Source organism: Quercus robur, chromosome 6, assembly GCF_932294415.1.
Source record: "Quercus robur chromosome 6, dhQueRobu3.1, whole genome shotgun sequence".
NCBI lineage: Eukaryota > Viridiplantae > Streptophyta > Magnoliopsida > Fagales > Fagaceae > Quercus > Quercus robur.
The window spans coordinates 21,946,072-22,018,160 of NC_065539.1; the positions used below are offsets into that span (position 1 = coordinate 21,946,072).

Consider the following 72,089-nt stretch of genomic DNA (forward strand, 5'->3'; position numbering starts at 1 on the left):
TTATTTATTTTTTTCGAGTTTTAATTGTAGATTTAATAATATTTTATTAGATTAATATTAAAAAAAAAAACAAAACTATTGGGATTACACATTTTTTTCGTTTTTGATACGCATGCCAAAGTGCACATTAATAAGATATTATTTAATATTAATCCGTTTACTCATGTTTTGTGTATAACTTTAGACTATATATATACTTTAGAGTCCAAGTGTCTATTGGAGAACAACTTATTTAATTTTTTGGTGAATTTTTTTTGTTAAAAATACTGTAATAAAAAGTAAAAGTTAAATAAAATAAGCAAATGACTCATTCAGCACTTGCGAATAGTAGGAAACATAAAATAAGTAGGTGACTTATGTGAGATTTGTAAATAATAGGAAATTTAAGCAATAAGCTAGCGGTTTATAAGTACATCCCAAATAATAGGAAATAAACATTTTGTCCATGACAAGTTTGGAAACAACATTACAAAGGAATCAAAAGCTTAGTTATAATACATGTTTAACAATAGAGGAGTGAGTAAGGGCCTTGTAGCTAAATTGACAACTCCTCATGCACAAAGTCCTCATACACAAAGTCCTCAGGTGTCTAGGGGAAAATGGTATGATATTAAAGATATTATAACTTTTACTACATAAAATTTACAAACTGTTGTGGCAATGTTTGTGATTGATGAACTTTAACCATCTAATAAATAAATATTTGAAATATGTTTTAGTAATTGATGACACATAAATTTGTAAGCTCTAATTATATAACTCAACTGGTTAAATCTTTGGTTGTCCTCCAAATATTAGTGTATTGAGATGTTGATAATGATTAATTATTACAAGCGGACGATGTAACTTTAAATCCTTTCATATCTATATACAAAATAATGATAAATAAATAGGTTCATTAAACATAAGAAATTCTTGCGATTAACTCTTTGTTATCACATCAACAAATTCATTAGCCTCTTTGGTCTCTTATGAACTCCCAAATAAAGTGTATAGTAATTTTTGATCATACGGGTTCGCTTGAGAAATCCTACCAAACAACTTCCTACAATGTAATTAATTTTGATTAGGGTGAAAAAAACAACTTTGATTAATTTAATAATTTTTTTAGTTTATAAATATTTCTAACGAATGTTTAAATAATAATAATAATAATAAAAAAAAAAACAAACAAAACCCCAATCAACACCTTTAGTTTAGTGAGCTAAAACTTGCGTAATACCGCAGGCCCTTTTGACAAAATCGAATAAAATCCCAGCCCTAGCCTTCCTTTTATAGATTATAATTAATTAATTACTAGTTTTTCTTTTGACAAAACCTATTCGAATCCCAGCCTTTCCTTTTAATTATACCTTGTACTAATAGTACTGCAGGTCCAAATTAAAGCAAAGGAGTTTCAAATCGACATTGCTTTACTTGTAATTAGGGGTGTCAAATGGGTGGGTTTGGGGTGGACATAATTGGATTTGGTATATAAAATTTATTTATCTATTAAAACTCATTTAACTAATTGTTTTTAACTTAAATCCAACCCAATACAATTATTATGGATAAATCCCAACTTACCCAATTATCAAAATTACCAAAATGTTATTAAAGTGAAAACTCCGACACTGGATTTCCTTTTTCACTCTCTATAGTCTTCATTCTTGAGATTAAAAAATTCCACATAAACATACGTTAGCAAATATATTAAAAATCAAAATAAAAAAATATTTTCTGCCCTTTTCTATTTTCTCTCACTTACTTGCAAACCAAACAGATAAAAAAAAAAAAAAATGTCATTTCAAGCTCAAAATTACTCTGCCGTCCGAAACAGTTTTTTAAAAAACATGAAAGACAATCAGCAAACTCCATCACCACTCACTCTTACTCACTCCACTATATGTTCACATTCTCCATTATTTCTCTAACTAATCACTCACTCACTCTCAGTCTCTCTTGCTATTTCTTTCTCCAATGGCTTCGTCGATCGCTTACGCTTCCAACCTCGCCTTGCTCCGCGGCAAGAACCACCACAACGACAACGCCGCCGCGGAGGTTGTGGATGAGCGGATCGCAGAGAAGGAAGAGCAAGCAGTGAAGAATCGTAGAGTTCTTAGAGTCGGTATCGTTTGCGGTGGTCCCTCGGCGGAGCGTGGAATTTCGCTTAACTCTATGAGATCGGTTCTCGACAATATTCAGGTTTTTTTTTTTGTTTTGGATTGATCATATATTTGTTTATATTCCGTTTGGTTTCCAAGAAATTAGCCGAGAAGGAGGAAAGGGAAACCAAACACGGAAACGTAGGTTTTTTAAAAAAAAAAAAAAAAATGAGAAGGGCCGGAAAGAATTTGGGTATATTGGTTTTGGGATAAATGGCCAATGGGTTTTTAATTAAAACCCAATAATTACTGAGTCTAGTTAAACTGATGCCCATTTAATTCAATTAATAATTAAATAGGTTTGGATTCAATTAGAATGGTTGAGTTTGGGTAGACAAATAACCTTGGGCTTACTCTGCTACCTTTACTTATAATAGTATTTATATTAGTATAAAACCACACCAAAACCCTGTCTACTCATTCTGTTTGTCTCCACAGTAGTTCTCTTCGTCCTCATCAGGTATGTGAACAACTCTTCATATAAAGATCTGTACGTGTCTTTCTGTATGTATGTATTTTGTCATACTTTTACAGTTTTACTTTCAAAGTATTGGTTTGTGTATCATGTTTTCTTTCGTATTGTATTGTACATGTTTTTCATATTTTACTTTCACAGTCTGAATGAATATATATGTTTCTTGGTACTTATACAAAAATTGTATAGATGCCTTCCTTTGATGAAGGCTTACATCTCATAGCAGTATGTGCTTGTATACCATGTTTATGCATACATGATTCATCAATTTAATAAATGGTGCGCACACACACACACTCACTCTTGTTCTTCTCTTTCAAATTTTTAGAGCCTTTTGGTGTTTAATTTTATTATCTTCTTTATGAATGAGTAATCACAAATAAAAATATAAACTTATTGTGAAGACTTTCTAATAATAATCTTCAAATCTCTCTACACCACACTATCAGGGTTTAAAGGTTTTTGCAATGAGTTTAGGGTGGGTCAGGTTTCAAGTTCTTAAACTTGTCATTGCTTGGGTTGCGGTTTACAACTTAAATTTACTTTTAATAAATATTTTAATTATTTTCAAAACTTTAAATCCCTTATGGTTTGGGTTTACTAGCTATTTTTTAATATTATTCACTCAAAATCTATGGTTTTGTAAGCATGCCTCTCTTTCTCACTTAAATAATTTATTTTTAAAAAAAATCCAAATTTTTACAAGCGCATGTAATAGAATTGTAATCTTAATTTTTACGTTGGTATATAAAATTACTAGCACTTCAAACGTTAAGTCTTATTATTTTTCTCTCTCTTTTTTAAATATATATTCTTGTAAATATCAATTTTGTGCTTAATGGGGACGCTTCAAAAGAAAAAACAAATTGTCCCTTAAAAGTTTAAATGCTTCAATGGTCAATATGTTTTAAAAATACCTCACCTTTTAATTAGAAAAATAAAGTTCATGATGTTTAGCCATTAGTAATTAAAAACTAAAAACAAGTATTAGTTCAGGAACCCTCCAAAGATTCATCATAGAGTAATGTTAAAGCTTTATTCTTTTATTTTATTATTTAATTCCTTTTGCTATAAATGAATTGCCTACTAAATTTCAAGATCACTAGCACTTTTATCTTCCATTGTGAACTTTTCTTTATCTGATTCTAAAATTTGTGACTAAATTAGATTATGGATTTGAGTCCTGCTCATTGAGTCTGATAACAAATTTAATTTTGTTAGATCAAAAGATGGGGCGTGCAAAAATAAACATGAAACTCATCAGCAACGAGAAGTCTCGTATGGTAACCTATAGTAAGAGAAAAAAGGGTTTGAAAAAGAAGGCCTATGAGCTTTCCACTCTTTGTGGTGTCGATGTGTGCATGATCGTCTATGGACCCATACAGAAGGACAATTCTAATGAGCTAGCAATCTGGCCTGAAAATCAAGAAAAAGTCGAGAAAATAATCAACAAATACAAGGGCACGAGTACAGGTACACGTAAGAAAGAAACTCTTAGCTTATCTGACTATTTCATTCAACGGAAGAAGAATATTGAGAAGGAGATCTCAAGAGTGCGTATGGAAAGCTTCAAAGCCATGTATTCGACATGGATTGAAGGTCTAAATAGTTTTTCAGATGCACAAAAAGAAGTACTTCTTGGGTTATTGGACTCTAAGATCGATGAAGTACAAAGAAAAATTAATGTTATAAGAGGACGTAATTATTTGATTAATGATGCAGCATTAGGAACAGCTAGCAGCTCCAACTTTGGATCAATCCGAAGTGATTTTTCTTACACTCAAGGCATGATTCAAAGGAGTGTAGCACCAAAGATTATCAACCAACAGCCTATATCTTATGTAAAGGTAAAGCCACTAGAAAACCAGTTGCCTATGACATGGGGTGAGCGTCTCAATAATTTTTCGGATGCACAAAGAGCAGTACTTTGTGGTATATTGGACAATAAGATTGATGAAGTACAGAGAAACATTGATGTTTTAAATGGAGGTAGTTACATGATAAATGATGCAGCGTCAGGATTAACCAGTAGCTCCAACTTTGGATCAATCCCAACCGACTTTTCTTACACTCAAGGCATGCTTCAAAGGAATGTGGAAACGAGTCCTATTAACCAACAGCCTATATCTTATGTGAAGCCACTGGATTACCAATTCCCTTCTTGCTATTCATCTGATCAAAGTCTTTTCCCTTTATTTCCATTTGATCATCTTAATCCTATGGCCAATCCAATGGAGGTGAAGGGTGTGGATTATTCTCAATTTGGAGGCATGTGTAGTGGCATACAATATACTCCATCAAATGATCAAATTTGTTATGATCCAACAGTTGGGATGGTGGACAATGTGATGGTGAACAACTCTAGGGTGCCTGCAATGCACTACCACAATCCTTCTATGCAGCAACTGGTGGCCTATGGACAGCAACCCATGATGCAAACTTTTTCTTCTCAAATTGAGGGTTCTCCAGTGGATGAGTTCTACAACATCAATGAGTTTGAAATGAAGAACAAGATGGAAAGGTTTTAGGCTTCTAGGTATATCTTAATAGTTTTGGATTAATTAGTTTTAGCATTATCTTGGATTTCAACTTTGATTTACTATTTTTTAAACAAAACATATATATTCTACATTATTCATGTGGTCTTATCTTGAGGGTTTTATTTTGATTACAATTGTTGAGATGAAGAACAAGATGGAAAGGTTTTAGGCTTCTAGGTATATCTTAATAGTTTTGGATTAATTAGTTTTAGCATTATCTTGGATTTCAACTTTGATTTACTATTTTTTAAACAAAACATATATATTCTACATTATTCATGTGGTCTTATCTTGAGGGTTTTATTTTGATTACAATTGTTGAGATGACATGTTATGATAAGTGTATATCTTACGACCTTTGGAAGTAGAGAATACTATGTATTGCATTAGTTTTAGCATTATCTTGCATTTCAGCTTAGATTTTACTATTTTTTAAACAAAACATATATTCTACATTATTCATTTAGTCTTATAATCTTGAGGGTTTTATTTTAATTACAATCGTTGAGATAACATGGTGTGAACTGTATACATCACAATTTGACTCAATAGAGCCATTTTTACCCCATCATAGAAAGATTGAATGGGGCAACTTGCAAATTCAACACAAGGGACAAGGCTTTGTTTTGAACTGAATCCCTAATTTTGGCTTTGCTTTCTAATCTTCCCTCACTCTTTCCTATCCCTCCAAACATGATACGTGGTTGCATCCCAAGCCAATCTACAAATAGAATGCTTTCAAGTTTTTCCTTTTCAGATTGTGTGGGAAACTATATAGGAATTGTCTACCATACCTTTATGCTGTGGAAAACTAGGAACTGTCTTCTCTTGTTTAATGTTGTGATTCAAGTAATAATTTTCAAATTCATTAGATGTGAATTTATCTATATATGTTGTCCGAAGACACTTCAAAAGCTTCCTTTTCTTCCTTTTTTTTTTTTTTTTTTCATCATAAAATTTCTTGAAGTACTAAAAAAATTAGTCTTTTTTTTCCCCATAAAACTCATCTACACATTTCTATAAGTACGATCAACCAAATTGACAAATTAACTATTGTCATCTAAAGATTAATGAAATGATCACTCTATGATGTTTGCCAAATAAACCAAATCTTTCAAGTAGAGGATTTCTAAAATGAAATTCTAAAATGTTTACCAAATAAACAAGAGCCACAGGGATTTTGTGATAAGAAATCAGAGACTAATTTTTTGCCAAAATGTGCAAACCATTTTCACTCATGTTAGTGAGGCACTTATGCCACAAGTTACTTGTCTCTCTTATAAAGTTTTATAACAAATCTTTCCTCTATCAAAGACCAATGACCCTCTTGATGCTTTTCTAAAGAGAATTTCCATTAGTTTGTTGATATATATGATGAAACACCATTAACGTCCATACCCTGTCTAATACCTCCAATGATTTTTCTATACATATTTTTCTCTCTTTGTTTGATATAATGCTTGGCTTGGCATTAGCAATATAGAATGCCTCCCATCATTAGCTTCCGACATGAATTATTTTATATGAACAAAACTTAGGTACAATACCTTAAGTGCTGATCCTTAAATTTCTCTCTTAAAATTCAGCCATGTGGTTACTTAATTAAAAAATACATTTCCATTCTATGAAAAAAAATCCACATAACAGAATCTTAACGGGAGAACCTAAAGAATAACACTAAAGTACTGTACTTAAGTCTTGTCCATTTTATATTGTGAGTTTAATTATGATGCTCCACATAGTCTCCAATTAATTTACAAAATAGTGCCCAAACAAACGAGTCCAAATCTTTTGTCTTACTTTTCCTGCTGTACTCTATACTCTACCAATAAAAACTTGTCATATGTTCACCTAACTAATTAAATACTACTATTATTGACTTATTATATATATATATATATATATATATATTAGGTGAACATGTGGCAAGTTTTTATTGGTGGAGTATAGTGTGGAGTAGGAAAAGTGGAACAGAAGATTTGGACTCCAAAAATAACCACAACTTTGATGCCACTTGTTGGAGCAATTAATTGAAGCTCTTTTATTTATTTATTTATTATTTTTATGGGAGAAATAATTGAAGCTTTGATACTACCAACTATCTAATTAAGCAATTAAATTAAATTAAAGAGACCCAAGCAATGATTAAAAAAAAAAAATCACACACACAAAAACACGCCAAATTTACGTTTAAAACCCTCTAGTGTAGGGATTATATATGGCTGTCTTATAAAGGTAATTAAATTAATTATTAAAAAAAATAAAGGTTATCAAATTGGGAAAATAATTTTCTTATAATTATTTTTTTTGATAATTAATTTAATTACCTTTATAGCGAATAAGTGGAACCGACTATAAATATAAAAGAAAAAAATATCATTTATTGTATTCCGCGAGGACTAATGCTATAGCTATAAATTATTTTACAATAGGACTTAGTTTAAGTCCAGTGCATCTAGTGCATTGGACCCGGTCAGATGGTAACACGTGTCCAAAAGTGGATATATGTTATTATCTCAACGAGTCCAGTGTCACTAGACACTGGACCTGAGCTTGACCCTTTACAATATTTTTACAAACTGTTGATATGACTAATTTCTTATTAGATTCACCAATAACCATCCATCACATCAATAGTTGGTTAAATTTTTTGTGAAAGGCTTTGTATTTTTAGTATTACTCATTCTGAGAGTACCCAAGAATTACTCATCAAATTGATGATGTTGTGAGTTTATATATGGCTGTCTTAAAAAGGTAATAATTTCATTGACTTAATTGATTATTGATTATAATATGATCTTAATTAATAAAGTATCTCGTAATCTCACGATTATAATATGTCAGATGGAGAACTGGACTCGGTGTGATTCTCCAATAAAAGTCATGAAGATGGTCTTCAATATTATGACCAAAGTAGCACGCAGAAAAAATATTAGAAGAATTCTCCTCTATAATGGTATTTACTCTATTCCAATTATTTTCCATAGACTCCAATCAATATGTTAATGCTTCATCAACTCCAGAATTAAGGATTTGATTGATCTCTCTCAATAAATTGATTAAAAATATATAACTTCTTAATTTTGTAGAATTCTATCTTGTATAATAAAAAAAAAAAAAAATTTGTAGGAGATCAACATAGAATTTTACCAAAAAGGCTAATCAAACTTAGTTACTTCTTTATTAATAGTTTAATATTTAGCTCACATGAATAATAGATCTCCTCATGAATAGCATCCATAGCAGTGGAGCAAAAAATGTAGCTTTTTAGCTCTACCAAAAGTTACTTTATCTATTTTACCTATACACATGCTACAGCAGTGGATTTATTTTAGCTTTCAACACAATAAAATAATATAAATATCACAATAAAATAATATAACCATTACAATAAAATAATATATCCCACTAATAAAAGAACATCCATAGCACCAACCACAACCACCTCTACCAACCACAACCACAACCACCACCACCACCACTGCCACCACCATTTATCAACTAGAGAAACCCAGCTACCATTCATCAACCATCAACAAACCCCATTCATCAACCATCAACAAAATCAAAACCCATTCATCAAAATAAAAATAGAACCCATCATCAACTATCAAATTAGCCAAAAGCCACCATGAAACCAGAGAAACCCAGCCACTATTCATCAACCATCAAAAAAATCAAAACCCATTCATCAAAATAAAAATAGAACTCATCAACATAAAACCTAGTCACGGCGACAACGCTGTTTTGTTAATCATGGCGACAAAATCAAAACCCAGCATCGACGATCATGGGTCTTGGTGTTTGAGATGGAGAAAGATTGAGAGACAGAGTACAGGAAAAATGAGATAGCAGAGAGATAGGGGCGGATAACGAAGAGATCAATTGGCATTGTCGGTGTTGGGCAGGGGCTTGGGTCGGTGTTGTTGGCGCTGGGCAGAGGCTTGGGTCGGTGTTGTCGGTGCTGGGCAGGGGCTTGGGTCGGCGGCGAGTGAAGGAATTGAAGCTTGCTAAGGATTGACTGAGGGGAGAGAGGAGCAACGGGTAGAATTGGTTATAGCTCCACTGCTGTAACTCTTCTTTTGTGATTAGTGGTGCTAAAAAATAGCAATATAGCTATTTAGCACCACTGCTGTGAGTGCTCGAGTATACATATTCATAACATTGTACTCTCTCCCTCTTCTTATATAAATAGTAGATCTCCTCAATTAATGAAATTCACTATTATGAGAGATGAGAAAGCATAACATGTAGTGAATAATTTCTCAAACTTATATTGTTTTTATTTATCATCTAATATTTTTTCTTATTTGAAACAGGAAATTCTTTTTCTTATTCTAAAGCAATAAAATGTCAATGTGCAAGAAACAAACCGAGAGCGAAACCATCAACAAGACCACTGAATATACGTTGCAGCCGCAGAAATAAGGCTATAATGTTATTAGTTGTTAAATCTTTCTCCCCCTTATGAAAGAAGTTTATTATGTAATTAATTTTGCAATTCAAAAATGAAAAATAAGTATAACTATAATCACAAAATCTTTCTAACACATGAAAATATTTAAGTCTGTGCTTTATTATATATATATATATACATATATAATGACAATATGATTGAGAGAGGTCAAAAAACTCGGTTGACCTGTTCTTTTCTCGTCCCATAAGGGAGAAATACCACAAAAAACTTCAAAACTCTTGCCACAACTCATCACGTAGCGAGTTGTGAGTAGTGAAAGTGTGGATCTACATAGACCCATATCAACATTAGTTTTGAAAAGGATTCCTCTTCCATACAGTATCTGCAAAGAACCTTGTAGTTGTAGTATACTTCAATGAAGAGTCTAGGGAATCAAGTAGCTATCATATCCCTTTGGAAGTCCTACAAGCTCCTGAAATAGCCACCAAAAGTGAAAGTGATCAAGTTGGAAGGCAATTCAAATTATTGCTGGCCTCCTGTCACTGGTTGTGTAAAGATCAACTATAAAATTAGGCCCAAGAAATCGGCGAGCCATCTGATGCAGAAATTGGTGGTTCATGAGCTATGTTGGAAACTGTTTGATTTTTGAGGGGAAAGCAACCTGTTATAGGTTCCTAGCCTTTGGTATTAATCTCATGGAATATGTGAATTTCAAAGTAGATTCCCTCAATGAAGGTTGTTTATTGTCATCATAGATCAAATAGGCTAGCCATTTATTTTTGTATAGATCATTTTTAGTGGCTATAAGATTAATCTTCCAGCCAATTTTCATCCTAGGCTTACCAGAAGTCTCAATTACTTAGCTAAAGATATGATATCCTTATTAGTTGAAGAGAGACCAAATATTTCTGGTCAAAAAGACGACTTGTACATGCAGAAACGGTATGACATTAGACGCATAAACTGAATCTTGTATGGCATGTTTTTACTTTTTTTGGAGTGAAAAATGACATTCAACAACGAATGCCGTGTTGAAGTTATAATGTTTTGTCTTATTATTTTATAGAGATGGGTTCAAATTACACCTGGTGTAACTCTTGTAAAGTTACACATTTTTTACACTGTAGATTTCTAAAAGATCTAACGGTTAAAAAAGACACCATTAAATGCTATTATTTTCCACCTTATTACCTAATTAATACTAGCATACTCTCTCTCTCCTTATTTATTGTTTTCCACCAAATTATATTTTCTTCAACACAATCTAACAAGTATATATATATATATATATATGCTTTCCACCAAATAATATATGTAGCAATATATGCTACGTTAAAATTTTTTTTTTCTCTCTTTCAAATCTCTTGAAATGTATTTAAAATTGTTCCAAATGGCAAAACACAAACAAAACTTAGCCAAGTTTCCTTGCACGACTTGGCTAGCTTAAATAATAAATATAGTGAAAATGGGAAACCAATTTTCTTTTCTTTTTTTTCCCCCAAACCCCACTACGAAGAAAGATAATCATTTCTTAAAATTCCATATCCATATGCAACTCAAAATACCATATCCATATGCAACTCGGAACAGAATACATATGCTATGTTAAATATTTGAAACTTCCAGGTTCCAATTTGTTTCAAGTGATTGAGTTTTATGGAAAGTTCCAATTTGTGCTTTGCCATTTGGAACAATATTAAATACATTTCAGGAGATTCGAAAGAGAGAGGAAAAATAATAATAATAATTACCCGAAATTTCTAGCCTAATTTTATTGAAAAGTTTAATGAAATTTATTTACTTGAAACAGGTTGGAACTTTGGAAGTTTGAAAATGTTTAACGTAGCATATATATATTATTTGGTGGAAAGCATATATGTGTATATATATATATATATATTTTTTTTTTGGTAGATTGTATTGAAGAAAATATTATTTGGTGGAAAGCAATAAATAAGGAGAGAGAAATGCTAGTATTAATTAGGTAATAAGGTGGAAAGCAATAGTATTTAATGGTGTCTTTTTTAATCGTCAGATCTTTTAGAAATCTACGGTGTAAAAAAGGTGTAACTTTATAAGAGTTACACCAGGTGTAACTTGAACCCATCTCTATTTTATAAATGTCATGTTATTTGCATAAAATATATCGCTTATGTCGTTTACCCAAAATGGCATGTTGATCTTGTATCAATGTATCATATACTCACATGTTGAACCTCATACCATACGTTTCTCAATTAATTTTCAGATGCAGGAGAGGGAACTTAAAAATTAATTAGAATCAACACGACAATTCAAAAATAGAACTCCACAAGCAAAGTCAAACACATTGTTTAATCAAACCTAACAGTAGGAGTGTATACATAATTACATATTCGTGCCTCTAAGGAAAATTATTTTATATTAGAGGAGAAACTTTTCATCTTCTTCATAGTCCCAAAACTCATACAAGCACTCCATGATTAAAGATTTTGTATTCAGACAGAAGTTTGACAAGTATGAAATTCGCTTTAGCAAATGGGTTTGGCAAGCCCCACTACAAAAAGAAAATTACACCCCTCCCTTTTTATTTTATTTTATTATTATTACCGTACTTTCAACAAATGAGTAATTATTATAGTGCATCCAAATTAACTTTGGTATTTTGAGAGGAATCTAGGACTGAAAGTGATTTATTCTGAAGATGGCAAGTCTACTTAATGATTATTGAGATAAATTGATAAATAAAAATTTGATTGAATAAATTCCACCAAACAACTTTGATAGTTGAGATAAAAGTATTAGATACACACATATATATATATATATATATATGTATATATGTATTTTTTTTTCGTGAATTTGATTTAAATAGCCCAAACTTATTTTAGAATTATCAATCCTTTGCATTATCCATTTTTGTGTATTAAAAAAAAATGTACTTGAAGTTCTGGGTAACTCAATTCACAAAATACATTTTACTAAAAACTGAGGTTTCTGTAAAGTTAATAATTGATGATCCTATAAATAATAGCCAATTAGCCACACATTTGGGTTCAAATCTGTTCGGGCTTGAATGAATAACATATTTTGTTTTACAAGTATAGGGTAGAACTTGACATTCAAACTGAAACATATGAAACCAATGAATTTCTTGTAATAAATACTCCAGTACATATAGAACTTGACATTCAAACTGAAACTAAGGGTCCTTTTCATAATAAAACAAGACAAACAAAGTGATGAGCCATCACATATTCACTTGAGTTCCCCCCTCACATAAATGTCCTTATCTATGTGTCATGTACTATCTAAATTTGTAGAGACTGAGACTATGAATAGCTATTGGTAGAAGTACATCAAATATCACTATTGGTGATAACATATGAATTTTACCTTGGTGTTTGTGAGTTACTGGTTCATCGATCCTATAACTATTAGTGATTTGGTTGCGTTTAAAGCCAATGTGAATGAATTAGTTGGTTTGGCCCCTATTAAGCAAGGGCTTGATAAGAAATTCCATTATGAGCTGAATTGCAAAGCTTGTAGATTTGAGTTAGACTCGCCAAGAGAGAGGTCTCAATTGGCCAAAATGTTTTAGTTAAAAAATAATGAGGCACACTAATAATGCAAAACTGAATGTTGCTCATTGCTAATAGAAATTACGACACATGTGAGGACCACTCAAGGGACCTCTATGTATAGAGAATAGAGAAACACTATACCTTAATAAGACTGATCTTGTTATGGGAAATCTAAAACTAATTTATATTTTAGTGTAGAAATTAAATATGCCTCCTCATAAATTCAAAACGGGTGGGGTCCTAACATGAGAATGATGGGGAAACCACAAATTAGAAAGTGGTGGAAAGAAGCATTAATTGCAACCAAGAAAAAGATCAGATTGTAAAAAGAGGAATTCACATACATTTAACCAGCATCCTTTTCACTCATAATTTTGTTTTGTTTTGTTACACACTAGTGTTTGAGCAATGAGACATATCAAAGTTCCCTAAACATGCTTGGTCGGTTGGTGATCTCTTCATCCACATCATCCACAACAATCAAAATCTAAACTAAAGAGATATTGGGTAATGGTATTTTGATTTGACAGTAAAGAGCCATTATCATTGTGATTATTTTAGTGTAACTAGAGCACAAATACAATATCCAACCAAAAGAGTTGAAAAAAAAAGACATTACAAAGCAAGTTGATTGATGAAAAGCACATCTACACATAATGTGACCTACTTTACCAAAATATATGTCATTTCTAATGCTTAACAAATCTAATTATTGATTTATGATTACTTTCTAAAAATCTAATTAAGAATGAGTTAAATAAATTAATTCCAACCATTATTTAAGAAGGGAGTTGTCAAGTCATTGAATGTACGTCATTTTCACTAGTAGAAACTTGAATAGGAACAAGAATGGAGGGCCGCTAAATACATATCTCTATGCAAGGGTGATTTAAAATAAAACAGAGAAAGAATGAAGGTTTTGAATCTTTTGATTAGATATTCACATGGTTGGCAAATTTAGAACTATATTATCATATAATATTATTAGCCTCATCGCATGTGCTACGGGCTCATAATTTTATTTTTTAATTTTTATTTTTAAATGTCAATATGAAAGTCTTTTTTAAACTTATGCAAAACAATTAGATTAAATAGAAATTTCGATAGAAGATATGTTATATATGTATAACAACATGAATCACATATGCCATTAACTTTGAGCAGATTTTAGTGTCTTTCATACTTAAAAATGTCACACATGAGAATGTTAATTTAAAGAAAGAATAAGCTTTTTAAGCTTTTTACACATTAGAATCTTTTATATGTCATGTCACAATCCATTCTACAAAGAATTGCTTCCTTGAGTAGTTTTATTTGTTCATTTCATAGTTGTCCTAAATTCAGATATAAAGGCTTTAGATGGGCAACTTAGTTATTTTGAATGCCAACTAATTAATTAGGCCTAATATAAGGATTAAAGAAGTTGCTCCAGTCCAAACCCAACCCTGCCTAGATAAGGCCAAGCTTATATAAGTCGTGTTCAAATCACTTTACAAGACTAGGGTTAGATCAAGTTTATGTTGTGTTTTCAAATTGTTCTCATTATGGTGAAGTATGTTTTTTTATTCTTAGCTTATTCGTTCCAAAATTTTGGATTAGGTTATGAAAATACTCAACAAACTAACGAAAGTCAAATAGAACATGTTTTATGCTCCTATACATTCCCATATTTGACCTAATCTGTATATAAAACTCTGGACCTTGACTTCAAATACAAGCTTTAACTGTCAAGACTCAAAAGAGTTTCAAAAGGTTGCAATAGAATATACTGATTAAAATATTTATATTAATATAAAAGTGGTCAAAAAGTAATAATAATTGCACATTGTGTGCATCTCACCATTCCACTAACATTATTTATTTTATTTTTTAAATTTAAGATTAAAATTCTAATCTAAATATATATGTGTGAAACTTTTTTATAGAGATTTGAACCCTGACATTTACCCTCCACCCCACAATAATTTATTCTTGAAAAATCTATTACGATAAGGGTGCATACTGCATAATGATTCCAACAACATTGTTAACTTAAACATTCAATTACATTCCCATAAAAAAAAAAAAAAAAATCAATTACATTAAAGTGTAAAACTAGAGTTTTTGTTTTTGTTTTTTCCAGTTAGGATATAATTTGAACATATGTGGTATGTTACATGATAATTGCTCTTATCATAAGGGTCAAAACTCAACACACTAATTTATTATTATTATTTATTTATAAGAAGGCCAAAACACCAATTGATTATTAGTATATGTGAGGTTTAACTCGAGGTCCCTTATATGATAACGAAATTTTTTACTAATTTAGCTAAGTTAGAACCTGTAAAATTTAAATCTAAAGTGTAATAACAATCTTTATCAAATCGAAGCAAATGTGGCCTAATGTTAAAGTACCTGTAGTCTCATCATTATCAATGTCATCATTGTTAACATATTTGAGCTAAGGGTATAATCAGGACGCTATTTTAATATTGAACGTTGGAGGGATTATGCTATGACGTTTTGTGAGGATCCTAAGTAAAAATGTATTAAGGGAGATAATACCTTGGTAGACTTCAATTCATATTTTAAAATAGGGATACTACTTTTAAAATATATAAGTTTGGGTTCGGTTATATTATATATCATATTATATTATATATATATATATATATATATAATAAAAGTTGGGCTTAGACACTGTGGTTGCGTCACATGGTTTTACCAAATTGCAGAAATTTTATTAAATTTTTAGATTTTTAAAGAACTAAAAATTAATAGTATACTATCAGGACTCTAATTCATTCTTATCATTAAATAAATTTAGATTAACATTATTTTTTTATTCGTTAGGATATATTTCTTAAATTAAGGGATAATATTGAACATCCAAAAATTTAATTTAGATAATATTTATCATCAAATTAACATTATTTTTTATTTGTTAGGATATATTTCTTAAATTAGGGGATAATACATAACATACAAAAATTTAATTTAGATAATATTTAACATCTAAATTTTCAAAATTTTAATATTATTAAATTACTATTATTTTATTAGAATATCAAGCTACAAAACTTGATTATTAAGGGATAAGCATAATCCAAATTCTTCAAGAGGTGATTAATATAAATTGGGCTTAGACGTCGTGGTTGCGTCATGTGGCTTCACTAAATTGCAAAAATTTTATTAAATTTTTAGATTTTTAAAGAACTAAAAGGGAAATAGTATACTACCAGGACTATAATTCATTCTTATCATTAAATAAAATTAGATTAACATTATTTTTTTTATTTGTTAGGATATATTTCTTAAATTAAGGGATAATATTTAACATACAAAAATTTAATTTAGATAATATTTATCATCAAAATTTACAAAATTTTAATATTATTAAATTAATATTATTTTATTAAAATATCAAGCTACAAAACTTGATTATTAAGAGATAAGCACAATCCAATAATTTGATAATCTCTATCCCAAGAAACAGTATATATCTCCAATAATTTGATAATCTCTATCTATTCCAAAAAACAGTATATATCTCCATAAATTTGATAATTTCTACGTTGATGACATTTAAAATATATATATCAAAATTCCTTATAACTATCAACCATGTTCTCTTTTTTTTTTTTTTTTTTTCTTTTTTTTCATTCTATTCATATGACCATTTTTTAATTTCAATTTTTATGAGATAAAAACAAACACATTGATTAGATATCTTTAATTTCAATAAGATTTAAATGAATTATATTTTAAATGGAACTCTACCAATATATATAACCTTATATATCCCTTTTGGAGTGAAGCTTATTTCAACATGTGAATGCCTAAATCCCATGACAATGCAGATATGCATTCTTTCTTCTTTTATTATTATTATTTTCATTTTGTTTATTTTGTTTAGTGTTATTATTGGTTTTTTTTTCTTCATGTGATTTTAATTGATGAATTCAAAATGTGGGGTCTGAAATTTGAAATCCCAGCCCACTTCACATTAAGGGCCCGAAGCCTAAGCCGAGGAGCCTACTGCCGAGGACGTATGACGAAAGCCCCTTAATGGCCCAAGAATGTGGCCGAGGACGATCTCACGCTCAACACCTCACAAAACGCCTGAAGAAAAGGACAAGCTCAATACAAGAGCAGTACAAACGAGAAAGCTGCCAACACCATAATGTGGAGCCCAGCGCCTTACAAGCCCATACTCCATACCATGCTATCCAGCTTTTCCCAACCACTCTGACGTATGGAGTGACAGAACGAGTAATTACCCCAAATAAGGAGAAACTGACACGTAGATGAAGAAGGGAAAGTGAATACTAGTATAAAAGGGAAAAGAGAGCTAAAAAGAGGGGGGGGGGGGGAGGCCCCGGAAAAAGGAGGCCAGAAAAGAGGAGAATGGTGAGAATGAGACGCTCCTCGGACTAAGTCCGAGGAGCCACACCTTTCAAACCACATCCGTGTAAGGCTTAGCTATACAGGCGAAATCCACCTTCATATGGGCTTCCATGAAAATCATGACTAAACTGCCATCCAACGACCAAGGTCCAACCTTTCTATCCCACTCTCTATGAATTATATTGTTCGGGCCTTTTCATATACGAGACCAACGTTATTCTTGGGTCGTTAAAAATTGTGGCCCTACAATTGGCGCCATCTGTGGGAAGGCTTGCGCGTTGGCGCGGCTGGCGGTGGAGTCAAGTCTTCATCAAGCAGAGGTCCGCGAAGTTTCCTCCATTTCCAGTCACATGCAGTTGTTGCTCCGACATAAATTCCTGTTAGGGGCTACGTCTCGCAGTGCCAATGGCACGGGCAGCTTTAGGGGCTTCCAACCTCAAGCTAACTCTCCCCACCTTGGTCGAAGGGCTAACCTTCAAAGCAAAACTACAAGTTTTGGACAGAACCAAGGCCTTGCATGGTCCTCGGACTCAAGCCTATGGGGAAACCAACTACTTGAAAGAAAAAACTACAAGTTTTGGACAGAACCAAGGCCTTGCATGGTCCTCGGAATCAAGCCTATGGGGAAACCAACTACTTGAAAGAAAAAACTACAAGTTTTGGACAGAACCAAGGCCTTGCATGGTCCTCGGACTCAAGCCTATGGGGAAACCAACTACTTGAAAGAAAAAACTACAAGTTTTGGACAGAATTAAGGCCTTGCATGGTCCTCGGACTCAAGCCTATGGGGAAACCAACTACTTGAAAGAAAAAACTACAAGTTTTGGACAGAACCAAGGCCTTGCATGGTCATGGTCCTCGGACTCAAGCCTATGGGGAAACCAACTACTTAAAAGCAAAACTACAAGTTTTGGACAGAACCAAGGCCTTGCATGGTCCTCGGACTCAAGCTTATGGGGAAACCAACTACTTGAAAGAAAAAACTACAAGTTTTGGACAGAACCAAGGCCTTGCATGGTCCTCGGACTCAAGCCTATGGGGAAACCAACTACTTGAAAGAAAAAACTACAAGTTTTGGACAGAACCAAGGCCTTGCATGGTCCTCGGACTCAAGCCTATGGGGAAACCAACTACTTAAAAGAAAAACTACAAAGTTTTGGACAGAACCAAGGCCTTGCATGGTCCTCGGACTCAAGCCTATGGGGAAACCAACTACTTAAAAGAAAAACTACAAAGTTTTGGACAGAACCAAGGCCTTGCATGATCCTCGGACTCAAGCCTATGGGGAAACCAACTACTTAAAAGAAAATATACAAGTTTTGGACAGAACCAAGGCCTTGCATGGTCCTCGGACTCAAGCCTATGGGGAAACCAACTACTTAAAAGAAAAACTACAAAGTTTTAGACAGAACCAAGGCCTTGCATGGTCCTCAGGCTCAAGCTTATGGGGAAACCAACTACTTAGAAGAGACAATACGGGGTTTGGACACAACCTGGACGTTATATGACCCTTAGAATCTACCCCGCGAAAGAGTTCCCCATTGATAAGTGGGCTAATCCCAAAGCTGCATGGATTCCCCAGCTTACCCTCGGATTCTCGGTACCAGGGGAATTGGTGCAACTGCAATATAGTGCCATACGTTGTCAAAACGCAGTTAGAGTCCCTCACTGCTCGGCTACCCCCTTGGATGAATCATTTAGAGTTTATCGTTCGCAAACGGTCTCCTCGCACGCATTACGGAATATTCAGCTGTTATCTCGGTTAGTTTCATGAGTTTAATTTACTGGGAATTATCATTCTTATGCCTGGTAATGTCGGTAAATTAGAATTAGTCGGATTATGTTTCAAGGTTTCCTGCTCTAAGTATCATTGAAGAAAAACACACATGGAGCACACCCATTCACAAAATAGTTGTTGCAGAAAGGAACAATATTTAAAACAAGTAAATAAATTCATCTTTTATTAAGACAAAGAAACAGTACAGTGTACAACGAAAGAGCTTAAATAAGCTCACACTGAAGCTAACTACAAAAAGCGAAAAGAAAAGATACAAGGGAATAAAGAAAGGGCCGAAGAGGAAGTGCAGAGAAGAGACGTGCTGCCGCTTCAAAATTTCGTCTAAGGAAGCCATTCCTCAATACTTTTACATGCCTATAACTCAGGCAGCCAAAGAGCCCAACTCGGGGCCTGCACCATTGAAGAAAAGGCGCCGGGAGCCCGACTTCGGGCTAGCGCAGCTGAAGAAAAGGTGCAGGGAACCCAACTTGAGGCCAGCACCGTTGAAGAAAAGGTGCAGGTAGCCAGAAGTTGATGGGCCTCCACGGAACCACGCCTACGGTATAGCAGATGGCGCTGATGGCGGAAAACCTTACTCCTGACGCACCAAGGATTTGGTGCGACCAGTACCTGCTTCGGATTTTGACTGAAAGAGGGAGAAATACCATTTCCCCCTTATCAAGGCGGAAGATTATCTTGAATTTGTGCCTTCCTTGCCCAGACCACGCCACCTTAAGTCTTGGAAGGGTCCGGTGCCTCTGTGGCGGGTGAAGTTCCTCCACCTCCACCCAAGCCTCAAACATATTGCACTAAGGGAAGACGACACTAGATGTGGGAACTGGTTATGGATAGAAGGTTACGATTTTGAAGAGAGCAAAAGGGTTTATATGCCAGGAGAATAACCACCTATCCCGCTTATACAAAGGGTAAGGTGGTGTCATTTAATTTGAGCAGATTCCCAAGAAACGCTGCGGACAAGGCAGCTCTGGCACAATTTCCAACACCATCCGCCACCACAAGATTTAAAGGTCCTCGTGAAGGCGCGCCTCGAATACTGAAACATCAAAGGACACTGCGCGGGTGAAGAATAAAGTAATGCCTCTTAATTTGGCACATCTCCCATGCAAATGGAAGAACACAAACAGCAATAAGGTGCGGAACTTGAGCAAACCGCGAGGCGGGCCCAACATCACCAAAACCCTCCTCCCCAACTAAAAAGTCGGGAAGCAGGATTTTGAGGGACTATTGTGGGGCCTGAAATTTGAAATCCCAGCCCACTTCACATTAAGGGCCCGAAGCTCAAGCCGAGGAGCCTACTGCCGAGGACGTATGACGAAAACCCCTTAATGGCCCAAGAATGTGGCCGAGGACGATCTCACGCTCAACACCTCACAAAACGCTTGAAGAAAAGGACAAGCTCAGTACAAGAGTAGTACAAACGAGAAAGCTGCCAACACCATAATGTGGAGCCCAGCGCCTGACAAGCCCATACTCCATACCATGCTATCCAGCTTTTCCCAACCACTCTGACGTATGGAGTGACAAGACGAGTAATTACCCCAAATAAGGAGAAACTGACACGTAGATGAAGAAGGGGAAGTGAATACTAATATAAAAAGGAAAAGAGAGCTAAAAAGAGAGGGGGGGAGGGGGAGGCCCTGGAAAAAGGAGGCCAGAAAAGAGGAGAATGGTGAGAATGAGACGCTCCTCGGACTTAGTCCGAGGAGACACACCTTTCAAACCACATCCGTCTAAGGCTTAGCTATACAGGCCAAATCCACCTTCATATGGGCTTCCATGAAAATCATGACTAAACCGCCATCCAACGACCAAGGTCCAACCTTTCTATCCCACTCTCTATGAATTATATTGTTCGGGCCTTTTCATATACGAGACCAACGTTATTCTTGGGTCGTTAAAAATTGTGGCCCTACACAAAACATTCGAAAACATTGTCAAGTTTCTAAAGGCTCCTTCTTTATTTTTGTATTTTGTTTTTATTAAATTGATTAGGTTTTGTGTATTGGTTGCCTTTTGTTTAAACTATTTTTCTTAGCTTTGATCTAATTTATATGCTTAGGATTAGGGTCTTAGAATTAATGATTAAATTGTGTTAGAATTAATAGATTAATTTTAACAATTTTCTTATTTGATTTTTATGTTACATCAAATTATTAAGATGTTCTACACGTGTATTCTTGAATTATCACCTTTAATTTATAATTTATAATATTATCAAGATTATATTAATTTTAGATTTATCAAATTTTTAGTACGTTTTTAAAAAAAAAAAATAATAATTATCAACTTAAAATTCAATTTGGAATTATCAATTTAATTTAGTAGGAAGAAATCTTATAGTGAGATAATTATTTACACTTGATAATTTTTTTCTTTTATCTTTATTGAATCTATTAAAATATATAATTATTTATACATTTATTTTATAAGCTTTTTCACAAAACCGTGCAATGCACGGGCTTATAACTAGTATTAAATGAAAATTCAATTTTTTTAGTAAAAAGTTTTGTAATTCAATAATAGTAGTATTAGTATTAGTGATTATTCCGATAAAAAAAACATAGGTTCTACTTCCTATCCTTTATCTATTATAAGTTTATAACTATCGCAAAAAAAATCCTTAATTATGTAAGTAGTTTTTTTCTTTATATAAGATTCACTTAGGTGCATATCCAACAAAATCAACTGACTCATGGTATATATTATGGGGTCATTTGTAGAGGCCATAATTCATAAAATTTGTACCTAGTTGGCATTAAAAGAAAATAAGAATATCTCTCAAATCAATTGGACTTGACCTAGTTGGCATTAAAAGAAAATAAGGATATCTCTCAAATCAATTGTATTCAAGTCCAGTAGGTCATTCCAGTATTCCACACGTTACCGAACTTTATTTTGATTTGACCCTCTTAACATATGTCACATTAAGTGGTAGAATTAAAATGTCAATTGGCTTGTATTCTCTACTCTATGACTAGAATAATTGTCCATTGTCTTAAAAAAAAAGGGACAAAAGACAAAAAATAAAGGAAAAAGAAGAGAATTCTTGGCCATTAAGGCATTAACTAATGCATTATCTTGCTCCCATTCAATTATTTAGACCAGTAATGTTAAGGGTACAACTTTTATCATAACATTTTTCTATATAGATTAAAATAAATATTATTATGAATTTTTATTTTGAGGAAAAGGTAAATGAACTTTATTACTGTAAATCAAACTAGAATACATCATTCAAATTCCATGGAAGGTCTTCCAACCACACATCAATATTTGCAGATAAAACTACTCTTCTAGCAAGGGCATGAGCTAATTTATTACCCCTCCTATTAACATGCAAAAAACTACAACTAACTATGGAAGACAAAAATCTAATCTCTTCAATAACATGTCCAAACAAAGTCTTAACTGGCCTAGTATCAGTAATGGCTTGAATAACTTGCAATGAATCCCCTTCAACCACCATACGATGAATACTAAGCTCCTTGAGAAAGTTGATGGCCCTACTGGCAGCTAAGGCCTCCACCATATCAACCGAACCTGGGAGCCTTACTTTCTGACTTAAAGCCGCAATTATAAGCCCATCCGAGTCCCTAATGACCACCCCTAAACCTGCACACCCCTGATCCAAAAATAAGGCACCATTAAAATTGATTTTATAGAGACCAGAATTAGGTGGCTTCCAACGTAGGTCCTCATTATGAAAAATCACCCGAAGAGGCTTCTTATTATGAATTAATATTGATGTTACTTGTATTTTATATCAATTGATTATGTCAGTGATTTTTTAAAAATATTTTGTTTCTAGAAAATACTCCAAAAAAAAAAAACATATTTAGAAAATACAAATATTATCTTAAAAATAATTAAATTTGTCAATTTCTCAACTTTCCAAGCATCCATATAATATTTCCCTTTATTATTATCTTCTTCTTCTTTTTCTTTTTTTGCCTTTTTAACCTATTTAGAGGGAATAATCTTGGCCAAATCATCTCAATTAATCATGTTTGGATCGATCTCTACAGTAATTTCTTTAATCAAAATTGGGTTTTTTTTTTGCTTTTTGATCCTGAGAGACAGTAAAAATAACTTGAGACCAAGAGTTTTTTATTTTATTTTATTTTTAATAATTGTTTCCATTAACAAGTCTCATCTTTGCTAAAACATGAGAAGCATGATTACTACCAAACGTAATAATAATTTGAAAAGTCCTAAAACCTGCATGATTAACAATCACGGTCCATTTTTCTAAACTTTAGATTAGACCATAGATATACTATGTGAATAAATTAACCATGACCATGGTGTCTGGTTTATAATAATTATTCTTTAGTCTTTATTATTAAGCTAAGACACTAATATATGTTTATTTTTTAGTATAGGTGTGATTTAATATGCTATTTCACAATGAAAATAAATGAATTTACTAATTAAACTAATAAGAATTCATCTTCTCTTTGTAAAGCCAAGTAACCAAAGGAGGTACCTCCCCACCTTATTTCTGTACTTTTGGCCGATCATGGCTAATATTTTTTCTTTTAGTGTGCGTTTAGATATTGCTTATTTTGTTGAAAACTGAAAACTTATTGTTGAAAATATTGTAGCAAAATATTTTTTATTACTACAAATTACTATTCATCCATTTTTATCACTTGGCTGGTCCATGAACAGTGCCATGGACCAGCCAAAAAAAACACAAGGGAAACAAATGCAAATGCAGCCGCTCTACATAAACGGACCCTTAATATAAGTTGATTCCGTTTGCTTCTCAAAAAAAAAAAAAAAAAAAAAAGTAACCAAACCTTTATTGATAGAACACAATTCTTTTTTTTTTCTTTTTTCTTTTTTCTTTGTTTGTTTTTTTTTTTTTTTTTAAAAAAAAAAACACAAATTCTAAGAGTGTAGAGCTTGCGCGGTTAAAAAAAAAAAAAAAAAAAAACTATTTTGTATAATCTATTTTTAACAACATTTCCATGTATGTTCATTTCCCTTAATTCTAGGTCAAACCCTGCATTGACTATGAAAACGACATACCAGCCACCAGGGCAAGTTCATGCATGGCGCCAATGGGCCTAAACCATAGCATTTGAGTTCTATCAGTGACACCGACTATATCTTGGTTAAAAAATAAAAAAGTGACACATATATGTGCTAAATATAAGAGTACATGCCCAACTTTTATTACCACAAGAGGCCAACATCAAAAGAGCGGTGTTGAAGACGCAATAAATTTCATAATAATTGACATGTCTTATTGTGAATTTGTGATTGAAATATCACTTTCAAGTGAGTTCTTCAATATTAATGATATTATTTTAACTTTGAATCAATCACATCACACTATGTTAGCAGTTGTGAAGAAAAAAAAAAAGATAAATAAAAAACTTGTCTTCTGTATTTTATTTTATTTTATTTTTTATAGGTAAACTTACTGAATCTTTGTTGTAATATTATTTCACGATCTATACAATCAAGCCATGATCATCCAAGTATATAAATCAAGTTTGTTAGACTTTGGCAGTGGAGCTATTCATTTTTTCACGTAACAATGTGCCTAAGAACAACGTCCATGCAAGGAAAATAAATAAATATTAAGGGTACGTTTGGTACACTGAATGTAGATTACATTAGGAATAGTAATCTTTATTACTGAAAATAGAAGACATTGTAATGGAATAACTATTACTATTCATAAGTTTGGTTGTTACATATGGAAAGCTTGTAAAAAATGATATATAAGAAAACTTTATATTTTTGGAAATATATTAATTTTAAAACCTATTATATATACTAAGGAATAGCTATTACATCCATTTTAAAGAGGAATAGCTATTCTTCAATTTAAAGAATAGTCATTCCAATGTAATAACTAATCCATGTAATAAAGATGCAACCAAATGACCGAATTGCTATTACACATGAATAACTATTCCATTACAGGAGCCATTACAGCATACCAAACGTACCCTAAATAAAAAGCAAGCACACTGTTTGACCTCAGGCTCAATTAGTTGGTGCAGTCTATAATACATACGAGTTACTTTTTTTTCCTTTTTCTTTTTTCCCCTATTAGCATGAAACATCCATGGCCAAATTATATAGTGTTGTGGCCCTAAACCATAGCATTTGAGCTCTATTAGTAACACATACTTGGTTAATTAAAAAATAAAAAGTGACACACATGCTAAATATGATAGTACATCGCCTAACTTTTAATTTTTTTATCATCACAAACGATCAGTATCAAGGAGTAATGTTAAGGACGTAACAAATTTCATAATAATTGACATGTCTTATTGTGATTAAAACATCACTTTCAACTGGGTCCACTATTAAAGATACAATATTATTTTTATTTTGTATCAATCACACTGATTGGCATCAAAATGAGCCATGAGTTTCTTTTCTTTCTTTTTTTTTTTCAAATTTTGGGTTTTTATTTTTGATTGACATATATCCTAGTGCACATATACGTGGACTGCACATGTCCTAATCTTGTTTCCTTCACACATTGTCAATCAGTCTCTCTCAATCTCAGACACATACACCATCATATGCATGCCTAAGACACATTTGAAATCTAGATTTATGCGATAGATTCTTGAAGGGCATATTAGTCACTCAATGAAACAGAAATATTGAGTAAGCTTTTGCCCTATTTGGTGCGAATTTGCACCTGCAAAAGCATCCACACTTAGCAAGAAACTACTACGTCTTGTATGGCATTTAGGAAATCCCTATTCCCCACATCCTTCTCTCTCTCACTATAGGTAGACAAAGACAGAAAGAGCTATTAAAGAAGAAGAGAAGTAGCAGAGAGAACTCTATGAGCAAAGTTTCTTAGGGATATATTATAAATTTTTTTCATAAAGCTGAACTAGCCGGAGTGAGTTCCAAAGCCAGGTCTGTGCTTGCCTCATATCTCTTCTTGCTCTAGAATATAATATTCAAAGTAGGTGAAGTTTTGAGTTCATCTCTTAGATCTATTTTCAGACTAAAGGATTATCTTTTCCTTATTCAGGTTTACCTTCCCATTTATTACTATTTTCTTTTCAAAACCCTTTTCTAAATTTGCTTGATGATACTGATTTTGTTCATTTTATAGTATTTATTTTTGGCTTCTAGAACTCACGGTTTTATGTAATAGGTATGAGATGGTGCTTATCTTTCAGTAGTGCTGTTTCTTAAGCTTATTTACTAGCTTTTCCATGGCTTTGTTTGGAAATGTTTTTTTCCCCCCTCAAAATGATTAATGAAAAATTTGCTTGATATTGCTGATTTTGTTCTTTATATATATATATATATATATATATATATATTTGGCTTCCAGAACTCACTGTTTTATGTATAAGTTCATGATTGTGCTTTATCTGTCAGTGCTGTTTCTTAAGCTTATTTTCTAGCTTCTCCAAGCCTTTGTATGGAAATTTATTTCTTTTTCTTCTTCTGTTCTCTCCCCCCCCCCCCCTCCTCAAATGATTAATGAAAAATACTAGGCCATTGCCTCAAGTCTCATGCCAAGTTTGAGTCCTAATGATTTTCAGATTTTTAAAACAAAAAATTCTCAATTTTGTTCAGCTGATCTGAGTTGATTTTGACATGTTTCTAGTCTCTGAGCTTCTCATGAAGATCATGGATTTGGTTAGCGTAATAACCATAAAACCCTCAAAACACGCACAACACTTGCACACAAAGACACAAAAACTAATAAAGAAAGAGAAGGCCAGTGACAAGAATATAGAGGTCATGCACCCTTAAAGTACTAAACGAAAATCTTAGGAATTTTACTGAAAGATCTGGCTTTGTTACTAGGTTAAGTGCATGTTTCAACAGTAGTAGTTTATAGCTCTTAATTTATGCTTCTCCTTAATATTGAAGTAATTGTTCACGATCTATGTCATCCCTTCTTAATATTCGACATTCAACACATTAAACCAATACCTTTTTGTTTTTAGTAACCTCATTTCTTAAGGACAAAAGATTTTTAGAGATGTACTTTATTACAGTACGTATATGAACTCAATTAATCCTAAAATGTACCGTTGTTCCTTACAATTTCATATTCAATTCTGCAAAACCATTTTGGCAAGCATCAATTTTCTGTTAAAACTCTCAAATTTTGAGGTCTGGGGGGTCCTACAAATTATGACTTTGATATATATATATATTTTTTTTAATTCTAAAAACTCTACATTAGTTGAAATGTTTAATTAATTACACACATCAAAGAAACGACTTGTGTAATTTTCTCATATTGAACAGATACAACTACTGATTTTGCTAAAGTAAAAAACATATAACTACATGATGTCACTTTCTAATGTGTTTAGGCCTCTCAGGTTGTGCAATGGGGAGAGGAAAGATTGAGATCAAGCGGATTGAGAACACTACAAACCGTCAAGTCACCTTCTGCAAGAGGAGAAATGGTCTTTTAAAGAAAGCCTATGAATTGTCTGTCCTATGTGAAGCCGAAGTGGCTCTGATCGTCTTCTCCAGTCGTGGGCGGCTTTATGAGTATGCAAACAACAGGTAAATTAACCTCACATATCTTCATTTTCATTGTTTGTCATGTTTCTCTGCTCATTGGGTGAAAATAGTTAAATCAAACATATATAAATATATTTGTATTTTGGGATTTTCTAATTTATCTATATATGTACTTATTTATTTTTCTTTTTGACTTTGATATCATAGATCTTTTATATATATGGGTGTGTTTGGATAGAACTTATTTTGCTGAAATTGAAAACTGAAAACTGAAAACACTGTAGCAAAATAATTTTTAAATGTGTGAATAGTACTGTGGGACCCATTTTTAATGAAAAAATTGATAAAAAATGAAATTTGTGGGTCTATAAACAGTGCACGGACCCACTGATTGACAGAAAAGTAAAAAAACACAGCCAAACAGTACTGAACAGTACTCTACTGTTACACTTGTCCCCTGAAACGCGTGTAAAAAAAAAAAAAAAAAAAAAAAAAAAAAGGCAAAACGCAGAAGTAAAACTCAGACGTGGATCCAAACTTACACTATATATATATATATATATATATATTTTTTTTTTTTTTTATATGTGGAAATTATGGTCTTCTTTTATGTCATGACTTGTGTAATGAGTTAAAAGAAGAGAGTGAGGGCAGACTATATTCAAAGTAGGTAAATGAAAGTGAAGATACAAACATGGACTTACAAGTATATTTTGAAATTTAATGAGCTTTTATATATATTGTGGGGGAGGGGGGGGGGGGGGGGTGGTGAGGGTAGACTACCAATGATTTCTGCAAGTTTCATTCATGCTGCTTCCTAGAAAAAAGGAATTAAAAAAAAAAAAAAAAAAAAAAACAAACAAACAAACAAAGTTACAGTTATCTCTTAAAAAAAATATACTAGTCTAATCATATGGTATTCTTTGAATTGAAGTACTTGTTAAGAAATGTCTGCACTAATGTGTGCGTATCAGTGGCGGAGCTAGGATTTTAGTTTAGGGGGGGCAAGATTAAAAAGAATAAATATAGTTACATATTATGTGAATGAAACACAGCTGAAATCATGTTCATGATTTTCAATTATAATTGCAAAAACGTCAAAACAAACCTTGGCTATAAATGACTTTGGTTACTTAGCACTAACAAAAGTTACAAAACACCTTTGAAAATGATGCAACTTTAAGCACATCTTAAAAACTAGTAAGGATTTCCTCTAGACACTTTAAATTCAAAAGTTTAGAGAGCCAAGGGAGCTAGCGTGAAACTCCCCTGTTTCATGACTTTAAAACAGAGTATTTTTCCCAACTTTTGAAACTTTGCAGCAATAGCAACTTGTTGACTCATAAAACCCATGGATTAGCTAGCTGAGATTCCCTCAAAATTATTGATTTTCAATTAATGTAAAAGACAAAAAATTCCGTAAGACTTCTAATAATAATTAGAAAAGAAAGAAAAAAAAAAAAACTACCATGAGTCCATAATTAAGTTATTAGTTTTTTTTTTCTTTCAAATAATATGTAAAACTTATCTTTTCTTATAAAAAAAATTGTGATACTTATCTCTTGACTCTTAGTTAAAAATAGCAAACTAATCTAAAAATCTAGTTGGGGGGCTGCTATATTAAAAGAGTTTGGGGGAAGGTCAGGGGGGGCATTTGCCCCCTCTCGACCCCCCTTGGCTCCGCCCCTGGTGCGTATCAATCTAGAAAAAGGGAGTTTCAAATAACTGGCTAGTCCCATGAGAGTATCTAGAAACAAGTATCTTTGATTTGAAAAAACAGGCTCAAAGTATTTCTTAAAAATCTAGTTGTTGACTTGTGCCAAGGTTATAAGAGCCTTTACACTTCTAAGTAGTGTAGTTAATTAAATCTGATATCAAACAATAGTGACAAAAATAAGTGGTTAAGATAATATTGTTGGGATCAAACCTACAGACTTAAGCTTTCAACTATCATAAACCCCAGGTCCCAATACTTTTTTTTGATTCTAAGAGTATCTCCAGCAAATTCATCAAATTTTTGTACTGTTTGGAGAATGAACAGTAACTTTTACCTTTTATCTACTCACTTTTTCAAATACACTTTCCAATAGATTTTCTATCCCATTTTCTATCTCATTTAAATATTATTTCTTCATTCATTATTTATTCTTTTTTTAACAACTACACATTTTTTAACATTTTTTTTATTTAACACCTAATTATTATAATAGAAAAAAAAAATTGAAGAACAATAGTCCATCAAACTTGATGAGCTACTGTTCATGAGCCAAAATTTTTTTTGAGTATAGAGAATCCATTGGAGTGACTTTTTTTTTTGTCTCATTTTCTATTATAGAAAATATTTTGCTTTTGCATAGACCATTGGAGATGCTCTAACATAGTATAAGGAGGTATGGGATTAAATGGGGACTGAATTGGGATGGCATGGTTTATATATCATTGGAACGGTAACATTAATATAATCCAGCACCTTCCTTCTTTACCCTTGTAAAATATACCTATACAAATTAAATATACTCAACAATATGGATTAGACTATATATATATATATATATATATATATATATACACACGAAAACCAATTGGTTTTGCTAACAAAACAAGGAGAAAAATACATACAAATGCAAGATATCCATCCAAGCATTGATGAAAATATTGCACTGTTACATCTCACGTACAGTGTCTTCATATGGTAATAGTTCATGTACACATATGTTCTCAAAGTTGTTTGATAAGACTGAGATGCATGAAGAAAAGGCAACAAGAATTCCCAGATGCATCTCAAGCAGTACTTTTGCATACAAATACATATGTTCACCAACAGTAACCATAAGAAACAAATCCTTGCTGGATGCCTTTTACACTTATTTAATTTCACTTTTTAGATTTGTGATCTTTGAGATTCTAGCAGTGTAAATAGAAAGATTACTTATCAGAGGTTCTGATCCTTTCCTATTCTGTTGTTTGTGGGATCTCAGTTGAAGTAGTCTTCTATTTCCACTATTAGCTCAAAAATCTTCCTATAATTTCTTTTATATCTATTGAGTGAAGGCCAATTGCTTGATATTTTATATGTGTGTACTGTACACTTTTGTTTGGTATACTTCACAATGAAAGGTCTACAAGTTTCAGTGAACTTTTTGTTCTCTTTCTTTTTCCAATCTCATGCTAAGAGAGCTAATGCCAAAAGTCAGATACTACGTTCTAATAGGGTTTTAGTTTTTAATGGTTGGCGCGTGGTCTACAAGTGCTGTAGGGTTTATCATTACCCTCTTCCATTCTTTGCAGGATCTGTTTTCTGTGGTCATCTTCTACCAATTCTAGCTTTGAGGATTACACTCCCCCCCCCCCCCCCCCCCCCCCCCATCTTTTGTTTGCTTTCTTTAGTGAAAAGAATGCATAACATATGTTTGGTTTTTTTTTTTTTTTTTTTTTTTGCTTCATCCATGAAAGGTTTAAGACTTGCAAAGTCTTTGGTCCTGCTTTCAATTAGTACCTTTTGGTAAAAAAGAATGAAGCAGAAAAAGAAGGCAGTCAAAATATTATGTTCATGTATTGCACAAGGATAACCCTTTCTGATCCATCAAAATGTCATAAAGGAAACAGACTTGAGCGCCACTAAAGTGTTTTCTAGCAATCTTCGGCACCCATTACTTCCTTCTTTGTTGTTTCAAGTTTGTTTCCCTCGACATTTATTTCCTCACCTCCTTTAAAACAAAGAGCCTTTGACTAAAGCTCTTTTATTTTTGTTTCTAATAAATTTTCAAATCAACAAAAGAATTCCTTACTTCCTTTGAAAGGGAGAATGGCTTGACCTGGCAACAGAAGTCAATAGAGACTTAAAACCATGGACGGAGGTAGACTTGGACATTGCCCTAATTTTTTTTATAAAAAATATTAGTGTATATATATATATATAGCTACTAATTTTAGTAATTTTATTCTATAAAATTACACTTTGTCCCCCTTAATAATATCATTGATTTTTTTTAAAGTAATACTATAGTCATAAACTTTTTTACAACATTTTTACAAACTATTAAAGTAGTAAATTCTTATTGGTTTGCATCTAGAGTTCTAAACCCACCACTTTCATCACTTTTTTACTTACTAATAACCACTCACCATATTAACAATTTGTAAAAAAAATTGTAACTCTAGCCTTTTCCTCTTTCTAAAGGCCATAAAAAATTTTATAAGTAGAAGCTAAAAAAAAATTAGCCCAACAACAAAAATTACTAATAGTGAAGCTAAAAACAATTAAGTTCAATCAACTAATTTTATCCAAAACAAATAACCCGACCCGTTAAAAAAATTTAAATAAAATATTTTTGTCCTTATCCAACAATAACACACATCAAAAGCACCAAAAAAAAAAAAAAAAAAAAAAAAATCCCTTAACAGTTAGTTAAGCAGCAAAGCCGAAGGCCAGAATTGCCATACATAGTCAATAGCAACGCCGTTCTTCTAACTCTAAGTCCTGACTTTGTCCTTGCTTAAAACACTACATGAAAGTCAAAGACACGCTTGCACACACACATGACATACATACCTTTTTATATGTAGGTAATGGAGACAATCAATGATGCAGCTAAGGAACAAAGGTTTGATAGGATGTAGTATGTAAAATGGATAAATTCAAGATATTAGAAAAAGATAGAGAACTCCTTTAGTAATTCAAAGGGCGCAACTTTTTTTCACAATTTACTGAGATAGAAAATTGGAAAACCATTTTTTGAGAACCATTTAATCTAAAATAGTCGATTTGGTTAGCAATAGAAAACTTCATAATTTTTTTTTTCTCACCTTGATCTTGTTAATTGAAATAGTATTACTTTTATGAGGGTTAAACCAGTTAGATCACTTCACAAGGCTACATCCACAACTTTAATAATCATAACCATGAAAATTTTTGTGCAAGAACCATGTTCCACCACCACGGGCAATGATAACATTTAATATTCGTACTATTTTTGTGGGGGGACAAATATTAAGTGGCAACACAACACTTGCCCTAAAAAGAATGTCGACACTAGAGCACAGAGCAAAACGTGTAAGACTGGAATTCTTGTTCATCAAAAGCCCACTTCACTTTGTGGAATAAAATGGTTTTTCTCTATGCTTTTCTTCCTTTATTGGACCAATTTTGTTATGATACAATTTTTTCTGCAATTTTTTCCCCCCAAAATGGCTGATCTAGTAAATTATAGAAAATTACCTTTACATGGATCAACAATTTACATCACTCTATTTTTTACCACTCACAATCTACCACTTCAATAAGTTATAAACTTTTTTAATAGTTTTTTTTTTTTTTAGAAAAAAATAATAAAAGAATGTGTGTAAAAAAAAATGTAGATTATAGACTCTCTTAGTAATTTGTTTTTGGTTAAATGACATGACTTGGATTAAGCTTAATCCTTATTTCCCTCATTGGCTGAAACTACTAATTATTTGAGTAGGACTGAGTTTAAGCTATGACTTAAGTCGCTTGATGGAACGCTTGTCATCCTTCATCCCCCTCTAGGCCACTCATTGATTCTTCAACAGGTGAAGGAGTAGGAATGAACCCACATTAGAACCAAAGGGTCCATGGCCTCGACCCCCTCTTTTCTTCCTGAATTCAATTAGTCCAAATAAGGTCTAGAAAAACAATGAAAGTAAATGGTCGGTTAGTCTATAACTTTTGGCTTTCCTCTAAATAAAAAACCTTTTTAACATTAAATATTTTTGAAATTTGTTGTTTTACACATCTAAAATCAACAAAAGAAAAAAAAATCTTAATTATTAGAGAATTAAGGGCAAATCATGAATAAGAGACTAAGGGCTTCAAGAAAAATACTTTTTATTTCTATTCTAAGTTAGATGATTGTTCTTATGTGTTTGTTTTTTTCTCTTCAAAATTTTGATGGGAACGGTATAGATCTTAAGTACATATATGTTATTATTATTTCTCTCTTGATTGTGCCAAGTGGTTAGTAAGAATTGGAAGATTAACAACTTATTAATTTGTTTTCCAGCCCAAAATAAATAAAACCAAAACCTTTTTTTTTTTTTTTTTTTTTTTTTTTTTTTTTTTTTTTTTATATATAGTGATTGTACTTGTACTTATTGTTCTTGTTTTTACTACAGCTAAAGTACAAACATTTACAGTTATAAATTTATCTAAATTTTTGCATTAAAAATGAAGAAAGGACTATTTGATTTTGCAGTTTAAAAAGAAGTTATTGTGAATTTAGTATAAGATCAATCATATATTGTTTTGGGTATTTAAAAGAATTTTGAATTCCATTTGATAAATTCTGAATTTAAAATGTATCGAGACAAAATTGTTTTATATCTTTTCTTGTATTTATAGTTTTTTTTTGGTTAAAATTTTATTTATATCTTAACATTAAATTTTAAATGAATACTAATATTATTTTAGTATATTTTTCATTCATGAATTCTAAAAGAATGTTGGTTCATATATTATTTAAAAGAATGTTGGTTCATACAACTCCTAAAACTAAAAGGCTAGTTCCATCCTTATAAATTAGTTAGTATGGTCATGCCTAGATAAGATAGCTACAACTGATTCTCTCAATATTTGCATTAAAAAATTTATATATATATAAAACAACTCTCTCTCTCTCTCTCTCAATGTATAGTATGTCATGAATCTGAATTTTTTTTGTTTTATAAGAAAAATAATAATATATGATAGATTGTAATTAATAGAACACAAAATGGAATATTATAGTACAAATTCTACATTTATTGAAACATTTCATCTTTGAGAGGCCTTTTGTACCAATTAAGAGGGTACCGTCAATATTGTAGTACAAGTTCTTGGTGTCTAGCTTTAGTGTTTTTATTAGAATTTATACACTATACTTAGGTATGTCAAAAAGGTTTACCTTATAGTAGCTACATTTCCTTTCTTGTTCCATAGTTAACATAAAAATCTTAATTCCCATAGTTTTTCTTTCTAAATCTCATCTTTAAAGGTTTAAATTCCCTTTTTTTTAATGTTTTAATTAATTAAAAGCAATCTAAAAATATACTTTCTTTTAAGAGTTGTTCACTCTTCTATAGGACTAAAACTTTCAATACCGGTTTTTTGGTCCATTCTGCTTTTATAATTAATTATACCAAGTGATAGATGAAGCAAAAAAGTAAATACTTATTCACAGTATGGTTTCTTCTATTTAGTGTAGAAATGAGAAGCAGGAAAGGTGATGCATGTCACCCTTTCTATACTTTGTGTGTGGGGATGCAAATGCATAGGGTTGGCATTAGTTTTTCTTTCTATGTAATTGAGACACTGAGTTGACTTGAAAAGGTACCACTTATAGAGTCATTAATGATTCTTTGGATTTTAAGGACATTGTTCTTCATCTTCTTGACAACATGTACAGATCACAAGGATTCTATTATAAATTTGATTATGAACACACCCCACTTCACAATCTATTGATTTGTGTAATTATGAGTGGTTGATGGAAAGTGATGTTCATATAATTAGTAGTAAGTAGAAAGTGTTAACCACTACTCACAACCACACAAGTTAACAAGTTATGAAATTAAGTATGTGATTGAGTGTTCCTAAAATTATGCCCCTATTATATACCGAGTATAGTCAACCTACCGATTGAACTCCTCGTCTAGTTTGTCTTTTCTTCGATTTGGTTGAGCTAACTTAAATTTCTATTGTTTTAAAAGTGATGCTACAAGCGTAATATTTTTGTAACATTTTTTTTTTTACTCTTGTTGAGTATTAAGTTATTATTGATTTTCACATTGATTATAACTAATATAGTAATACTACTTAATTTCTATCATTAACAACTTGTTACTTTAAAGATTGTGAAAAAAGTTTTTGGCTATAAACTTATAGTTTCTCTAAATGATTAGTTTCTAGTCTTGATAAAGTATCATCCATAGTGTGACTCTCGCATTTGTTAGGAAGTAAAATGGAGATAGGATTGACGAGCATGATCAAAAGTATAGTATTCCTCTCATATGGCTAGTTCTAAACGCATGTAGGTCGGTAAAATGAACAAAAGATTTATTTCAATTAGATGAATCGTGGAAAATGTTATCAGCATTGCTTTGAAAACTAAAGCTAAAACTTCAAGCCTTATGTGTTCTGATCTTAAATACTTACCTTCCCTTACATAATTTCATCTAGTGAACAATGTCTTTATTTAATTTTTTAAAAAGTATTAAACATGATCATCTTGGAAGCATAAGCATTTTATGACATCAATTTTACTAAGAACATAATTTTGTAAGAATTTCTAATTTATGTATGTGTTTTATTCATTTATGTGTTTGCATGTGTACAACTTAGATGTGTGTTTGAATTAACATTAGAAACTTAATTTGTTTTGCCAAACAGCACAAAATCAACCATAGAGAGGTATAAGAAGGCATGCAATGATGGCTCAGGAACAAGCTCTATTGAAGAAACAAATGCTCAAGTAAGCTATTTCTCTATATTCTTTTTTACTTTTTTGTCTCTTTCTTCTAGGGAGATATTTTTATATATTCATTATAATGAGTAATGACATATTATAAATAAAGACGACAATACCCCAAATGTATTGGATTAAATGAGTATATATTGTGCGAACATGTGTAGAGTCACAAATCATATGCGTATTCAATCAATTTGTATCATACAAATGATTGCAAAATTCTACTGGTAACTTGACTATTCTTTTTAGGGCTTCGTGCATTTTGCATATTAACAATTTTTTTGTTAGTTGTTGCATATTTATTTATTTTTTAATTCTTCTTGTTTATCATATGTAATATAGAATTTATGAACTTGACAAAACTAACATATGCTTCCTATATAATTTATGTTTTTGAATGAATACAGTATTATCAGCAAGAATCTGCAAAACTGAGGCAACTCATTCAAAATATGCAGAACTCTAACAGGTTATTTCTATTTGTCATTGTTTCTCAATTCAAACGAAAAAAGAATGATTAAAAAATTATTTTTCAATTTTATTTTTCTTTGTACGCAATTTATCAAAGACATTGAAAATTTGTTTATTCTATGGCATGAATTATAAGATTTTACAATGTTGCACACATTATGAAAACAACCAATAATAAAAATGAAAGAAAGATAAAACATGAAATTAATCCAAGAATTATATATATTGAATTTCAATTGGGAATTTAAGTTTAATACTATAAAGTGGTGGTCTCACAATTGACAATGACATTGTCTCAATTCCACTTAATGCTTTATGCCTCATCTATTAAGCTTGTGATAATAATATTAATCAATCAAAGTTATCCAACAATAAATCTATTTGTGGCCTTGTCATGAAAGAGATGAAAATCTAGCGGTCATACCTTTCCTTTATCTGTATATGTGCATCCATAAAACCTCTTAGGCAATTAAGCATGAGTTATACTAAGGAAATATACAAACATTTTTGAATGTTTATATAAATGGGAGCTACATAAGAATTTGCTTACCTCAATTTTGTTTTTACCACAAGAACTTGAATGTGTTAGATCGAGAGAATTCTTTTCAATAAATTGATGGATGATGTATTAACATAGATAAGTTTGATGATTGGAGGTATTTTGGAGGCTCTTAAAGAGTTAAAAAAAAAAATTGTTATTTGGATATAGTTTCATTGGTGTTAAGAAAATTATTTTCGTTAGTATGGAAGGAAATAGTTTTCCTTACTAAAAAAGTAATATAGTATTCATTATTCATCAAGAAATATAATTAAAAAAATTTAAATATGCATTATTGTAAAAAGTTTGGTTGCTTTAGTCGGATGAGAGTTCTGTTTAAATTAGTCCTTTCGTGTAAGGTGTGGTGTGGTAATGTTTTTAAGGTTAAAAATACCAGTCTATATGAGAGATTTTTTGAATGTGTTTGGACTTATGGATTGTGAGTTTGTATGTATGAGATTTGTGGGTTAGTTTTTTACTCTCTTTTTTTGTGAGGGCTTTTTGTGCAAGACTTTTGAGTGAAGTTTGTGAGGTTTGGTGGGTGTGATTAAAAACATATTATTGATGGTGGATTTTGATTGGTATTGTCGATGAACATAAATTTGTAGTTGACAGAAACACAGAAAATATTATTATTTTACGTGGATATCTTTATTACTTGTTTATATTGATGCATTTCCATTAGGCTTAAATCAATGAATTATAACAAAGAGCTTATTATAATTTTCTTCTTTACTTGTAGGCACTTACTGGGTGAGGGATTAAGTTCTCTTAATATCAAAGAGATGAAACAATTGGAGAGCAGGATTGAACGAGGACTCACTAGAATCAGGTCAAAGAAGGTAAATATATATATATATATATATATATTGGTGACATGCAAAGAAAAAGTAAAGAAAATGTTAACATGCATTCCAAGACACAATAGGAAGACCAAGTTCAATCACATTTTGACATATTACTGATTTCTTAACTTCTACAATTGAAAAATGCTTAACTTCTACTATCCAATATCTTAAAACCGTCTTGTCTATCTCAATTAATTTTCCACTCTTGTAATGTAGTCTAATTCTCTTACTTGTTCATTACAACAGCATGAAATGCTGCTGGCTGAAATTGAATATTCTCAGAAAAGGGTAAATCCTATCTTACTTTATTTTTATTCATTTCTGTTTTACTACTTGTCAAACTTTCTTATAGGCTAATTGAAATCCAAAATTTTCTCTAGGTGATGGAGCTTGAAAATGAAAGCGTTTATCTTCAAGCAAAGGTATATTTGCTAAACTTCTTAGACTAAATTATAGAGCACTAACTATTGCACACACTTTAGTGTACATTGTTTATACACATCATCCATTTTATGTCTTAAACTTGGATATATTTGAAAAATGTGGATATTGTATGTGAAATTATAGACATTGTGTGTACGGAGTATACATTAATAAGTGTGTAAGAATATTTCTCTTAAATTATATATGTACCTGATGAACATGAGATTTGTTAAATAGCTTTCTATTTTGAGGATTGGTAACAAATTAACGGACTTAAAATAACTTATCAAAACAACTAGTTATTTGTATTTACAGATTCCAAATAATTTTAGTACAACACTTGTTTAGATAGGACATACCTATTCAACCTTTCAATAGGATTGTCCCCACCTTATATTTAAATGGTGTGTCTTGTGATCCATTGCTTATTTTCACACCAAATTGACTTTCAAAATCCTTCCATGGAGTCATAAGGAGGAGGATGGAGAAGGAAAAAAAAAATACAAAACAAATAGGAAAACACAAGCAAGAGTTTATTAACTCCTTCTAGAAAGTGATTTACGTACTAGAACTCAACAATGTGGGATTTTGATATTTGATAGTTTGAATTGAATTTACATGCGGTCACCTTTGAAAGGTGATTTACGCACAAATGAGTGAAACGTAACAATTCAGTTTCATGGCATTCACATTTTTAGTCTTATATATTTTCATTTCTAAAGTTGGAATTGATAATCTATGAGCTAAGGTACATGTCTGAATCATTCTAAAGTAGACCTAAAACCAAAAAATTATTTCCCAATAAAAAACATAATTAGAAAAAAAAGAGAATAAAATTTAATGGCATCACACGTAAACTTTTTTGCAAAAACATTTCTTACTTCTAAATTTTTTTTCTACTTTTTAGATAGCGGAAGTTGAAAGGCTTCAGCACGTAAACTTGAATATGTCTGGATCAGAGCTCAGTGCAATTCAGGCATTATCTTGCAATTTCTTTACTCCACTTGTAGTTGAGGGTAGCACTTCCTACTCACAACCTGAACAGAAGATACTTCGTCTGGGGTAATTTATCTACTTCCTTTTATTTCATCATTTTTAAAACATTTATCTTTGGACTAATTAGTATTACTTATATTTACTTATAAGATCCAATGAAAAACCTTGTAATCAACCAAATTTTAATACATCAGTAATTTTAAATACTATGCTCTCTGAATACAACTACAAGATTGAAAGTTAAGCCTATAAGAGTTAACATAAGTAAAAATACACCATATGGTCCATATGTACTTTGACACAATTTTTTTGTCCCAAGCTCTATGAATATTGGTATTTAACATCTAGCTTGGTATTCTTTGACTTGCACTTTTTTAGAATTATTATTTTTTCCCTTAGGTTTAGTATCCATTACTTATCAATAATGGAAACCTAAGATACTATTCTTATCAAGCTTAGCAATGAAAAATATCTTTATGTTTGACTTGATCATCAATAACACTAGAAAAGAGAAGGATACATATTCTAACTTTAAATTCTTCATTGTGTTTATGCAGGTAAACTGTTCAACACCAAATCTGCAAGTGAGATCATATTTTATAATGCCTAAATAAAGATCTCACTATCTACTATCTTATTAAGTTATTTGCCATTGAATCATTGTGACTTCTTGTTATGTAGCGTCCAACATTTCTTTCTATATGATAATTTGCACTTAGCTTTGCCTAACAGTATAAGATATGGTTATATTTTTATTAAGGAGTATAATATCAATGACTAGATTAATGCCAAGTGTATTTACTGTTGAATGCCAAGAGTATAATATCAATGACTAGATTAGTTTACTTTTGCATAATGTTTGCCAATCATTTTAAGGCAAAACCAAAGTGACACAAACAATGCACAAGTCATGCATGTTATCCACAAGATAACTAAACTTGTGATCCTCATTCCCTTTACTTCACTTGTGCTAGCAGGGGTTCTCTATTGCTTAAAATGGTCAAAATGGGCATTTGCCCTTTTCGCCCAAAACAAATAGCAAAATGCCCATGTTCTGAAACTATTTAGCAAAATGCTTTTGTTTTGAAACTCGATTTTTAAAAAATCGAATTTCAATGAAAAACTCGATTTAATGAAAATCGAGTTACTTGCAAAATGTTACATGGAACTCGAGTTCCATGTATTTTTTTTTTTTTAAAGTTTTTTGCCTATAAATCGATTTTCTAAAAATCAAGTTTTTCATTGAAACTCGATTTTTAGAAATTTGACTTTAAAACAGGAGTATATGGCTAAATAGTTTCAGAACATAGACATTTTACTACTTGTTTTGGGCGAAAGGAGCAAATGCCCATTTTGGCCGCTTAAAAGTTGGACACATGATGACCATTTTTTATTATAAGTAATGAAAAATAGTTAAATTTAAGTTTTTTTTTTTTTTTTGGTAATCCAATGATATGCATAATCTAGATTGTAAAGGTGACTTAAATTTAGTTTAAATTTTAAGTTTTTTATTGTGTAAAATTCTTGTGCAAACAACATTTTTCTTTAATCCCATAATGAATCACTTATTAGAAGACCACAAAGCTTGTTAGGGGTGTCTTTATCCCATAATGAATCACATTTTTCTAACTCAAATGAATTTTTTGAGTGGTAAACTTCCTTTGGTAATTTGGTTTTTGTAATAAGAAATGATTCTTAAAAACTTTTCTTCTTTTTTTCTTCTTCTTAGAATTGTGTTTAGTTGGCAAGTAGATTCCTTTAAATAGGACTGCTCTTCTTTTTATTTTTAACCAAACCACCTCCACAACTAGTTCTATCCCATGATCAATTTTGGCTAAAATTACATCAAGATTTGTAACCATGGCCATGGAGTTCCCAATATGGAGCCTTGTTGTTGCACCATGGGAGTGCAACATTGAGTGGTTGCCAAATGGGACTTGGAGTCCATTTTTGTCCTTAGTTATTCAGCCAAACCAATAATTAATCAATTATTTTTGAAGAGGTGAAATTTGAACCATGATTATCCTAAAATTTTATTTTGAAAAAAAAAGAAAAAGAAAAAATGTCAATAATAACCTAACTACAAGCCTTTTAGCATTATTAACTCATTTTCAATGAAATGGACTTTATAGAGTCACAATATATTCATTACAAATGCCTATCCTAATGCTGTATTGAGTGAGATTGTATATGGCAAAGGCAATTCTTGAAATCCATCTAAATGCAACATTTCCATAACCAGTAATTAGTATAGAACCGGGACATTTTAATTGTCAAGATAGCTTTGTGACACCGACATATGTATAGTGGCAGTAAGTAAGCTTGGAAAGCATTGAAAGATACATAATAGTAGATAATGATTTATGATCTCTAAAATGCACTACATGAGTTTATAAATAAGATGGATTAAAAATACAAATTAAACAGATACCCAAAGTATCATATATTTCAAGTGGTAAAAATAAAGTTGGAATAGACATTAAATTGTATATGGGCCCACCAAAACATGAGGCGCCAAAGAGAGCTGCCATTGTTGTTGTGTTGTGACTATCAGATTACAACTGGGCAGTTAATGCTAGATTGCGACGCAGTCTTGCCATTTAAGGAAAAACAAATAGACCACATTTGGCATCTTATAATAAAGTATAAACCATGTACCTCGATTGAAGTTGCTTTGGCCTGGTCCCATGTTATATTAATCTTTTTTTAATTTTTTTTGTTTACTATGATTTATATTTTATTTTTCTTGTAAAAACAATGTCAACTTTCGTGCCTGACAAAAATATAATAGGAGAGAGACAAAATGGATGCCTTAACATCATCATATACTTCATGGTCCAATTTAGAATAAATGCTAGATTTAGTGAGTATAAAAAACATTTTAGCTTTTTTTGGTTATTGTGTTTGGTTGATAATAAATGCAATTACAAAACCTAATTTCATATAAATATTTTTATCCAAGAGAAAATACTAGTAAACACCCTATTACACACTCTTATACACGAACATTTCAAATGTGCATAATAGGGTGTGTATAATAAACACTACCTTTTTATCCAATGTTAATCTTTTGAACATGTCATAAGAGAGAGAGAGAGGGAGGGAGAGGTCAATCTAGAACTCAGTCTACGTCACCTCAAAACCTTTAGCTAAAAAATGGTTATGGAAAGTGTTACGGCATCTAAAATCATGCTTTGGCAGGCAGTCATAGAATAGAACCATTTTGTTATCATTGTGGGTGAATCATGAAGCTATTGAAGCTCAAAAATGGTTGATAGGAGTAGAACATTCAAGTACATGATAGTAGGAAGGGGAAGCACACCTAGTACTGGCTTGACTTATGGCACCCAAAGCCAAAAGGCCCTCCATGGTTGCATTATAATTCAAGGGTACCGGTACAGTTAAATGCTATAGGTACATAATTTTAATAGGTAATCAGGAATATCTCATGGCATCTGCCTCCAAAAAGGTCCATCAGTTGGTGGGATATGCAAAGGGCTGTAGTATAAGTCCCTTTTCCCCAGAACTAGGTAGGATAGTATTATGAAAGACTACAATTAGATTCAACTGGCTAAGTTAAAAAAGGTCAATAAAAACATATCTATATTGTATATTCTTGTTTTGATTCTAAGCAGGAATTGTAAACAGATACATACAGATCAAATCTTTTGATGATTAGATAAATTTGCAAGCAATAGCTTAAGAAAACTCCACAAAAAACAGAAAAGGGAGGAAAAAATATATTCTTGATGATCTGAACTCCACAACACATTGTCTTTATAATCTTTACCTCATAGAATGGCACACCGATTCTCACTTCTCTTATGGAGTTTCTCCTCCACTTTCTCTAGATGTTCTCTGAGCTTACGAATTTCATCATTTGAGTTAAATGTGCTAGCTCTTCAGCCCTCAGACGTGTAGCTTGCTCTTCTGCCAATTGTTGCTCAAGACTAGTAGTTGTCTCTCTAAGCTTTGTCTTGACCTACAGAACAATGCATCATTCATTACTAGACAAATTAAAGTAACAATCCAAAAGTAATTTTCTTCACAAAGCAAGATTTGAACCTGAAAATTAAACACACTACCACAAGCCCACCCACCTTACAGCTTACACTAACCATTTTCCACCTAAATCAAGGTCTTGTGATATACATAAGTTGTGCACAGCAGTTTGCTAAATAGTTTAGAATTAGATTACCGCATCAGATACATGTAGTTATAAATCTTTAAAACCATCTAAAAAATGGCTTCTAGTATTCAAACTAAACAGGGCAAAACAATAACACACACAGAAAGATCTTTCAACTACTTGCGAATGACCAATTAATCCTTAAAGATAAAAGAACAAGAAAGGACAACCAGAACCAAATAATGAGAGCATAAACTATAAGCTGCTTGAGTTCAAAGAGAATGATGTTAAGTTATAAGCACTGATCCTTATTATTTTCTTTCACCAAGAATTATTGATGTGGTAAACACCAAATACTATTTAACAAATGAAATCCTACTTCATCAACTTCTATGTTATTAACAAGTCCACATTCTCCAAAATTCCAAACACACCAACTCAAAATGCAATTTATTACTTGTGAAATCAATGAAGTTGACACCAACAGCATGTCATCCATTTCATATTGATTGATAATATGATGCCCTGGATTTTTATTGAATTAATTGTGTTGTTGTAATGAGTCCCACATTGGGCTTATACTAGCCTAGCTTTATAAACAACTACAAGGAGCCTCAATTGTAACTAGACTAATCCTTTCAAGTCGTTAGCACTTTACTTTGGGTCATTACAGGTAATCATCACCTTACGAGATTCTAGGAGTAGGACATAACTGATAGATAGACAGATTCAATCAAGGTCCACTTCAGCAAATAAACTACAAGTCTAAAATGTGTATAACTAGAAGAAAAGGAGGGTAAAATTTTTACTTGGAAAGAATGTGCCCAGTGTTGCTCAAGAGGCACTTAATCACAAAGGTCTCATAGAGCATCGGTTCAAAGCATAAAGCAAAGGTGGGCCTGAACAAAGTACAGCACATGTTTTGGTGAATTCATCTAAGTCCTATATTAGCTAGGGATGGACTCAGCAATTATTCAATTATATACACCTCGTGTCCACACCATTTCTTTTTATTGGTAAATCACTCACAAAACCTGGTGGGTCTTGAGTTGTGACCGAGTAAAAAATGAAGGAGAAACTTATATATATATATATATATATATTTAAAACAGGAGCAACTTATATTAACTTATGCAGCTTCACACTCATGTCTAACCAGGAGATAAAAGAACAAAATATGTTTCTGCATAATTTAATCAAGGTGCCTGATAAGACATCTTTTGCTGAAGGTAGGGTGGTCTTTAACAGTCATGGATTAAGAGTGCGGTAGTTCACTCCTTACCCAGGTTCTGATTTTAACCATTGATGACAAAAGTATACCAACTGTGAGAAGACAGATGCAGGTGGCAAAATATGTAAAATAGAGGAGCATTGAAGATACCATCTCAGTAATTTGTTTGAGCTGCTCCTCATATGAAAGATATTATCCTTTAATATTTCTCGTTCAGAGTAACCTTTCAGAGAATCAACATGTTCCTATTGATTGCGGAGTTTCATGGCCTCCTTCTGTTAAATGATCGAATTTGTTAGAATGATACTTTCATAGAAATTTTGATGAAAATATGAGAATTAATGTAATTAATGACCTTTTGTTCAGAAAATATCTCATCTGTACATGGTTGTCCACCATTTTGTGCTATTACCATGTTTACAAGCGAGAGAAGCTTCTGAACCTATTCAACCCTCTTGCTTTCATCCTTGGTCTTGTTATCAAAAAGCACAACCCGATTAGTATAACTATTATTTTCATAACTATTTAACCATCTGTGGTTCTTCCACAATAACATATGTCAACCAGCTTACAGCACCTTAGCATTTGCATATTGTTTCTCATATGATTTTGTGACCAGACTGGGCATTAGCAGTTCGGAAGGTTATCAGCAAGACCTTTCATGAAAAGAAAATGGGTAAAGGAAGTTGAATGGCAGAGGACCACAGTCGATCAAACAATTATACCCAAATAATAATATGATATTTATTCACAAGTCATTCATCCTATGCATTCTTCTTCCTTTGCAACACCTTTATTATCACCAGCGAAATCATATTAACTTTCTTCAAGTTATGATTCATGATTAATTATTGGCTAGGAAGCAATAGATTCATCAAGATTGAGAGAAATATCTGTATGCCTAAAATCCACACAGAACTGTGAAGAATAAGAGACAATAATATACCAAGATTCCTCTCTTCATAGAAGGGGCATCCTAAACAAGAGAGGGAAAAACACCTAATAAAGTAAAGAGGAATATGACATCATAATCATAACATTCTGACTTCATGAGATAGAAAAATACCATAACAGATTTTTCTACTGGGCTGGGGGGGCATGGAAAAAGCAGAGGAAATGTAAGGACTACTACCTTGAACCACACCTCACATTGCTACATGTTTCATGCACATCAAGAATCACGAAGCAAAAGCTAAAGTAGCTAATAGTTTTTCTCAATTTTTAATGAAAGAAATTCATCACATGCTAAGTTCAATTGATTGTCAATAGCTCACTACAGGAAAGTGGTCCTCATATGCAAGTGACATCATAAAAATAAGACCAAAAATGTAAAAAATAGAACATTTTAAAGCCGTCATTGATGTAACCATTTCCTAATATAATCAATATTGAGCCATGATGATTAAAAAAAAACTTCTACAGGCATAGTAGGAAAGTAGTCCTCATGCACCAGTGACATTGTAGAATTGGTCCAGAAATGTGAAAGATGAAGCACAATTCAAACATCACACAATGTAAATGTTTCCTAATATACTGAACATGGAGTCAAGATGATGAAATTACTTCTACAATGTATATTTACAGGTGTAATGAATCAATAAGCAGTTTGAAGAGGTACATAGGAGCTATCAACCATCACATGTCTGGACTAAAAAAGATAAATGCAAAACCAGAATACCCTTTCAAATATAAAAACTCAAATGATGCTTTTGAGTGAGAAAGCAGAGTGAGTTCAAGAGAAGGGGGATGGGGGAGACAACAAGGCATACTTTATATAGTTAATATTCTATCTTATGATGGTGTTCGTTCCATAATATTCATGCTGAACTTAATGAATTAATACTATCTCTAAGGATGACAAATAAGAATTCAGATTTCAGAGGTTTGGAAAGTCTACAGAAGATCACTGGTCTAAATTGTTGAGAATCCATAGCATTGCTGAAAATTTGGAGCCCTAGGAGATTGATGACAATCACACTTATCACACATTCAATAACAAAAAAAAAAGACAACAAACAAACAAACAAACATGTCTAAAGAGCATAACTTGAGTCATTTCCAGCTTCAAAACTGAGATCAGTTCTCTTTTGTGCATGATCAGTTCATAAGTAACATAAAAAGGGAGCTATAAGAACAAACGTGGATACGGTTTTATTATTATTATTTATACATCTATAGTTGGGGGGTGGGGATATTTGAACCCTAATGCCTCTGTTGGAAACATCAGGATGTGCATGTTGAGATACAAGGCTCTTGGTAAGAACAAACATGGATACTAACATATGAAGTAATGAATCCTATAAATTAAGGGGAGTCATCCAATTCAAAAAGTACTTACGGTTTAGATACCAGCAAGGTTTTCAGCCAAACAAGAAAAAAACATATATGGAATCAAAGAGCTCTCCAGATGTGAGCTATTCGTAGTTAAGAAGGTGTAATTTATGTGTGTGTTTTTTCTAAAGTGGGCAACCAAGCATTGTACAACAATGTTTTTTCTTGTTCTATCTATAGACAAAGAGAAAATCAAAATTTTAAAATCATATAATCAATAGCTGAAAATATATAAAAAGAATTTCAAAATTCTATCTTAGTGATTGCGAGGTTGAGCCCACATCGGTGCAACAACTGGAAGAGTACCAAAAACTTAGTAAGCATTTGACATCAGGCAATCACCAATAACCTGGTAAAGTAGATTTCTTAGTTAACAGAGCAGAGAAGTGAACAAATATCACCTTGACAATGTCAGCATCGCATCTGTTCTTCCACGAATCTCATGATTCATATGTCATATCCATTTCCTAAAGAAGCGTTGAAAGGAAGAGGGAGTGAGATAGAATCAATAAATCATATAATAACAAGATATAGTCCTTCTCAAAAATAAAACATAAAATAAAATAAAATGATGTAGCTTGTTACTCAATTCAATTCAAAAGCCTTTTTCGCATCGTCGCATGCACTTGGAGTTAGGGCTTTAAAAGGTAAGAGCAACCATATCAGTCCGTTTAAAAATTTCCGTCTATTTTACACTAAAAATCTACTTTTTCTATTTTATACTACCACATTTCCAAAACACTCACATCAGTTAATCTATTTTACACATCTATTCTAATTAAATAATATTATTTATTGTTTTTTTTATTATTAACTATTAATACCCATTCTCTCTCATAAACACCCACAACATCAGCTCTCTCACACGTTTCTCTCTTTCCCTCACTCTCTTCCTCACAGCCACCTCATCCAGCCCGCTGTTGTCGCCAATCCAGTTCACCGCCTTAGCCCTCTGCCGATTCGGCCTCCCTCTCGCTTTCGCCCTCCCTCTTTCCTTCACCCCTCCCTCTCTTCCTCCACCACCGACCCTTAGCCTCCCACCCCCAACCGATGACAGCAATGGAAGATCCGACGGTAGCAATGGAAGACCACTGGGCGGCAGCAATGGCAGCAGATATGGCTCCGTTGGGCATTTCACATGAGTTTTCTGTTGAGTATGGTTTGGGCTGGGTTTTCCAGTGGGGTTGGACTGTTTTTAGGTTGGGTTTACCGGTGAGTTTTGATTGATTTTGAGTTGGGTTTTCAGTGGGTTTGTCTTGATTTTGAGTTGGATTTTCTAATTGCTTTTCCGTTGATTTTGGGTTAATTCTCTGTGCTAGGTTGCGGTGTTTGGTGGTGGCGCTGGGTTTGGTGGTTGGGTGGTTATTTTGGAGCACTGGGTTGTTGTAAATGTTGGGGAAGATAAGGAGTTTGATAGAGGAGAGAGAAAAAATGATTAAAAAATCGTTTACACGGTGAACAGTAACTGTGTATATATGCACGGTTACTGTTCATTTGCAAGATCATCATGTATATTTAGACATTTTTACAAAGACTGATATGGAAGGTTTTTGGGATAAAATGTGTAAATTGGAGCACTTTTTGTATTTTAGATAAGTATCCACGAGCTAGTATGAATACTCTAAAGGATTCAAACTGCGGAATTAGAAGACTATTTCAATAAATAAATAAATAAGTTAATTAATTGTTAAACCTAATTTACTTATTGTTGGTAAGTTTTTTTTTTTTTTCTTTGAAAAATAAGTATAACTATAATCACAAAAATTTTCAAGCACATGCAAATTTTTAATTTTTATAAATTGACCAAAAGTATGTTCTTTAATTAATTTATATATATATATATATATATATAAAATAAATGCGATAAATCAAAGCAAAAGGCTTACTACCTTCTTCCATGTGATAACCAGATGAAGCAATATTCAATGTCAAAACTTTAACAATATTAGGATCATCCAAAGCAAGAGTAAGATCAGGATAACAGTTAAAGTAAACAAGATCATCATACATAGAAGCAATAATCATACCAAGAATGCTATCTTTAAAGATCTTAAATCTAGCATCTCTTAAATACATAAGAACAGAAGCATTAATACCCTTTCGGGTGAGTGGTTTAATAGCAACTTGAACCATACCAATATGCAAATAGCTGAATTTTTAACAGCAAGGAATTCATTAATATTTCTTTTAGAAAACAAGCAGCATTTTTCATGAACTTTTGAAATAGAGAATATTTGTTCAACAATTTTAGCTTTATAAGCAGAATGAAAAGTACTCTCAACAAAACTAGTTTTATAAACAGTTTTAGTATCAACTTCAGGAATATTCCATTTACGAAAATCAGGGATCAACTCATTTTCATCAATAGTGTGATCTTCTTCATTTACAATATCAGGAGGACAACTAGTCCTGGAGCTGACAGAGGAGTTGGATCTCCACAACCTGTCCATACTATCCTAGGTTTAACACTCAGTTATCATGTTTTTCTCACAACCGTTGCATTTCGTAACACATACCCTAACCAACCCTATACCTCTCATGCCCCACATGCCCTCTCTAGCTCAAACAGGCCTTACAATTCAGTTCTGGGAATTCCTTTACGACTAGGGTGGCGCCAACAATAGTAAGAAGGGAACACAACAAAGGAGTATCAAAGTTTCGGGTAGACACAGACAAAGAGACAGAGAACACAACCACACTATCACCAGCCAAAAAAGAGTGGCTCTGATACCATAAAGGGGGAAAACCAGAGCTGGTGATAGTGTGGTTGTGTTCTCTATCTCTCTGTCTGTGTCTACCAGAAACTTTTGATACTCCTTTGTTGTGTTCCCTTCTTACCGTTATTGGCGCCACCCTAGTCGTAAAGGAATTCCTAGAACTGAACTATAAGGCCCGTTTGAGCCAGAGAGAGCGTGTAGGGCATGAGAGGTATAGGGTTGGTTAGGGTATGTGTTACGAAATGCAACAGTTGTGAGAAAAACATGATAACTGAGTGTTAAACCTAGGATAGTATGGACAGGTTGTGGAGATCCAACTCCTCTGTCAGCTCCAGGACTAGTTGTCCTCCTGATATTGTAAATGAAGAAGATCACACTATTGATGAAAATGAGTTGATCCCTGATTTTCGTAAATGGAATATTCCTGAAGTTGATACTAAAACTGTTTATAAAACTAGTTTTGTTGAGAGTACTTTTCATTCTGCTTACAAAGCTAGAACTGTTGAACAAATATTCTCTATTTCAAAAGTTCATGAAAAATGCTGCTTGTTTTCTAAAAAAAATATTAATGAATTCCTTGCTGCTAAAAAATTCAGCTATTTGCATATTGGTATGGTTCAAGTTGCTATTAAACCACTCACCCGAAAGGGTATTAATGCTTTTGTTCTTATGTGTTTAAGAGATGCTAGATTTAAGAACTTTAAAGATAGCATTCTTGGTATGATTACTGCTTCTATGAATGATGGTCCTGTTTACTTTAACTGTTATCCTGATCTTACTCTTGCTTTGGATGATCCTAATATTGTTAAAGCTTTGACATTGAATATTGCTTCATCTGGTTACCACATGGAAGAAGGTAGTAAGCCTTTTGCTTTGATTTATCACATTTATTATAGACTGTTGGGTACTCAAATAAACTCTGGTGCTAAGATTCCTAGAGAACCTTTTGGTTAAACCATGTTAATTCAATGTTCAACCCCTGATGCTAAAGTCAAGTCCCAAAAATGATCCAATGGCAATATGATAAGCTTCCTAATGATTGGTTGTTGGAACAAGAATCCCCTCCTGCTAAACCTGTTTTTGATGAGCTAGATCTCACTCATATTCAACAATATCTTGATGGTACTATTAAAATAAGTTTTCAAAACAATCCACCTTTGAAGATCAATGAAGGAAGACATTCCTTTGCTGGATCTGAAAGTATTTCAAAAAGAGATCAAGAGATCAATGATTTTTTGCAAAGAATTTTGAAAAACCCTCTGATTTAAAACTAAAAGGTATTTCAAGTGATAAATCTCAAATTAGCTCTGTTTACTATTCCACTAAACCTGACACTTCCTCTCCATATAGCAGAACAACTAATGAAGAAGAAGATGACACTAAATCTGTTTGTCCTTCTGATTCTGATTTTCCTATTAACAATCCCGTTTACCAAAATCAACTAAGAGTTTTGAAAGTTTTGGATGAAAGATTTGAAGTTGATATGGTTTCCCTATATAATGAATTTATGCTTGCTAAAAACAGAAATAAAAGAAAATATTTCCAAAATAATTCTGCTTAGTCTAAAAAAGACTGTGTTAAGAGAAAATGGTTAGAAAAGATGAATCAATTGAAAAAACATATTTTGTTTTTTGATTTTCTTAAAAACCATTATGTTTCAAATGATGAAACTTCAATACAACATTTAAATGTGATAAAAAAATCAAATTTTGTTTAAGAAAACAAAACCATTGTTAAGTCTACTCATCCTCCTCTTGAAACAATTTTGATAACTACTAAGAAGGATGAAGTCAAGGCCTCTCATTTCAAAATTGTTGATGATCAAACTCCCATTGTTAGACTTATTGAACAAAACAATTTTACTAATGAATCTTTGCATATTATTGGTCAACAACTTGATTGCATTGAAGAAAAAATTGTTGAAAAAACTGTTTCTCTTGAAAAGTCTGTTTCTTTTAAAACTGAGAAACCTTTGATTGATTTACCCAGTTAAAGAGAAAAAGTTATGTTTAAAACTTCTCAGTCCAAGACTCTTGAAATTGTTGAAAAAAATGCTTTCTGATTTAAAAGACAAAACTGAGGGTACTTCTACAAGTACTCCGGCTGCTCGAACCACTACGAGCACTCTAGCTGCTCGAACTATTTCTAAAAAAAAAAATTGTTTTTGAAGAAAATACAGATTCTGATACTGTATCTTCTGTTTCTGCTAAAAAGATTTTTGATGATGATTTACCAGAAATTAAAAGATTTGTTGGAAATTCCAAACTCATGTCTTTTACAAAGAACTGGTATTCAAAACCCACTTCTTCTCATATGCAGTTTGAAGAAAGATCTTTTCAAACACAGTTTTCTGTTTCTGTTAATAAGCTTTATGAATGGAATATTGATGGTTTGTCTAACAAGAAATCATTAATAAAATGAGTCATATGTCTATGGTTGGTATTGCTTATCAAAATAACCATGATCTTGATCAACCTGAAATTGTTAATTTACTTGTTACTGGTTTTTCTGGTACTCTTCGTGGATGGTGGGATTCATATATCATTGAAGAATCTAGAGAGTCTATTAAACATGCTGTTAAAAAGAATGATGAAGGTTTGCCTATTTTTTATGAAAGTATTGGTCGCGGTATTCCTGATGGTGTTAATACCCTAATCTATACTATTCTCAAACATTTTGTTGGTACTCCATCCAATATTTCATCTCATGTTTCTGATTATTTAAATAATTTGAGTTGTCCTACTATATCTGATTACAAATGGTATCAAGATGTTTTTACTTCCAGAGTGATGCTCCGGAAAGATTGCCACAAGCCTTATTGGAAAGAAAAGTTTATTGACAGTCTGCCTCCTATCTTTGCTCATAAGGTAAAACAAGAGTTAATGGGTAAAAATGATTCTATTGATTATGATAATTTAACATATGGTGATATTTTCAGTACTATTAAAAAACTTGGTATCAATATGTGTAATGATGAAAAACTGTTAAAACACTAACTAAAGAATAAAAGAAAAGCTAAATATGAAATGGGTAATTTCTTTGAACAATATGGTTTGCCTCCTATTGCTCCTTCCAGGCAAAAAAGTAAAAAACATGATAAAAGCCATAAAAAAAAAAAAAAAAAAAAATACAAACACAACTTTGTTAAACCTAATGATTTCTATGCTAAGAAGAAAAATGTTTCTAAAAAATATGATAAACAGAGATCAAGTAAAGGTAAATGCTTTAACTGTGATAAACCTGGACACTTTAGTAAAGACTGTAAGCTAAAACCTAGTAAGTTGAAAAACAAGTTCAACATGTTAAATATTGATGATAAAGAGCAAGAAGAATTATTCAGAATTCTTGAATCAAACAACTCGTATGATTCTTTGGAAGATGATTTTTCTTCTTCATCTGATTTTTGCTATCAATCTGCTGATGATTCTTCTGATTCTCCTAATATTAAAATTGGTTGTAGAGATTCCTATTGCAATGTTATTAATTCTGTTAATGCTCTCACTAAGAGTGAAGAAGATGAAAAATTAATAATTCAACTGATAAATCAAATTCAAAATCCTGAATTACAAAAAGAATATTTGGATAAGTTTAAGAAAAATTTAATAAAAGATGAAACTAGTAAAAAACTAAAATCAACTATAAGCTTTGAAGAAACTTTGGAAAGATTTAATAAGAAGAAATCCAAAGAATTGACTGTTAATGATCTCCAACATGAAATTAATGTTGTTAAACAAGAGATAAATGAATTAAAACATGAATTTAAAAGCATTAAAAATGATAACAATAATCTCAAACAAGAATTGATAATGTTAAAAATTGATAAAAATCTTAATAAATCTGATAACGAACAAGATGAACAAGATGAGCACAAAGATGGAGATGAATCTAGTCAACAGGCTCTTCTTTCTAATAAAGGTTGATAATTCTCAACTTAGTCTTGTGAATAAATTGCTTCCTCCAAAATGGTTTACAAAAGTTAAAATTATTGTTTCCCATGATTATTATTTCACTGTTATTGCTATAATTGATTCTAGTGCGGATATGAACTGTATCCAAGAAGGATTGATTTCTTCAAAATATTTTGAAAAATCAACTGAAAGATTGGTTTCTACTAATGGTTCCCAAATGAAGATCAAATATGAATTGAATAATGCTCATGTTTGTCATGATAATGTCTGTTTCAAGATTCCTTCTGTTCTTGTTAAAAACATGACTGATAAAGTAATTCTTGGTCTGCCATTTATAAATGCTTTGTATCCTTTTCTTGTTGAACATGATGGAATTACTCCTGATCTTTTTGGACAGAAAGTAAAATTCAAATTTGCTTCAAAGTTTGAAATTGATATTGATAATCTGTCTTATGAAAAATACTCTCCCATGAATGCACTTATTCAAGAACTAATGATGAGTTCTTGCCAATATTTCACAGATGATTTTAAAGGTAATATTCATAATACCAAAATGTTAAGTACTATCAACTGTCCTAACATTATCAATGTTTCTTTGCAGGAATCGGCGCATGTCTCAAGTATAAATACCACTAATAAGTGGAATAATACTAATACCACTAGTAAGTGAATTATTATGACTTCCTCGGCAGAGACGAGGAACAAGGAAAAAACACCAGCACTCTATTCTCAAGACAAAAGGCTATATATATACATATATATATAAATGGGGGTAAGCTACAAACAAAGGGTGCCGTTCAGAGGGCACTGGGGGCAGAAGCATAAATAGGTTACAAGTGTAGTTCTAGTACAAGTGTAAACTAGGGGAGAAGAAGAGAAGAGAGCCATTCTGATTACAAAGTATTTCTGGGTACTGAGTAAGAAGCTCTAGTGAGGAAGTATCAAACTTAGCCTGCTGAAGACTGAGGCCAAAGGTCCCTTTTATAGCTGAGGAGAGCTTTGGATAAGATCAGGAGACTGCTGAAATCACGGAGAGTAATTTGCTTTTACTGAAGGTAGATTCTTTTCCACCGAAAGCAAACAGTGATTTCCATGATTCTGTCTGGGGTACTGTAGAGTGAACAGTAACTGGTCACTGTTTATGAACAGTGTTTTGTCCCCTTGCTTTTCTGGAATAGTGACTCTGCATAGTGTTCTGGACTGTGCAGTGAATAGTGACTTGTCTGCATGTGGGTACTGTTCTGAATAGTAACCGGTTCTTTGCAAAGATGATTTCTGAGCTTCTGGAGGCTTAATCAGTATCATGGCCAAAAGGATAACCATCATAAGGATCCCATGGAGGATCATAGTCGTAATTATGCTCATGGTATCTGGCAAATTTGTCGCAAATGCCGCAGTACAGGATAGGTTCATAATCTGCTTGTCGCATTACTATCTGTCCGGGCTCTATGTATTCAATCCTTTCGGTATGGAGAGATTCAAAATACGGCCTGGTGGTGAATACTGTAATTCTTCCAGTATTTCCAACAAAGTGGTAATTCTGCCATAACTCATGGGTGACATCTATAATCTCGTTGTTGAAGTAACCACTCCAGCAACTTGCAAGAGCTTTAGGGTCTTCATCATGGAGATAAGAGTCTCCTTCATACCAAGGGCCACTGTGAGTATAACCGTTGATGAGTACAAGGTGGTGAGCAGGTTGGATCTCCATCCAATTGTTTCTGTCCCAGTGGGGGAGAGTACTCCAACATCTGATAGAGACAAATGGACTTTTGATCTTTGAGACAACCTGTCTGATGATTTGTGGGAATTGGTTGATCTGATCATGACTTGTGAGTCTGATGAGTCGGACGAACCCATATTCGAACATTCTTGAAAGCCAGCTTGGATCTTCTTCAACAGACCAATCTTCATAATTGATTATTAGGCCGGGGAAGGGATGTTGCTTCTCATAGACCCTTTGGCTGCTTCCAAAATACTTTTCCCAGGTTGATAGGATGAAGGCAGCGTCTTCTGATTCATCGTATACTGGAAAATGAGTGATGACCATTATCTGTAAATGCTTGAACCATAGGTCACATGATTCAGTCATAGCCTTGCTTCGGAATATACGTTCTTGTATATCAGAAGGCAAGTTAGCAACAGCACTTCTTAGCTGGTTTTGAGTCTTAAGACTTAACCGAGCATAATTGGTGCCCATAATAGTCGTTTTATCCATTGAATGGATATCCTCTTTGCCAAAGAGTTGACTAATGGTATTTCTTCCAATTTCAATTTCTGCCTCAAGGTTTACTAGGTGCAATTCTAGTGCTCTAAGGGTTCTTTGGAAAAGGTGATTGTTGCTTTGAGTATAGGCTCTTTGAAGGTTATCGAGGACAATTTTGATGGAAGGTGGAAGTCCTGTATATACTCCATTAGAAAATTGGAAATTCCTGGATAAAACTTCATGCAAAGTGATATTTTTATTACCACCTGAAAATGTTATTTGAAGCGGAACATGTTCAGGAAGGGATATTACTTCTCTGGGTTCTGGTCCAGAGAAAGCGCCTTCGTGCTTTTGAGGAAGAGGACCCCGAACAGGGGCTTTTCCTTTGTTCCTGCTTGAAGAAGCCATTTTCCCCTTACTAGTGGGGCTAGTATGAAAAGTTATTTGCTTTTCTTCCTGCCATGTATTAACAAAATGGTTATTTCTGAAAACATATTTGTTAAAATCATGAGATGTCATGGAGCAAATACTTTTGTATGTAATGTGATGAGATGATAATTTATGAGGTTTCTTGGGACTCAAAGAATTATCAAATATGGTGGATGGTACAATTTGATCAAGGTTCTGAACTTGATTTGGACCAAATGAAGAAGCTTTGATAAGGTTAAGATTTTTAGAAACAGAAACTCTTTTGAGACACTCAATGTCTTTCGGTTCAGGATTTCTAAGAAATTTAAACTTGACCGGTTGGTCAAAGGGATGAGTAGTGATTCCTTCACTATCTGTGGTAAATGGATATAACAAACACATGAATGGGTTTCCTAAGATGACCCTATCTGTTATATTCTTGACAAGAACAAAGGTGGTTTTAAAACACGCATTGTCTTGGCAAACCTGTGCCTCTGGGATTTTGAATTCAATCTGCATTTTCCCACCACTTGCAGAAGTTAACCTTTCTTTGGTTTTCTGGAAGTATTTAGAGGGGATGATTCCTTCTTGAATGCAGTTGAGATCTGCGCCTGAGTCTATTAGGGCTACAACTTCGAATTGAAAATCTTTTATGACAATCCTGACTTTGGAATGCCATTTTTGAAAGTTAATGCTACTGATGGTTTGTAAGAACGATCCAGTGGATGGTTCTGGCTCCATATCTGTAGTAGGATTAATAGTGTCATCTATTTCTTCATCAGAAAGGTTTTGTAATGAGGTTTTGTCCTCATTGCCTTGTTGAGAAGTGAATTCTAGGTTTTTGACTCTTAAATCCATGAGACCATGATCAACCCTAAGGATGGTTAATTCCTGCTTAAGGTTTCTCATTTCTACTTTGTGATCCTTGATCTCTTTCTGAAGATCATGGATGGTGATCTCTTTCTTGGATTTGGTAAACCTATTGTAGATTTTTTCCAAATCAACTAGGGGTTCCTGAAACCTGGGTTTGGATGTACTAGCTTCCTTGACTAGGGTTTTGTGGAACTCACTAAGTCTTTGAGCTTTTTCTTCGGGGTCCTTGATCTGTTCTATGAGATCGAGGAGTAGCTCTTCTTGCTTGGAAAGTACATGGATAGTTTTGTTTCTACAACAACTATCCTGGCAGGCTAGGATTTCATCTGTGTCGCTAGAGGGACTAGAAGATGCTCTAGAAGTTTCAGAAGATGTCCTAAACAACTGACGTTTCTCTTGGTCACTAGACTCACTGCTTAGGTGATCGAGTTCTAAGAGTTTGAAGATCTCGTCCTTGTTGGCTTGGTCATTAATGAGTGTATTGATAAGGGTTTTTGCCTTAGCTTGACAATCTTTTTTCCAATGACCCTTCTTTCCACATTGATGACACGTTCCTAGTGTCTTAGGTATGAATTTGCCTGTGGACTGGGACCTAGATTGGGATCTGCCTTTCTTATAGTAATCATTGGTACTATATATATATATATATATATATATATATATACAATGACATTGAGATTAAGAGAGGTGAAATATTGGTTGACTTTCTCTTTTCTCATCTCGTAGAGACATTACCTTGCCCTGTCTTTCAAATTAGGGAAACTTGCCTGGCAAGACTTCACCATACCTTGGTCTACAAGGCCTTTTGTAAAATGTTTAATAATAAATAATATTGATATTTTAAAACACAAAGAATTTCTTTATCAAGCAATACTCAATGAAAATACAGCAAATCTTTAACACTATTAATAAAAAATTTCACCCCAAATTTTTTAACAATCAAATAATACAAAGTTTAAATTACTAACACAATAATTTGTTGAACCAACAAATTCCATCTAATTTAAAACATGCCAAGTAATAATAAAAATAATCTCATCGAGGAGGTTCATTATTGAGTATTGACACTCCCTGTTTGTCAACTCCTTTTTTTAGACACAAAAGGATTTGAAAATTTTGGTGTTTATTTCATGACGATTGCTCAATGTCGTCAAGCCAAGATATTAATTGAATTTTTTTTGGTAAACAAAATTCAAACCCAAATCCATTATTCAATAATAAGAAATTTTATCAACTGAACTAATTGAAATTTACTAGCGCATCAACATATTGATTAGCCTCTCTAGTCTCTAAAGTAGTGTTTGATATGAATTTAAGGAATCTTTTGATCAGCTTCCCATAATCTAATTATCTTTAATATAATAAATTTTTTATTTAGTTTAGACATATTTTTAGAGAAGGTTTTTTTTTTTTTTTTTTTTTTTTTTTTCCTAGAGAAGTTTGTATAAATAAAATCCATTATCGTTTAAAAAAAAATCTATAAAGAAGAAAAGAAAAATCAATGCCTTTTGTTTATTGAGCTAAAAACTTGCGCAAAATCTTTTGGTCTGAAATCCACATATGTAGCTCTGTATTTATAGATTAATTAATTAAGTTCTTTTAGACAAAAACTAATCAAATCTCAGCCCTTCATTTTAGGCACAAAGGAGAGTTGCAATTGCGAACCGAACTAGCCTTTTTTTTTTTTTTTTTTGTTTTTTGTGAGAAGCCGACAAAGCTAGTACTTAGTCGAATACTGTATATATACATAACATAACGCCAAAACCCTCTCACAGCCCTTTTTTCTTGTTTCTACACCGTCTTTAATTCCTTATGTTTCCACAAAGTACAAACTCTTCGTCCTCTTCTGGTACGTGTTGATCTTCGTCCTCAACTTTTCTACTAGTCTAAATCTGTATTTATTTTTCGTATATATTCTTTCTTCTATATCTGTGTTTTGTGGATCTTTGTTTGTATTTTGAGTTTCATATATAGCCTGTGTGTGATCAGTATGTTTCTTGGTACCCAAGCAAAAACTATAAAGATACCCAAGCAAAAACTATAAAGATACCTTCTTTTTTATGAATGCTGCTGATAACAGTATAAAGATACCTTCTTTTTTTATGAATGCCACTGATAACCGTATGTATTTTTATATGATTCTATTTGATCATCAATGATTAATATTGCACTTGCACAGCTTCTACCACAAAGTAAATTTATGTGGAACTTTGTATCTATGTATGAATTCTTTGTCTCTCTCTCATTCACTTTCTTTTAATCTTCTTGGTGATTTATTTTATTATGTTCTTTATATAATACAAGTAATCACAAATAGAAACATAAACTTCTTCGGAAGATTTTCTAATAATAATCTTCAAATCTCTGTTGCATTGGTAGGCTAGCTTTGTGGTTATTCTAACCTTACACCACACTATCAGGGTTTAAAGCTTTATGGAATGGGTTTAAGGCGGGTTAAGTTTCACCCCTTCAATTTTCTCTTTGGGGGGTATAAAATTAATCATGTTTGTTAGTTTTTCTGGTTGCATTGGTTTGTTACAACAAATTGGTAGGCTTAATTAGATACATAGGTAGGCACTAAATTAGGTTAGAACTGAATTTGGTACAACAACTGCAAAAATTTGGGTTGGAATTGGATTAATTGATCAAAGTTTGTAAAATCGATTTGCAATCTATTCTTAATAACACAACGAAATTTAGGATATAATAACATTAAATATACTTAAATGAAATTTACTCGTTTGATCACTTAAATTAGATTGTTGCATGCCGTTGCATAATGACATAAACAAAGTTAATGTTAAAGATATTAAAAGTTAAAACCCAAACCCATGATATTATTCAAATGAAGATTCATGATATTATCCCAGTCCAAATTGTACTAATAATCCTAATCCTATTACTACGTATATATGTATATCTTTTTGCTGCCAATTATATATTATATATTATAATGATTTTGGGAGTAAGGTTGTGTTTGTTGTTGTTGTCTATGTATATAGACAGTAAAGGAGTTGGGTTCAAACCATAGATATGGGGTATCATAAAAAGATCTAATCTAATCCAATTAAAAATAATTATTTGTCCAAGTAGTATTAAGATCTTAATTTGTGGGTTCAATTTATTAGCTCAATTTTTTGTCAATGAATAAAAGACTTGTGTTCAAATTGTATTATATTTATATTATTAAAAAAAAATTGTAATCCTACTAGTATATGTTCTTATAAAATGGTACTCTCTCATATCTCATTAATAATGGATCTCCTAATTAATTTAATTAATGAGACATTATTATATAAGAAGAGAAAGATTCACAGGTGTGTTGAATAATTACTCACTCCAAATTCATATTGATTGTGCTGTGTCTATTTGCTATCTAATAATTTTCTTATTTGAAAGCAGGCAAAACTCTTTCTTATTCTCAAGCATTAACAATGTCATCTTACGAGAAGAAAACCAAGACCAAGACAATAAACAAGACCACCAGAAACATACCGCAGCAGCAGATGCCAACAACTAGAGGAACAAGAGGGACAAATGAAAAGTGCACCTCAGTTGAGGCTTGGTCACCACCATACATGGATGGCAAAAGCAAGACCACAAACAAGACCACCCAAAACGTAACACAACAGCAGATTCTAACAACAAGAGACAAGAAGCAAACCGAGAGCAAGACTATAAACACACCACAGCAGCAGCAGCAGCAGCAGCAGGGGATACTAACAACAAGAGGGACAAATGAGAAGTGCACTACTTCAGTTGAGAATTGGTCACCATATATGGAAGGCATAATGCCAGAAAAACCAGAGCACATGAGCCCAGAGATGGAGTTTCATTTTAGGAGGGCATTTCATCATTTTGTGGATGACTTCTTATATAATCCAAGTAGGACAACTCGTCGGTTGCCAATCTTTGAACAACTATGCCAAGAGGAAAAATGAATATGGGAGAGCTTTATGCATTTTAGTCTTAAGAGTGCAGGGAGCAATATGGACATGTTAACCAATCTAAGCACTCAATGACTCTTAAGCTCATGATAATTCTTTAGTGGAAAAAACTAAAAATTTTAGCTTCGAACCAATATAGAGCTAAAGTTTGTCAATCTTTAGTTAGATGATTTTTGTATTTTTTGTGTAATACTCTATAGTGATGCAAATTTGCACTTCAAATCATATTCTACATTTCTATGTCAGGCAACTAGAATTCACTTGGAAGCCAACTCTTGCTCTTGTCATCAAGATGATTTTGTAGACGGTAAACCTATGCAAAAAGTTGTTATTAGCTAGTTCCTTAGATTCTTTCATAAAAATAAATTAGAGAGAACTTTGAATCTTCATGCTCCAAAATTATAGAATTTAATTTCAAATTAAAAATCAGAAAAGAACATTTTACATAACAACCGAGCTTTTTTTTGAGTCACAAAGCCCACTTTTTTACTCAATAAAGTTACAAAATAAACTCTTGCCAGTTTGCCAAAACGCCACTGAGATTAAAATTTAAAAGTAGGGAAAGTATAAGTTTGCTATATTTTAGGTCTCAGCTTTATGACCATAAAAGGTCAATTGGTACCAGAAGCACTCGAAAATATATGTCAAGGTTCACTATATTCATTATCCAAAGTAATTTTTAACTTGTACATTTAAAAAAAAATGCTTTACAAACAGAATTACTAAGAAAAAGAATTAAGAGAGTTCGATTACAAAGAATCACCTGTAGTTTCAGGTTCAACAATTAATTTTCATACACTTTAATTAATGGTATGACAAAAACCGCTTACTATGGGAGAGCCTGTAGATATAAAAGAATCAATAAAACGTTTAACCAGCATGGCAAAGAAATGGATTAACAGCTTATATGTGCAATCTTTGCAGCTAGAGGCAGTGATCATCACACGTTAATATCTGAGCGCTTTGATCTGGCATTACTGCTGAACTCTGAAGAGCCAGTCAGGGAAAATCTGGGGAGGCTGTAACTTTCTGAAACTGAAACTGGCTGCTGAGGATAAAGGGTGGGAGGTGGCGTGAGATTGCGTTGTGCTGGAAGGGGAGGAAGCACGTTGTATTTGTAAGGATCACCACTTAAGCTGCTGGCAGTAAATATATTGGTAAGCATAGCTACACATAGGGTGACTGAAAACAAGTTAAAAGTAGAAAGACAACAAATGATAAGTCAAAGAGTTCATGCTATAGAGAGAGAAAGCATATCAAAGGAGTCAATCAGTAAGACTTGTAACTACCAAAAAAAATAAATAAACTACCATACAAAACCCTTCATAGTAAAAGATTTCAGAGTTCTTGTCCTTTCCTCCATCTTTTTGATGATTAAACAAAGGCAAACCCAAAGAGCTATTATAAATAAATAGAAATGTAATCATATAGAGTCTAAAAATCAATTACCATATTCTATCATATGCAAAAGCTCTAATTTTAATCAAGCATACTTCAGCACAAGATGATGGGGCTGACAACAATGATTATTGTGATTGTTGTATAAACAAGCTTTGAATTGAAAACAAATCAGAAATTGTAAGTGTTCGGCAGAGAGTACCTCGTATTCTTATAAGACTGATCCTCATCGCTTAAATCTTCATCTAAACGATGTGAGACTCTCTGCACTGAAGAAATAGACCAAGGAGTTTGTACAGATAAGTCATCTGAAAAGTATCTTCTTCTGATTAGCTGAAACAAAGGGTTGACACAGGAGTTGGATGACATCCCAAAAAGAAGGGAAAGGAAAAGAATGGGGAGGGGCAAAACATACAAAAAGAACAAGAATACAGACCGAACGAAAAAATTTCACCACAGCTTCCTTGTCATATCTTGCTTCTTTAGCAGCCTGCATATGTCCAACATTTACACCATTACATATATAAAGTAGTATGACATACCCCATTACATAAATACATACAATGCATCAAATACTACTGTTTTAGTTTTACTACATGCTACACCTGCCTTTCAATAAAATAGTTTAGGAGTTAAAAGACCATCAGGTCTTCCTAAATGAAATTAGGAATGGAACCTTTTTTATTTTTAAAAATTTGTTGCATAGGTCGTGCTAACAGACAAGATAAAACTACCCATAATTGAAAATGAAAATAGGAGGATAAAGTACACTTTTAACTCTCCAATTTTCTTTTCTTTTCTTTTTTGTTGATAAGTAAATGTCCAATTTTCATTAATTAGTCACAGTTCTTATAAGTATACCATATTGTCCTCCAATTTTTAACATCATTTCAAATTTGTCCTTCTGTCCAAATTTGTTAAGATTAAAATAAGACCATTAGTCCTGGAAGCTGACATTTCTTGTCTACAGTCCTGTCCAAATTTGTTAAGATTAAAATAAGACCATTAGTCCGGGAAGCTGACATTTCTTGTTTACATGGCAACCAAAAACACTAAATTTTCTGTATAAGAAGCCACACCTTAGCTCAAAAACATCACTCATGATACTCAATTATAGGGTCCATGTTGAAACCATTAATATAGCATTAGCCAAGAAGAAAGGAGAGAAAATACCCCAAGTTGAACAAATATTGATGCATTGAAACTTAAGAGGTTAAGTCCAAATTCTTACTGCAAGAAGGCCTCCACTGCCTGGAAAACTCTCAGTCAGCGGAAGTTCTTCACTGGATGGAAGCAAACCCTGCTTCTCAACCCACTGGCGAGCTGCATCAACAAGATTGCCACTGCTTCCTCTTGTACCCTCTTTTGCAGCAATATCAGCTTTGTTACCAATAACAATATATGGGACAGGAAGGCCAAAGGGACCTCCAGATCCTAGGGGAGCTGAAAAGGTCCCATTTGCAGCAATCTCAGTTGCCCATTTCTGCAAGCTTGTTTTTGTCCTTCTCTGGGAGAGATCATGAACAAAAATAATACCTGCATCCAAATTTCATGCCAGAACCATAAGTAGAAACCATAGGATCGCCCTGTGTGCAATAAATATTGATGCACCATTAGTTTCAATGGGAACTGAAATTAGGAAAAGGACTTTATCTCACCATGGAATGATTTGTGTACCACTACAGTGATAATCTCAGTATGCTGCTACTACTTATGAGAAATGTGAGATAGTAAGAATTTTATAAATGGCTCCAGAAAGCTTCCTCTAAAAGATAGATTTTTTATACTTCATCTTTTTTTTTTTTTTTTTTTTTTTTTTTTGATAAGTAAGAATGATATATATACGAAAGGCTACTCTATGCATGAAGAACATAGAGCAAACCTAGAAAAAACAAGAAGAAGAAAACAGAACAAAAACCAAAAAGAAAACCAAACAACAGAATAATTACAAAAGAGAAAGGGGGCTAAGAAAAGAAGGGAGAGAGTCACTGGTCGTGAGTCCCCATGCCCGAGACCAATCAAAAAGAGTCCCACTAAAAGAAGGAAGCGTCTAATCACCAGTGCTATCCAAATTCTCAAAAGTCCGCCGATTCTGCTCCTTCCAAACACACCATAGGATGCACAACGGAACTAAGTTCCAAATCTGAGACGAGTGCTTCCCCAACCAATTCCACCAGCCAAAAAGCAAATCTGGTATCGATCTAGGTATATCCCAAGACAAGCCAAAAGTTATAAAGACAAATCTCCATAACCGATAAGCCATCTCACAATGAAGAAGTAAGCGGTCCACCGTCTTTCCACAATGACGGCACGTAATGCACCAGTCCACAAAATCCAATCTCCTCAATCTCAAGTTATCACCCATTAGGATCTTATTCCAAGCTACACACCAAACAAAAAAAGAAACTCGCCTAGCGGCCTTTGCTCTCCAAATAGCTTTCCAAGGAAAGACAATTGAGGGAGAATCCCTTAATTTATTATAAAATTTTCACAGATTTACTTTCAACAAATTACCAAATAACTATGATCACGTAACAAGTAAGAAGAATTTTCTAGATTATTTACTAAGTTTACTTTTCTACAGCATCATACTCAAGACTCAATGAGAAACTAATACTTAGTTGGGGCATATATGCATTTGTTTACTCTTCACTTGATGTCAATACATTGGCAAATTGCAGGATGGGTCCAACTGACTAACCCATAGTTCTCCAAACTCGGTTTTCATAGTGTGAAAGTCAAATATGGGATCATCACCATATAGAACCTGAAAGGATCAGGAGATGCAATAATGTCTACTTATACACTGACTAGTGACAAGCCTAAGCAAGGTAGTGTATTTATTAACTAAACATATATATCACTTATTGGAAATTACTATACTTTTGGAACAGTTTTTATCTTCTTCAGGTTTTACATACACGTGTTCTTTTAGGACTTCTTTCTATTTTTAGATTTGAGTCATTTTGACACACAATTAGCTATGAGGAGAATATGACATTTGTGAAAGGATGGAAATTCAGTAATCACCATTAATTTGTGAATAGAAAAGAGACCGGCAGTCTTTGTAACGATCATGGCCTGACACATCCCATAGTTCAACAAAGAAATCTCTCTCAGCATCACCTTTTATGCCACTTGAAGAGCTCCCGGAATATCCATAAGTAATGTGCTGGATAAAAGAAACAGCAATTACTTGGTGCAAAATTAAATTTCAGCACTATCTTAAAATTTCCTTGCAGAATTAAAAGAATATTAAATCTTACCTTCACACCAACAGTACACCCAATTGTTTGAGTAGGGCGAGTGATGGAGGAACCTTTGATAATCAAATGAACAAGAGAAGTTTTCCCAACTCCTATCAAAAGGTTATGAATTGAAAATAAGTACCTAAACATTAAGAGAAGTAACAAAAAAAGAAAGAAAAAAAGAATGCTATATGTACACACATACAAAAAGCAGCACTCATTTAGTGAAAGCAGATCATGGGTCTTCCTCCATTCGTCATTGATTTACATAGATTAGCATATCTCATGTTAGGCACAAGCACAAAATCAATTAAATGCCTATGAAAAAGCTTAAATTCAAATCACAGTCTGCATGCTTTAAAATTACTTCAAACTAACGCAGTTGCTCAGCATAGAGCCAATCACTGTCTAGTACAACCTAGTTCTGAAAACCAACATGCATGCGCGTACATACAAAAACACACACACCTGGGTTATAAGCACCTGAAGAACTTGTATACTTCTTGAAATTATTAAGATCTACATTTCTAATCTTAATTTAAGGTAAAGGCAGGTAAGGTTTTGCCAAAACTATGGCAACAGTTACCAAGTCCTCCTGACATACAATGAGAGTAGAGTTTTCTGGTAATCAAAAGAATAAATCTCTAAACCTGATCTCATTGATAACAAGTCTGACTAAATAATTCAATCAGAGTAAATTCTGTCATTTAAGTCAGTCATCCTACCCAGTGAGATTTTCAAGTCCATGCCAACGAGCTATAGCTCAAATGATACCAACTTTTTCCTGTATGAACAAGATGGAGGGTGAAATCATGCATTCAAAACCTACCATGTGTTCCGTAACTTTCCAATAAGAAAAAAAAAATATGCCTGCAACCATCTGCCATTAAATACAATGATTGAAACAAAGACCACATACACTTCCAATTTGGAGTTTAAAAGTCATGGAATATCAAACCATCAATTAATATACGTCTATAGTTTCATCTCTAGAACCAATTTCACGGATTACCTAAGTTCTTGTATGCTTTTCTAAATGTCAGTAATCATCTGAGAACGAAATGAGATCTTGTATAATTACAGTTCACGGAAGTAAGAGAGAGAAAAATAAAAGTTCAATCAGTCTACTTAAGTTGCACTTCTTGATCCACAGTTCGTGCGCTAATATAATCCAAATAAGCAAACTCATACAAATATTCACCTCCTATTCATCCAAATTGTTTCAAACAGAAATTAAGTATCAGCAGCCCTATTCTATATATGGGATTAACACATAAGGAAATCATTAAACATCCAACACACTAACACATTACCAGAACCATACAAGCATATATAAAACAACACATACCAAAAGCAATCAAAATTGCCAGAACCAACATAGAGTTACAAAACAGCAAAGAGAGAAGATTAAATTAACAATTACCTGAGTCACCAACAACAAGTACTCGAACCTGACCAGAAAGTGGTCCACCATTTTGCTCTTTGCTCTCCCTCTCCCTATCACGCTCCCCTCTCCAAAACATGTTGTCCTCCAAAAATCACTTCAAACTCCAAACAAAGCCAAACAAACAAAAACCCACCAACCAAATCACTCTCCCTCAAAACTCACACATTCACAAATCACTCCAACTCTAAGTCCCATCAAACAAACTCAACCTCCATGAAAAGAAACAAGTTTTCCAATTGGGTACCCCGGATTCCAATATCAAATCCATACTAAACAAAGATTAGCCCAAGATCTAAGCTTGAATTACAAAACCCATTACCATACATCTCCAAAAAAACCCAATAAACCCAGCTGCAACAAAATAGATCTGGCAACAAATCTTGAAGTCTGTCTCTTTGGAAATCACAAAAAATAAGAACTGGGTCAGTTAAAGAACAAGTTTAAGCTCACAAAACCACAAAAACAAGAGGCGGGTCTTGCTCCAAATTGATGGAGGAGTCCAGTATTGAATAATAGACAATAAAGAACAAGATTTGAAGGAATAGGAAATGAGTGGGTTTTTTGGTTCTGTGTTTTTTTTTAGGGTCCAACAAAAAATGTTGGAAACAAAATAAAAAACGGTAAGCAAAATTGGTTTAGATCGGTGAGGCTCGAAATCCTTGGATTTGCTGGAGAAGGTGTAGTTCACCTTACGAAAGCGCGTGCATAAATGCTTTTTTGGATATTTAATATTAATTAATAAATAAATACAGTAGAAAAAAAAAAGTTTAAATTAAAGCATTTGTTTTTAAAAATCACTTGTTTAATTGGAATTTGTTTAGAAGAGATCAAAATCTAAATTAATCATAATATCTTTAATGCTGCGCTGCTTTATCAAAAATAAATACTGAGTACTCCTATAAAAAATAAATACTGAGTGAACCAATTGGGTGGAGTTGAAGCGGTGTGAATTACCAATTGCGCTGGTTCGGAAATTTCATGTGCAACATCTCTTTACGAGAGAGAATTGATAATAGGCTTTTTACTATTATATATAGTAATAGAAATGATTGATTTTTTTTTTTTTGAGAGAGAATTTCAATTTATGACATTCGCTCTTAATAATAGGATAAAATGGATAACATCAATCGATTTTTGATGTAGATGAGAATTGAACCTCGAATCTCTTAATTAATCATCAAAGACTTTACATATTGAGTTAATTGGAACTCACTATTAAGTTTTAATTAGTTTAAGATAGGATAGAATGGATAGCATTATTTGTAACACTAAAAACTAAATTAAAAATATATACATAAAAAAAATGGTTTTTTTAAGTTTATGTGGCAACATTAAAGAAACTATTATCTGTAAGTGTCGAAAATAAGTTGATGTAATACAGTGAAATTTTGTAGAGGTAGGAGCTTGAATCAAATAATCTAGCACAGTTGAAGTAGAAGAAAAAGACAAGGAATGATGAAAAACACTAGTCCTCAACTAAAATCCGAGGACTGATACTTGTGTTGGACTAATCTCAAGAACAGTTTGCTACAGTATTCCTCTCTCTCTCTCTCTCTCTCTCTTGGATTTTTCCAAACCCCCTCTTTCAAGAGGATCCCTTACATTATATAGCTGCTTTTCGCTGATCTTGGCTCTCTATTTGTTGATTATGCAGGTCACTACTCAAGTGCTTGTCCCATCAAACGCCCTCCTAAGTCTTCTGTGAGTTGCGGCAATCAAGACAGCACTATTCAAGGGTCTTCTCCACATAAATGTGACTAGGGGGTTTGGTGGGGTGCATTAAATGTGGTGGCAGCTACTATCCCTCCAATCACGCCAGGGTTAACTCCCTCTTTGAAGCTCTTCCTCTACAGTGTGGCCCTTTCTGGTAATGTGCCATTGACGTGGCTATGGCTTGCCTCTCTAGCCTTATCGTCCGAGAATACGGTCTCCTCGAAACTGCATTGGCCTCCTTAGCCTCAAGTATGACATACGACATTATTACCTTATTACCCAAGGCATGGGTCCAAGGGACTAGGCATGGCCGAGGTTTTGTTTAACCCTTAGATAATTTGTTGAAGCATTAATTTATCCAAGGCATGAGTCCGAGGGACCAGGCATAATTGAGATTCTATTTGACCCTTAAATGATTTGTTGAGGCATTAATTTACCCAAGGCATGGGTCCAAGGAACAAGGCATGGCTGAAGTTCTGTTTAACCCTTAGATGCAATGACACAAGAATAACAAATGAAATATTCTTACATTAATAGGAATATCTTTTCAAGTTACTTACATTTCAGGGTTGTAGTACAGTGTTTCCATCTAAATCTTCTAGTCTAAATGCACCTATGCCTACTACTGAGGTGACGTGATAAAAGTCTTCCCAATTTGCCCCAGGATGGGTCTCTTGTATTACCGACCACTTTCCTGAGGACAAGATCCCCTGGCACGAGTGGACGTGACTTCACCTTTTTATTGTAACCCTACCTCAGCTTGTGTTGGTAGTGGGCCAGTTTTATCGTTGTCATCTCTCTTTTCTCTTCGGCCCAGTCCAGACTTGCACATAGCTGACTATCATTGTTATGCTCCTCAAACTGATCTGTTCTCATCAATGGGAATCTTGTTTCCACAGGTATAACTACCTCCACTCCACACGTCATGGAGAAGGGGGTTTCCCCAGTTAATCTTCTCGGAGTAGTTCTGTATGACCATAGTACATGGGGCAACTTGTCTACTCATTTCCCTTTTGCCTCATCTAGTCTTTTCTTCAGCCCATCAAGGATCACCTTGTTAGTGGCCTTGGCCTGCCCGTTTCCTTGTGGGTATGCAAGGGTAGAGTAGTTGTTCCTAATTCCAAGTTCACTACAATATCTCCTAAAAGCCTTGCTGTCGAACTGCGTCCCGTTGTCAAATATGAGGGCGTGTGGTACACCGAACCGTGTGACAATGTTCCTCCACACAAATTTCTTCACGTCCTGGTCTCGGATATTAGCCAACAACTCGACTTCTACCAATTTCCTTAAGCAAATAGTTCAAGTATGACCATAGGGTTTTACACTCCTCAGTGGTATGCCCTTTATCCTGATGATGTTGGCAATACACTGACTGATTTCTTCGGGTTAGCTCCCTACCTATCTTGTGCGGCCAAGTGAAGTAAGGCTCATTCCGGATCTTCTGCAGTATTTAGTGGACTGGGACCCTAAACACCGAGTTAACTCGTTGGACCTTACTCGACTGTCCCTAATTGCGGAAGTTTGCCTTGGGCCAGTTTTCCCCTGTCTTATTGAAGCGGTTATCCTTCCCGTCGTGGAAGCCTTTTGCCTTTCTCTAACTTTGTGCTTGGTCATCTTCCACCCTTTATGCTTATTTATCCGGTCCATCAACTGTCTCATGTTCCAAGCAGGCTTCATGGTGAGGGACTCCTACAAGTTAGACTCAATGGGCAACCCGTTCTTGAAGGTGTGTACCACCACATCCTCAGTCCCCATCCAACTTGTTGTATAGTTCCTAGTACCTATCCAAGTATGTCTTCAAGGTCTCTCCCTCTTTCATCGACAGTGCTAGCAAGGAGTCTAATGTCCTCGGTACTCTACTGCATGTAACAAACCTTGCACTAAAAGGGCTGGTGAGCTCCTCGTAGGAATCATTAGTCCTTTCATGTAGTCCATCAAACCATCTCATCACCACTGGGCTGAGGCTGGAGGGAAACACCTTGCACATCAAAGCCTCGTTTCTGGTGTATATGGTCATCTTCTGATTGAAATGGCTAACATGTTTTATAAAGTTGGTCCTTCCATTGTAAACAGCGAAGGTGCGTTGCGTGAAGCGTTTGGGCAGATTGGCCTTTTCGATCTGCCTTGTGAAATGTGATTTGGATATCTAGGAAAGGGCCTTGCTCATGGTGTCCTTATCTTTATTTCCCCAAGGGATAGGTCTGTGCTATTTGTGATGCTACCTTTCTTTGTACGAATCTTCAGAGGAATCGATTTCCGTTACGCTAGAAGGTGTCCTACTTCTCCTACGATGCCTTCATTTTGGCTTTGAATTAGAGCCTAAGCTTGTAATGAGACTTCTACTCTGTCTGTCGCTCTAGTTCTGCCTTATTCGCCTGCGAAAATGGTTCACCTCCTGTCTTAGTCCAACGGTCTCATTTGAGAGATGACTACGCTGACCAGGATGGGCTAGTCTCAGGCTCCCGGACTCGGACATAGCTATCCCATGATCCTTACGGTTTTTCAAGTTTACGAACTGGTCCTGTTGCTTAGGATAAGAACTCACAGATCCTTCCCTGCTAGACATCCTTTGGTGTTCTCCTTAAAGGTGTGTAGGTTAAGTGAAGTTTTCCATAGACGGCGCCAATTATAAGTGCCAAAAATAAGTTGACGTAATACAATGAATTTTGTAGAGGCGGGAGCTTGATTCAAATAACCTAGCACAGTTGAAGTAGAAAAAAAAGACAAGGAACGAGGAAAAACACTGGTCTTTAGCTAAAATCCGAGGACTGATACTTGTGTTGGACTAATCTCAATAATAGTTTGCCACAGTATTCCTCTCTCTCTCTCTCTTGGATTTTTCTGAACCCCCTCTTTCAGGAGGACCCCTTACATTATATAGCTGCTTTTCGTTGATCTTGACCATCCATTTGTTGATTATGCAAGCTACTACTCGAGTGCTTGTCCCATCAGATGTCCTCCTAAGTCTTCTGTGAATTGTGG

General features: G+C 33.2%; 3 protein-coding genes and 1 long non-coding RNA gene across 6 annotated transcripts; 2 read left to right on the plus strand and 2 right to left on the minus strand.

Moving 5' to 3' along the window:
• Positions 1 to 1,770: 1,770 nt before the first annotated feature.
• LOC126733255 (uncharacterized) lies at positions 1,771 to 5,462 on the plus strand. 2 transcript variants are annotated; one of them, XM_050436483.1, is made up of 2 exons: positions 1,771 to 2,184; positions 3,841 to 5,462. In XM_050436483.1, the coding sequence occupies exon 2, from the start codon at positions 3,849 to 3,851 to the stop codon at positions 5,145 to 5,147; it is 1,299 nt and encodes a 432-aa protein (XP_050292440.1). In that variant the 5' UTR covers positions 1,771 to 2,184; positions 3,841 to 3,848; the 3' UTR covers positions 5,148 to 5,462. The 2 variants fall into 2 exon arrangements, with proteins under 2 accessions (XP_050292440.1, XP_050292441.1); XM_050436484.1 differs by lacking the exon at positions 1,771 to 2,184 and adding an exon at positions 2,397 to 2,604.
• A 22,206-nt stretch (positions 5,463 to 27,668) lies between these two features.
• On the plus strand, positions 27,669 to 39,621 carry LOC126733256 (agamous-like MADS-box protein AGL11). Its single transcript, XM_050436485.1, has 7 exons — positions 27,669 to 27,855; positions 36,197 to 36,278; positions 36,683 to 36,744; positions 38,027 to 38,126; positions 38,379 to 38,420; positions 38,513 to 38,554; positions 39,463 to 39,621. Exons 1-7 carry the CDS (start codon positions 27,674 to 27,676, stop codon positions 39,619 to 39,621), a joined length of 669 nt encoding a protein of 222 aa, XP_050292442.1. The 5' UTR covers positions 27,669 to 27,673.
• Positions 39,622 to 43,282: 3,661 nt separating this feature from the next.
• Positions 43,283 to 46,912, minus strand: LOC126733257 (uncharacterized). The gene is made up of 3 exons (XR_007659659.1): positions 45,267 to 46,912; positions 45,062 to 45,186; positions 43,283 to 43,533 (listed from the first exon to the last, which is right to left on the minus strand). It is a non-coding gene; the product is annotated as an uncharacterized LOC126733257 (long non-coding RNA).
• Positions 46,913 to 61,941: 15,029 nt separating this feature from the next.
• LOC126733258 (small GTPase LIP1) lies at positions 61,942 to 68,085 on the minus strand. Of its 2 annotated transcripts, none has more exons than XM_050436486.1 (7): positions 67,371 to 68,085; positions 65,966 to 66,057; positions 65,730 to 65,871; positions 63,931 to 64,235; positions 63,136 to 63,189; positions 62,902 to 63,032; positions 61,942 to 62,440 (listed from the first exon to the last, which is right to left on the minus strand). In XM_050436486.1, exons 1-7 carry the CDS (start codon positions 67,468 to 67,470, stop codon positions 62,242 to 62,244), a joined length of 1,023 nt encoding a protein of 340 aa, XP_050292443.1. In that variant the 5' UTR covers positions 67,471 to 68,085; the 3' UTR covers positions 61,942 to 62,241. The 2 variants fall into 2 exon arrangements, with proteins under 2 accessions (XP_050292443.1, XP_050292444.1); XM_050436487.1 differs by having other exon boundaries at positions 61,942 to 62,437; positions 67,371 to 68,082.
• Positions 68,086 to 72,089: the final 4,004 nt, after the last annotated feature.

What these genes read in the sequence shown, in the direction of transcription:
- LOC126733255 (XM_050436483.1), top strand. Translation starts at nt 3,849, where the DNA reads ATGGGGCGTGCAAAAATAAACATGAAACTCATCAGCAACGAGAAGTCT.
- LOC126733256 (XM_050436485.1), top strand. Translation starts at nt 27,674, where the DNA reads ATGGGGAGAGGAAAGATTGAGATCAAGCGGATTGAGAACACTACAAAC. An exon ending in AATATGCAGAACTCTAACAG is followed by an intron (nt 36,745 to 38,026) that starts GTTATTTCTATT and finishes CTTTACTTGTAG; the next exon opens with GCACTTACTGGGTGAGGGAT. An exon ending in CTAGAATCAGGTCAAAGAAG is followed by an intron (nt 38,127 to 38,378) that starts GTAAATATATAT and finishes TCATTACAACAG; the next exon opens with CATGAAATGCTGCTGGCTGA.
- LOC126733258 (XM_050436486.1), bottom strand. Translation starts at nt 67,470, where the DNA reads ATGTTTTGGAGAGGGGAGCGTGATAGGGAGAGGGAGAGCAAAGAGCAA. An exon ending in TTTCTATTCACAAATTAATG is followed by an intron (nt 64,236 to 65,729) that starts GTGATTACTGAA and finishes ATTTGGATGCAG; the next exon opens with GTATTATTTTTGTTCATGAT. An exon ending in GCAGTGGAGGCCTTCTTGCA is followed by an intron (nt 63,190 to 63,930) that starts GTAAGAATTTGG and finishes GGACATATGCAG; the next exon opens with GCTGCTAAAGAAGCAAGATA.